General features: G+C 43.2%; 2 protein-coding genes across 5 annotated transcripts; both read left to right on the top strand.

The window, feature by feature from the left end:
- The first annotated feature begins 7,587 nt into the window (after positions 1–7,587).
- Positions 7,588–25,913, top strand: LOC118084175 (kynurenine/alpha-aminoadipate aminotransferase, mitochondrial-like). Of its 2 annotated transcripts, none has more exons than XM_088659822.1 (14): positions 7,588–7,772; positions 8,810–8,926; positions 12,361–12,532; positions 13,147–13,279; positions 15,458–15,532; positions 16,714–16,923; positions 17,623–17,688; positions 19,109–19,191; positions 19,494–19,590; positions 19,847–19,908; positions 21,347–21,411; positions 23,073–23,179; positions 23,714–23,772; positions 25,616–25,913. In XM_088659822.1, exons 2-14 carry the CDS (start codon positions 8,860–8,862, stop codon positions 25,641–25,643), a joined length of 1,224 nt encoding a protein of 407 aa, XP_088515948.1. In that variant the 5' UTR covers positions 7,588–7,772; positions 8,810–8,859; the 3' UTR covers positions 25,644–25,913. The 2 variants fall into 2 exon arrangements, with proteins under 2 accessions (XP_088515948.1, XP_088515945.1); XM_088659819.1 differs by having other exon boundaries at positions 7,589–7,772; positions 23,671–23,772; positions 25,616–25,906.
- A 5,542-nt stretch (positions 25,914–31,455) lies between these two features.
- MFAP3L (microfibril associated protein 3 like) lies at positions 31,456–60,001 on the top strand. 3 transcript variants are annotated; one of them, XM_035113226.3, is made up of 3 exons: positions 31,456–33,918; positions 50,155–50,565; positions 53,798–60,001. In XM_035113226.3, the coding sequence occupies exons 2-3, from the start codon at positions 50,283–50,285 to the stop codon at positions 54,670–54,672; spliced, it is 1,158 nt and encodes a 385-aa protein (XP_034969117.2). In that variant the 5' UTR covers positions 31,456–33,918; positions 50,155–50,282; the 3' UTR covers positions 54,673–60,001. The 3 variants fall into 3 exon arrangements, with proteins under 3 accessions (XP_034969117.2, XP_034969122.2, XP_060134684.2); XM_035113231.3 differs by having other exon boundaries at positions 53,801–60,001; XM_060278701.2 differs by lacking the exon at positions 31,456–33,918 and adding an exon at positions 48,887–50,053.
- The last annotated feature ends 11,831 nt before the right edge of the window (positions 60,002–71,832 follow it).

Below are 71,832 nucleotides of genomic sequence, written 5' to 3' on the forward strand. Positions count from 1 at the left end.
CAAAGGCTGCTACCAAGTTTAAATCACAGCAGCTATTCCTAAGGTAATTCTTGAAGACTTCCCAATTTGAAATGAACTCCTGCTTAGGTTTATCTTTGATCTTTTCAGAAAGGTTATCTAGCTTGGCATATTTTACAAGCTTCAATATTCATTCTGATTTAGAAGGGATTTTATCGCTTTTTCAATACATAGCAATAAGAACCCTCGCAGCTACTGTAGCGTATAGAAAAACTTTTCTTACATTCTGGAGAATGTCAGGTCCTGTAATGCTAAGTAAAAATGATTCAGGTTTTTTAAGAAGAGGTACTTATAATATTTTTTAAAAAGTTCTAAATAAATCTCAATCCAGAAGGCTGTTCTAAATGTGATCTGCACTGAAGAAAATGCCTTTGGATGCACAAAATCAAACATTTTCACCACGATTTATAACATCCGTCTGATGGTCAAAGCACAGTTTTGTAAAGCCTATTCAGATGTTTGAACATAAGAACGCTGAAAGTGTAGATGAGGGCTGGGCCTGTGTGCCTGCAGGCTCCACCCCAACCTCGTTGTGTGCATTGTGGGTGTCCCCTCCATCTCTGGAGCCAGTGTGGTGTAGTGGTTAAGAGCTGTAGACTCATAATCTGGGGAACCGGATTCGTGTCTCCGCTCCTCCACATGCAGCTGCTGGGTGACCTTGGGCTAGTCACACTTCTTTGAAGTCTCTCAGCCCCACTCACCTCACAGAGTGTTTGTTGTGGGGGAGGAAGGGAAAGGAGAATGTTAGCCGCTTTGAGACTCCTTTGGGTAGTGATAAAGCGGGATATCAAATCCAAACTCCTCTTCCTCCTCCTCCTCCTCCTCCTCCTCCTCTTCTTCTTCTTCTTCTTCTTCTTCTTCTTCTTCTTCTTCTTCTTCTTCTTCTTCTTCTTCTTCTTCTTCTTCTTCTTCTTCTTCTTCTTCTTCTTCTTCTTCTTCTTCTCATCCCCGTGTTGCTTGGGAAAGGCCTGAATAGGTTTTCTATGAAGTAATTGTCACAATTGCTGTAGAAACTGCAGAAGGCGGGGGATTGAAGGAACACGCTCATGAGCACATGGGGGGGCAGTGCAGGGCATGCAAAGCTCTGCCAAAGCACACACTTTGGTGTTTGCATATTCAGACAGATGCCTAAACACCTATATGTTTAAATGGAAATGAGAGTTGTACACAGTGCCATTGTGGCAGAACCTGATCTGGATTAAGACCCTAGTTAAGCAGCCGAGGCTATAATGCTCTATGCCACAACATTCCCACTCTGGTCCCGCTGTGGATCAGCCTGTTCCCAATGTTCCCAAAATGCATTGGAGAGGGAAAATGTACATATTCACCATCTAGATTTCCTAGGAGTTTGACCAGTTTCCATGGTTCTCTGCAGTCGTGCCTTTTGAATCAGTGTTTTTAAGTTGCTCCTGTTCTTTTCACCTCTGGACTTGCATACGAGGCTTAAAGGGCTCTTGTATCATTCAGGTTTGTAATGCCAATATAAAACACCACATTGACCAGAATACTGATTCGCACTACAAATGCTTCTTCTCGGCTTTGTTTCCTGCATGAGCAGCGCTCAAATGTTAACATAAATAATGCAACAGAAGCTCAAAGGCAACTCTGTGAAAATGCTCTGAGCTATGTCCTTTGAGGGCAATCTGTTTCCCTTTTCCTTAAGAAATACCACGTAGAAACGAAGATTTTGACTGAAAGTGTTGACAGAAAAGTTGTGTTTAGTGTTCATGCAGGCATTATTTGTTTATTTATTTGCAGATTGACTCTTTGGACGTTTGACACAACCAAGCACAGCTGTGACATGTCGGCTGTGACATGATATGACAGCATTGTGCAAGGCTCCAGCACGCTGCAGGAGAGTAATTTCTACAAGTGCTGTCCCCCCAAAAAAATTCTCCTGCATTTTTTAACCGTTCTCCATCAATGAGAAAAGAAATTGTGTTAGAAATAGCAAAGGAAAAGATAAAAGTTTGGGTGAGATTCTCATGGGTGTTGGGATTACTTTGAGGTGGTCGAGAGTGTGGCCTTTCATTCATTGTACAAATCACCTCATCAGCAGTCTACACCCTGCAGCCTTTCCAAGTAGGCCATGCTTCAGTCAAAGCCCAAGGGAATAATAATAATAATAATAATAATAATAATAATAATAATAATAATAATTTATTATTTATACCCCGCCCATCTGGCTTCCAACAGAAAAATAAAACACAATAATCTATTAAACATTAAAAAACCTCCCTGAACAGGGCTGCCTTCAGATGTCTTCTAAAAGTCTGGTAGTTGTTTTCCTCTTTGACATCTGTTGGGAGGGCGTTCCACAGGGCGGGCGCCACCACCGAGAAGGCCCTCTGCCTAGTTCCCTGCAACTTGGCTTCTCGCAACGAGGGAACCGCCAGAAGGCCCTCAGTGCTGGACCTCAGTGTCCGGGCAGAATGATGGAGGTGGAGACGCTCCTTCAGGTATACTGGACCAGGGCCGTTTAGGGCTTTAAAGGTCAGCACCAACACTTTGAATTGTGCTCAGAAACGTACTGGGAGCCAATGTCACTGGGAAGATATCACGAGGCAACTCCTCTCCTGGGGCTTTTTCAGATCAGAAAATGCAGGTAACAAGACAAGCTGCAGAGTGGTAGACTAATGTTTAATGGAAATTAAACCACACACCACCTTCAGCTACCTCACAGTGAAAAGGTAAGCTCAAAACCCCACACCCATCAAAATCCCCTGAGAATGGGGCAGCAAAAGGGAAGCCCTTTTTTCAAGGGAGAACAACCTTTGTGAAAATGGAGGACATGTTTTAGCGCAGCACCATTTCCCATTGCTTGTAAGGTTTTATTTTGAGTTCAAATAATAGGCACTATATTACACTCTTGTTGCATTGTTTTCAGTATTGGTGCTGAGAAATGGCAGAGAGCATGTGTTTTGTACTCCTATTATTGGAAAACTAAATAATCCCATAGTCAGGAGCGAACTGCTCTGCTGTAATTTATCGCAAAAGATTGATCCATGCTGCTATAATTAGCAATTAAAAGTTTTTGGCTTCTACGGGAAGCGTCTCCAAAAACAGGCAGTGGTTGTCATCATTTTCAGTTGCCTACCTCATTGACTTGTGCTAAATAAAGTCTGGATTTTGATTGCACCTTACCGGATAGATGTTTGGCTGCTTTGAGTACGGTTGTTTCTGGAAGGACTTTTATGCTGTTGTTAAGAAGGTATTTCAGCAAACTGAATTCTCCAGTACTTAGAAACACAAAACAATGTAAAGGAAGAGCTCTGATCCAATCTTGTGCCATGGTTACTATAGGAACACAGGAAAGTGGGTCAGAACTCAAAACATCATCATTATTATGCCATCAATGTACATGGTACTTTACAGAGGAGGAGCAAGAGCAACAGCAGCAACCCAACTCCATATGCTGAGAAACTTGCAATCTACGTTTCAACAGACTGCAATAAAGGGTGCAAGGATGGTGGAGAAGCTGAATGGGAAGGACAACATGGGATGATGAGTTGTCATTGTCCTGGTGCAAATCTCTTGAGCCTTTAACTATTCATGGGGGACAGGTAAGATTTCTCAACAATAGGGCCATATTCCCATCTGAGCAACCTTCTGAGATTCCCATCTCAGTGGTAGGTGGGGGTCAGATGTAAATTTATTTATTTACCCACCCATCTGGCTCAGTTTCACCAGCTAGTCTGGGTGGCTCCCAACAGAAATAATAACAACAACAACAACAACATCAGACATTAGAAACTTCCCTAAACAGAGAAAATATTACATCTGAACTTTGGCACAGAGACACCCACAGAGTCACAGAATGATATCGAAAGATGTGGTTTGGAGAACCTTCTGCTCATAAAAGCTCTGTTATCCAGTCTTATGCAGAACACCTGAGCTACTCCAGAATTGTATGCAGATGTTCTTTGTGAAAGTGAGCAACACGTGTCTGAATTTCTATCACCTCATTAGCTGTTACATTATATGTATATGTATTTTAAAGGTACTGCTTTGGACAGAGAATATCAGAGTTGAAAAGTAACAAAATCTGCTTGGTCTGCTCTCCTTGGTTTCGTGTTCATTGTTTCCGCAGCAGTTTCCTCATAAACTCCACAGGATTCCTTGCACACTTTTTCTGCTCCACCTGCCTTAACCATATCCATTAGTCGTTGGCTGTGTAACTTGTCCATCGTTTCTGTTCTGTACCATTTGATCTTCCCTTTTAAACTTCCATGAACCTTCCTATTGCCGCAGGTGGTTATTTTGGAGATAAAGCAAGTGGCAGACCGATGAGGTGGAAAGTAGCTTGGCGGCCAAGTAAGCTGGTAAGCTAATGAATGAAGAGCAGAGTCACAAGGAGGGGAGAATGCAGAGAGGTCAGCTAGAATAGTCCAATTACAGCTTGCTCTGTACCTGAAATAAATTGCTTAGGCTAAGGAAGCAAGCCAGAACTGGAAGTATTATGGTGCCAAATAGAATCTCATTGGCCATTTGTGTCAGCTGATCCTTAATGAGTTAATAGGGATGCAGGTGGCGCTGTGATCTAAAGCACTGAACCTCTTGGGCTTGCCAGTTAGAAGGTTGGCGGTTCAAATCCCTGCGACAGGGTGAGCTCCCGTTGCTCTGTCCCAGCTCCTGCCAACTTGGCAGTTTGAAAGCATGCCAGTGCAAATAGATAAATAGGTACTGCTGCGGTTGGAAGGGAAACGATGTTTCCGTGCGCTCTGACTTCCGTCATGGTGTTCTGTTGTGCCAGAAGCAGTTTAGTCATGCTGGCCACATGACCCGGAAAGCTGTCTGTGGACAAATGCCGGCTCCCTCAGCTTATAAGCAAGATGAGCTTCGCAACCCCATAGTCGCCTTTCACTGGACTTAACCGTCCAGGAGTCCTTTACCTATTTTTACCTTTAATGAGCTAGTAGCCAGTGTGCCTCCTTTGGACCATCAGCAGTGGTGGCCTCTAACCACATTAAGAGACAAACAGCACCCTATTCTGGCAACCAGCACCGAGTGTTGCAGCTGGGTCTAGGCTGCTAGCGCCCTGACAGCTTACACCCCAGAACATGCAGTACCAAAAGCTTACCCTTCCATAGTTTGGAATGAAATCCTACAGAAGTTGATTTCAAAATAGGTTCCATTGAGTTCCATGGTGTTTAATCGCACATCACCGAGTATAGAATTGTAGCCTTAATACAGTACAGTATATGAAATCCAAATGGGATGCGTGTTTTAACAAATTAAAAATAAGCATTGACAATCAGATAGCCTCCCCATTATCCAAACATCTTCAAATTTTAATAGGCACATTCACTCACTTGATACAGCATTATCCATCACTCTTTTATGTATTGACGTTTATGCTATATTATCTGTTTAGACCTTCCACAAATTTGTTAACCATGTCAAAACTCTGATAGATAAATATTACATGGGTATTTCTTTTGTATCCAGGATCCAATTAAAAATGATTTATATTAGCTGTCCACGGGAAAACAACTGTCCCAAGGAAGATATATTTCCATGACATGTTTACTATAGCTTTAATTTTTTTTACTAGGATTTGTTGCAACATAAAACATTGTTTTCGCACTATGTGAAAGGAAATCAGTAATGTTTTGTTGCTGGGGGAAAACTAGGACTTTAATGGATTGCATTTAACTTTTAACACTTCATATAACCGCAATTCTCTCAATGTTGCAGGTCCTATAATCAGAATTGATGATAGACCATATCTTTGTCCCAGATAAGGTCAGCTAAAGTTTTGAAACATTTTATAATACAGCATTTAGTACTACACAAGATATGGTGGAGGAGGGGGCGATGAGCAAGGTCTTCACTGCACAACTTCCAACACTCCCCATCTTCAAACTGTTCTGTAGCAATTCATGTGCTTTTATCCCCATTTATCAAAATAGGAGACTCCAAAAAAAAACCACCATTCACTTCTCCGAATTTTGCAGTTTAATTCCCCAGCCGTGTAATATGTAGAGAAATGAACATGGTAGCGTAAAGTGTATATAAGAATACAAATATTTGTGAAAATAACATACAAAATATGCATTTTATTAGGGAAAATTAATTTGCCGAAAATGTGTATGTTGGGGAAAACAAAAAAAGGGCATTATTAGGAAAAAATTGCACTAAAATGCTGGTGAATTTTTATGGGAACTTCTTGCATTTAGAACATTTGCAAACTGATATGGAAATGCGGGGACTGACTTTAAATGGGAAATGGGGAGAAACCAAAATTGACTGGTTTGCCCACCGCTACCCAGAATTTTGCCCTGCTGATATAAGAGTTCCTACCTAAGTTGGAGAGGGAGGTTCTGATAATGGATCTCTGGTATTGGAGGAAGGTCCTAACCAATCCAGTGGCCCCTGGGACACCTTAAGAAAGCAAATAAATGATTCCTAAGTAGCATTGAATCAAAGGTTGGTCGTGACTAGGCATACAGCCATGTTTCTTGCTTGATAGACAGTGTAATTGTTTAAGAACTCAGCAAATTAATTAGTTATAGAATATGCAGTTCAGTACAGCGTAGGCTATGGTTTCTCTTGCCAGAGAGGCAAAGAACTAAGTGTTGTTGTTTTAAGAAGGGAAGGGGGATATTTGATTCTTTCTCAGAAAAGCTACTAATTCATCAAGAACTATCATTAAAAGCTTACTGATTTCTTGGTTGTCCGTATTTAAAATGCAGAGCAATACATTGAAGGCTTAAAAGAGGAGAGAAATCTGCATTCTTACTGCCACCCAGCTTATTTCATTACCTTTAAGGAAAGTACCTCACCAAGGATCATAAACAGTAATGTTTAAGCTAACACTCCATAGCTTTTACCATGCAAGATGCCAAGTTTCTCTCTTCTTCTTTTTTAAGTCAAATGCAGTGGGAAATACTTTTCAAGGGTTGAATGAGGAGAGCACCTTTGTATGCAGGAATACACATGGTCATTTACCTGTCTTTCAGACGGGTATTATGCATAGCTGCCAAGTTTTCCCTTTTCTTGCGAGGAAGCCTATTCAGCATAGGGGAATTTCCCTTAAAAAAGGGAGAACTTGGCAGCTATGGTATTATGAAAACCTAATTTATAAAGCCCCGAACAACTAGGGGCCTACATATCTAAAAAAGCAGCTCCTTCCACACAGTTTTGTCTTTCTATTAAGATCTGAAGTTGAGGTCTGCCTGGCTGTTTTGCATCAAAAGGACTATCTCTTATGCAGCAGTCAGGGAGAGGGCTCTCTCTCTCTCTCTGCAATGGCACCCTAATTGGTGCCATTATTAGTCAATATAGGCATTGGGTCAGTTTTATCTGTGGAGATTGTGTGAACTATTGGGTAGACGAGCTTGGTCTGAAGGGGCTGCTATTTCACACTGGGAGCCAACTAGCTTTTGAGAGGCAATAAGGAGAAAGGCTGAGCTATTCCTGATTTGAGACCTTGCCAACCACACGTTCAATCTCCGTTGCCACCTAAAGGGGAAGGTCCTTGTAAGGTCATGTAAGTCCAGAGTCTAAATGTGCATACTTTCCTTGGTAAATTATTAAGTATTTGGGCAAAGTTTGCTAGAGATTTATGGTTTTGAGGGAAGCTATGAGAAATACACAATTGTATCATATTCACCTTAGGAGAAGAACAGCTTTCGGCATTGCTACTATTCTTTCTTTGTGCCTGGAAGTTGAAGAAAAAAGTTGTGGGCTTTTTGTTATTATTTGAGCATTTGGTGCTTCCTGCCCTTTCTTCCTACATCAAGTTGCAGACTGTAAGTTTCATACTTTTATTAATTTTTGTTTTGTGTTAAAGATTTATTCAGAAGCTAACAATATTGATTTCATTTACATCAGGGCTAAGCCAAATGGATGTCCCTTTATTCCCCATGAAAAATAGGTTGGGGACACACCAAACAGGGGGGCGGGGGTGGAGAGACATAACCCTCCTAGTCAGTTCACATTTTGACAATTGCCCATCTCTTTTGCGGTGAACAAACTTTTTGCCACTTCAGTGGTTGCAAACTGCCACTTGAAAAACAGCAATCCACATTCCAAATGATTCTCATCCGCAGATGATTTGCCTGCTTAGAGAGGCACTGAATTCCTGGCTGGTTATGATGATCCACATCACTAATCTAGAAAATATCACACTCACCTTAGCTCAACTATGTTTCCACTCAGTAGAATTATCATGCTCATTTTGTGGGCCCTGGTTGAGTAGGACCACTGCTGGAACTATACATCAAAGGGGCAGAGTGGAGCTGAAGCAGTTGCTACTTGGGGAAACAGTGGCCAAGAACAGATATGAATAACACATACACACAAACACACACACACGAGAGGGGGAAAGAGGGAGAGGGAGTGGGAGATGTGGTATTGGGAAACCCTTTTTTTGCTTCTCAAAAGCACAATATTTTTCCTTGATATGTTCATGCATGAAGGATTAGCACAGTCCTACTTTATAGAAGTTTGTTATCCCTGATAAATACATTTGGGGGGGGGAATAGATGGTGATTTTAACTTTGTTTGGAACTTGTTGTTCTGCTGTTGTTAATGTGTTGTTTTTTTTACTGTATTTAATGACATTGCAGTTTTAAATTGTTTTAGGCTTCCCTGGGTTCCTCAGTTTCAGAGAATGCCCCTTAGTTAATATTGGATTTAAAAAGATAATTTGGTTGCTCTTATTTGTGCCAAGTTATAAAGCAGAACACGCGAGCAGTTGAACATAAAGTACTGAAGCATTTGCTGTGCTAAGAGAAGGAGATCAGAACATACAAGTGTAATAGTTATCTGTGTCTAATTTATACAGCAGTGTTCTAAGGAAATCTAAGGAACCTGTTCACTGCTTGTCACATCAAAATGGATTACTCCAAATTCCTGTCCGAAGTAAGTGCAGCAAGGAAACCAAACGTTGCAAGACTTTCAAGTGAGTAGTTGCATTTTCCAGTCATCACCTGATTTGCTTCACAATTTTCATTTTCTCCTGGCTTTATATCTATAGGATATGCATATGCTCAGAAAATTCTTGTTGAGAGAGATTGCAAGTTCCCATTTGGAAGAATAATGCCATTGGATATTGTTGTTTTACCTTTTGTAAACTGCTTTGAGGGTTGTTGTTTTTTACAATCAAGCGGTGTATAAATTTTATGAAATAAATGAATAATAAATTGGGTGGAACCGCACCTCAGTGGTATAGCAGATGGTTTGCACACAGAGTCTCGTGTTCAATCCCTGATAGTATCTCCATATTTTTTAAAGACCAGGTAACAGGTGACATGAAAGACCTTTGCCTGAGACCCTGGCAAGTTGCTCCCAATCAGAGTAGATAATGTAGCCAGGTATATAAGGCAACTTTGTAATGCTGTAATTTACTGCTCAGTAACATCATAAATATACACATCACTGCATAACAGTGAAAACTAATAGAGTTAGGTTGTAAGCCTAAAGGTAAAGGTAAAGGGGCCCCTGACCATCAGGTCCAGTCGTGTCCGACTCTGGGGTTGTGGCGCTCATCTCACTCTATAGGCCAAGGGTGCTGGCGTTTGTCCGCAGACAGCTTCCGGGTCATGTGGCCAGCATGACAAAGCTGCTTCTGGCGAACCAGAGCAGCGCACGGAAACGCCGTTTACCTTCCCGCCGGAGCGGTCCCTATTTATCTACTTGCATTTTTTTGATGTGCTTTCGAACTGCTAGGTGGGCAGGAGCTGGGACCGAGCAACGGAAGCTCACCCCGTTGCAGGGATTCGAACCGCCGACCTTCTGATCAGCAAGCCCTAGACTCTGTGGTTTAACCACAGCGCCACCTGGGTCCCTGTAGGTTGTAGACCTACACACACTCAACAGGGAAGAAGCTCCACTGAATGCAGTGAAACTTACTTTTGAGTAGATATGTATAGAATTGCACTCAACTCCTATTTCATTTTCTGTTAGCTTTTGGTTTTTTAAGTTTTTTCTCTGTAATGGAATCGGAACTATCTGACTCTAAGGCTGCTTACACAGCACACATTCAAAGCCCCCACCTACCCACCCCCAAAGAATCCTGGGAATTGCAGTTTGCCGCCTCACAAAGCTACACTCTCCAGTACCCTTAACAAATTACAGTTACCAGGATTCTTGAGGATGGGAGGATAAGGTGGCTGTAAATAAGGATTTCTTGAACCATATAATTAGAAAGCCCTTATACAAAGTATGGACAAATTATCAATGGCTAATGAAACCAAAGATACCCTGGTGGGTGTCTCCACTTAACGTATTAGTGGTAAAAAAAAAAATGGAAAAGAAATGGCCAACATACCAACAATTATTAATAAAAGAGCATGGTGTTGTAAAACTAAAACCATATGAAGAGATTAAGGATTACTACAATAGTTGGCTACAATATCATCAAATAGTCCATTTGTTTAACAAAGATAAAAAAACAGGTTTTGAACAGAAAACTTCTAAATTGCAAAGTGAACTATTGCAGTAAAATAAAAAAATTATATTGAAAATGTACGATCTACTCCTTGAGTGGGAATTGAAAGATGAAGTAATAAAATAAACAACGATAAAGTGGTCACAAGATCTGGGCAAAACAATACATTTAGATAGGTGGGGAAAATTATGGAGTGTTGACATAAATTTCACAGCTTGTTATTTGATGAGAGAAAATATAATGAAAATGTGTTATCGTTGGTACCTCACCCCAGTAAAATTGGCAAAGATCTATAAAAAATATTCAAACCTTTGTTGGAGATGTAAACAATGCACCATATGTGGTGGGGGGTGTATGGTGATTGAACAATTTTGGACCAAGATACATGAAGAGTTGAAAATAATATTTAAGAGCACAATTCTCAAAAAAGCCAGAAGCGTATCTTAGGCTTAATAACCAACAATATCCCCAAAGATAAAAAGAATATATTCCTCTATGTGACAGCAGCGGCTAGGTTACTAGTGGCAAAAACTGGAAAACAGGAAAAATACCAGAATTACCACCACCGTCTTAAGCGCCCCTGTTGCCATGGTGCGCCGGATATCTCCGGCGCCCTCCCGCCCCGTTTCCCAGCGCGGTGGGCAGGTGGGCGCCGCGCGCAGCTGCGCAGTGGACCAGCAGACCGGCCGGCCAGCGGGCGGGCGCAGCTCGCGGTGCCCTCCTGGCGGGCCAGCGCCATGGTGCCCTGCGCCACCGGGGGTCTACGTAGAGCCGCCCTGAGAATTACCAGAATGGAGAATTTAGATCTGTGAAATTATGGAGATGGCAAAAATTAACGGCATCAGTCAGGGGCTGCCCCAAGCAAAAAATTAAGAGGGGGGGTGTAGAGATCTATATGAAAAAATATGGATATGGAAATTAAGTTTAACATAAACGTAAAGGGTATGACTCGCAAGGATACAAGTTGATATTATAAAGGATGTGACTATTAAGTATAAATAACTGCTAACACAACAAGAAACAATAATACAAATGCCAATAAGATCTCACATGGGTGAGGGGAAGTCGGGTGGGGGGGGAGGGAAGTAGAGGGTGGTATTTGGAAAATTATTGAGAATGTGATATAAAAGTAAAGTGATTGTGTTTGTAATTTGAATTATTTTGAATGATTGAGGTTGTAAGTTTTTAACTAGTTTTTATTTCTTTTTCTGTCACAAAAACTTTAAATAATAAAAAAAAAGAATCCTGAATTGCAGTTTGCCCCCTCACAGAGCTACAATCTCCACTACCCTTAACAAATTACAGTTCCCAGGATTCTTGAGGATGGAGGACGTGTTTTACCTGTATGGCAGGTACATAGCACCAACAAGCTATTCACAATGAAATTTAAACATGAATGAGAAAACCTCTAGGTTCGTTTCTAGTTTCGGCTAAGAACCTCACTCCTACAGAAGCCCTTATTTCTTGATATACTTTGATATACCTAATCTTGTAGACAACAACAACAACAACAATAATAATATTTATTTATTTATTTATTTATTTATTTATTTATTTATTTATACCCCTCTGGGTATACCACTCTGGGCAGCTTCCAACAGAAAAATACAACACAATAATCTATTAAACATTAAAAACCTCCCTAAACAAGCACCATATTGTGTCCTCCAACTACTAGAAAGCCACAACATATGGGCTTCTCCAAGATAGCTGCTTATACAGATCAAAACTGGATTACATTCACCATAGAACACAATTGTGATGTTTAATATTCCCTTGTATTTCAAAAACACTGATGTCTTTAAAAGTGTTCTGTGACACAGTAGATAAGAACAGCATTTACTTTCACATTTGGCTTCCTCTGAAATTCTAGCCTTGTTCATTTTTTCTGTTAATTACATCTTTTAACTTATTAACTAATATTATTTTGCTCATGTTAACGACAGATGAACTGGAAAAGAAGATGTCAGCGTCTACCGTAATCATGTTTACTGCGGGTATGCCAAACCCTAACTATTTCCCAATGAAAACAGCAAGCATAACCCTCAATGATGGAACCACCATTGAAATTGGAGAACAATTGATGAAGAGAGCTCTTCAGTACAGTGCTACAGATGGGTATTATGAAAAATTATGCAGAGGGACCCTCCAGACTGGTGTTTTATTGCAGGTGTATTCTGCAACATAATCCTGGGAACCGTAGTCTGTTTGGGGTACTGAGTGTTCTTAGGAAATCCCTATTCCCTACACAGAGCTACAATTCCCAGAGCAGTTTAAGCAACAATCCCTCTTCCCAGGGAACCCTGTCCATAGATGGATGCACAACAGATACAAAATAAATGACAATTTAATATAAAACTTTGAGTGATTCTTTATCAGTTGCTGGGAATCACAAGGGGGGAGAGTGCTCAGAGTTTCCCCACAGGCCACTGTGAGCCCAGGATGCTTAAATAGATGAGCCTTTTGCCTTATCTTATCCAGCAGGGAGTTTCTTATGTTCTTAATTAGCTCAAGCAACTCCCATGTCATTTATTCAAAAGACTTGTTATTTAAAATAATACTAATGGTCCACTTAAATAAGTTTGTCATATCCATTTCTAAGTAAGTGTTAAGATGTTTTAAGTATTTCTGTTTTGGTTCTTCATCACACCAACTTCAAGCTAACCTAAAGTGGTATATTATGCATGAAGAACTGAGGATATTTAAAAAGAGGAATAAATTCTGTCTTCCAGAATTCACGACTTATTGTCTTGGTTCAGAGACTTGCAGATGAAGCTCCACAACCCACCAACAGCGACGTATGCGCCTGAGAAAGGACAAATGAAGATATGCGTCACTTCAGGCAGCCAGGATGGCCTTACCAAAGTACGAGCGATTCAAAGGTTAACAGAACCATGTCAGTTCAGACAACTGAGCCAAATGCCCAATGAGTTCCTCTATAGCAATTACATCAGAAGGATATTTCCCTGCTGGTGATTCTTCTCCATCATATCAAATCAGTTGAGCAAAGTTAATACAGTACTTGAAGATAAAGACTTGACATGACTGCTTCATGAACACTATTGGAAAATCAAAGTGCATTATTTCATCAGGTTTTTGTTGCTGTTGTTCCCTTCCATGGAAGGGTCTGCGATCCAGTGGAGGTCCCCACTGGTGGAAGGGAGGGGATTTTTATCCAGGGCCGGCTCTAGGGGTAGGCTGGGTGGCGCGGGGTGCCAGGGCGCCAGCTCGGCAGGGGGGGCGCTGCACGGGGAAGCCGCATGGAAACCACGCTGTGCGCTGCACCCTGCGCCCGCCCACCAGCCATGTGAAGAAACGGGGCAGGGCGGGGGCGCCAGAGCGATCCGCACACCATGGTGCCCGGGTGCCCGACCCGCTTAAGACGGCCCTGTTTTTATCAACTCCCCATTCCTCCTTCAGTCCTTCACATTGCTTCCTATACTGTTCAAGAGCGTCCTCTAACTCTCTTGAGCAGCTTTGCAGGAGGAGAAGGAGAAGGAGGAATCAATTAAAATTACTTCTCCCCTTCATCCAGCAGAACTATCCTATTTTCAGAGTTAAGCTCATGGAAATTGTTGACTCCTGTCCCTAGTCATAGGAGTCTGAGGGGCCAAGGTTCCTTCACACACACACCCATAAAATATTTGAGGGTGCCGGGGGAGGGTCCAAAGTTGATGGCCATTGGCGTTCAAATGGTGTGTGTTTGTGCCACATCTTACCTGCTCCCCCCCAATCTTTTATTCAAGTTGGCACCCCTATCCTCAGTGGAGACAGAACCAGATGAAATTGCTTCCAGTTATGTAGATTTCCAATTATGTAGTTCTAAACTCTGGTTCTTAAATATAGATAAATAGTTGCACGACCATTGTTCTTTATAGAGATGATTGACTTCAGGGACATATCCTAAGAATATTTTATTCACCAGAGATCTGCTCCTTGTCATCTTTGTTTTTAATCTTCTGCATGCATTATTAACTATTTTTATTTTCTAGTTCCATGATGCTTGCCTGTGCTTAGCATCTATATTTAAACTATATGCTCAAGGTAAAAAAGAAGAAGTTGCGTAAAATCTAAGTTAGGGGTAGTGCAATTTTATCATTTTTATTTATTTATAAAATGAAATTAATTCTGGTTGTCCACTTCTGAGAAGGACCCAAGGCCAAATACTACACGGTTAAAAGTTGATCAAAACCAGTTTTAAAACATAAACACATGAATAATGGAAGGAAAGATTAAAACCAGGAAGTATATAGATATCAACTGTCAGCCAGATAAATTGAACTTCTGATCATAGCTGCCAAGTCTCCCGTTTTTCGCGGGAAACCCCCAGATTCTAATCTGTTTCCCACTGTTATCCCAAATAGGGAAAAAATCCTGGAAATCCCCCGGATTTCCTACCTGCCAGCGGCATCCATTTCGGGTGCCTCTCTGCCCATTCCTGGGCACCAGAAATCAGGCAGAGCATGTCCAGACATGTGTAGAAGCGACCTCCGGTGCCGCGCCGCTGCTGATCCCACATTTTTCAGTGGGAGGCTTGGCAGCTATGCTTCTCATGGGATATCTTAAGAAGGCAGCCCAAAAACATTAAGCCAGAATCAGGGGACAAGGATTTCCACAGTCCAGGTATAACCAGAGAAAGATCTCCTAACATGTCTCTGCTATCTAAGCATCTCAAATATAGACAAGGCATTCAGGACAGCCTTCAAAAGAAGAGCAAAATAATGTCACCATTTAGATTGGGGGGGCAACCTGTGGGCCAGATATGGCCTGATGACTTGAATCTGCCCTGCCACCTCCCTTCTTGGGCCCCAACCTGCCTTCATGGCAATTACGTTGAGAGAGAGAAACAGGACCTTTTTTTTTTGCTAAGCCTAATTGCTATGGGGGTTGAGGTGGTGGTGATATGCCTTACATCAACATTGGTAAAGTATTAGGTTTTAATATCAAAACTTGGATAGGACTCCACCCACCCCACCCACTAAAATCCAGTTCAAACACAGTGGGATGCTTGCTGTTTCAAACCTTTTTGATCTTTTCTTGCAGGCTTTTGATATGCTCATCAACCCAGGTGACAGCGTCCTTGTAGAGGAGCCAAACTTCCCTGGGACAATGTTAGCAGTGAGTTATCTTGGGGGTCCCATCACAGCATGTTGCTATGCCAACTCTAGTTCTTTGGTGCATAAACAGGCCATTGCAAAAATTCATATTGGGACTCCATGAGCGGTTTGCCTTGTATGACAAGAATTGTATCAAAAAGTAACAAGTGTTTTATTTAATTTATTTATATACCTCTTAATTATCTCAGTCTCTAAGTGATTACAAAATATGGATAAAATCAATTAAAATTAATCATAAAAAACCAGAAAACTTCCTGAATATGCCTGCTTGATGGTAGGGGGAGGTTTTTGTCAACCACCTGAAACAGGGAGAGGGTTTGTCTGATCTCAGCCGGGAGGTGGCTCCATAAAACCAGGCCCACAATGCTGATGCAAAGCTTCCGGTGGCTACAAGCTATGCATCTAAGCTAGGCTTGCCATATTTCAAACAGTGGTGGAAATCCAGACAGAAAAGTTGTTGAGCTATATCTGGAACCACACTAACAGAGCCTCCATTTTGAATTCCTAAAGTTTACAAAACAGGGCCAGGAGCTGCCTTCTTTTGCCTACTGTTGCCTCCCTTGTGTTTGCCTGTTCTTGATGGGTTTTTTTCATTGTTAGTGTGAATGTTGTGAAGAATCAACAGGAACCTTCGCATAGCAAGCAGCTCAGTTTCATTTCTCATGACTAGACCTGACCAAGCAAGGCCCTTAACTTGAAGCTTGCCATGATCAGGCTTGCATCAAGGCCTGCTCAGCTGAATCTCTGAGCACCCACTGCCACCACCCCTTCCCTGCCTCTATCCTAGGGCCACAAACCTCACCTGGCAAATGGACAGCAGCAAAGATGGCAACATCAGCATGGGTACTTAGAGCATCCATTTCCTACACAGGAAAGAGGCTGGAACGACACGTCCCAACATCCCTCATGGGAAAATGATGCTGTTAGCATCCATTTCTGGCAGGGAGGGTTTGGAGAGCCTAAAAAGCCTCAATCCCCTTTTAGGATGAATCTTTGTGCATCCCTAATTGTCACTAGCATTTATACTACTATCAGCACATGACATTTCAGAAGCAGGCACGGTATATGACTTCTGTATACGAGTGGTTTTGAGCTTAGCTGCTTAATAATGTTCTGGTTTTAATGGCCTCTGTGGATTGGATAATAAATTATGTGTAATACCATGTTTCTTTTCATAAACAGCTAAAAGCCTTGAGATGTAACATCATCAAAGTCCCTAATGATGCACATGGAATCATTCCCAAAGGCTTGAAAGAGATTCTTTCCAGGTGGAAATCAGACAATGCGCATAAGCTCACAGACAAGCCCCCTAAGTTCCTGTACACTGTTCCTAATGGTGCCAATCCTTCTGGGAGCTCCCTGACAGCTGAACGCAAAAAAGAGATTTACCAGGTAAAAAAGAGATTTACCAGGGCATCATCTTAAATAGAAACAAAGACAGCATTTCCACTAAGCAACCCTAGGCAGGTATACAGAGCAGCAATTTAGTATAGGCGGCTGTGCTTGCTTTTTTCTTTTTCTTTGCTTTTTTGCTTTCTTTCTTTTTTTTAAGAAACTACCTACCAATATGGAGTGTGGTCACCTCTTCTTCCTCTTTGCAGCCTATGTACTGACACCTTTTTTAAAAAAAAATCAAAAAAGAGAGAGCACTAGTTGGCAGTACTACAAATGCAGTAGCAGATGGGAGAAATGTCTCTTTCCCAAAACAATTAAGCAAATTCCCCATGCTCCCATCCTCATTGCACTGGAACAGGAAGAATGGAAGGTTGGTATAGCAAAGAGGCAAGAAAAGGCAAATGTAGCAAAGGAGAAATCACAGAAAGCAGAGCCAGCCCAGAGCATTTCCCAACAACATGGTGCCCCCTGCTTCCTCGTCCCCTCCGCTGCCACCTGAGGCGACTGTTCATAGACTCAGCACAAAATGAGAAACATGAACATATTACATAAACTTGGGATGCATCAATTCTCCAAGGTGTTCTCATGTTTGATAGGACCACTATTGCTCTGGCATGTTGGCAAACCATAGTTGTGTATGCACTGATCATTCCACAAAATTATTTTCTCTTCTTTTCTTGTTGGTTTACCTTTTAGCTTGCCCAAGAATACAACTTTCTTATAATAGAAGATGATCCGTACTATTTCATCCAGTTTCAGAAGGTAAAATCAAACTAATAGCAATTACCAAACTAAATGTACTAATGGATTTGCTCTGCGTATGTTTTCTTCTTGACACAAAAGAAAAGCGCGTTCAGCCTCAAGATTTTAAGGCTCCTTAGGCACTTAGGCCCAAGAACACGGGAATATAGGAAGCCTTACAACCAAGTCATCCCATTCATGTATCAAGAGCAGTATTGTCTACACCGAATATTGGCAGCTCTCCAGGAATTCAGTCAGGAGGCTCTTCCAGTCCTACCTGGAGATGCCAAGGATTGAACCTGGGAGTTTCTACCTGCAAAACAGGTGCTCTACTATCGAGTCACAATTCTTCCCCCAAAAGCAGGTGACAACCCAAGAGCAGATGATTGACACTCTTGAGTCACATGTCACATAGTTCTGCTTTGCCCTAGCTTGTCTCTTTTAAATATCCAGTTTTTCTTGTTCTCCATCATGTCTAAGCACAATGGTCACATTTTTCTTTCCAGCAACAATGCTGCTTTGATAGCTCCAGTAGCTTTGCCTCTAACACCTTGATTACTTCATCCTCTAGCTTCCCCAAAGCTAACTCCACTTTCCTGGCTATGTGCAAGTGGGGTTGCCAGACTCAATAGAGGACAGGACTTCTGTGCCTTTAATTGCCCTGCTCTCTTTTGAGTTTGGAAACCTTAAAGAGAAACCAGCAGACCCTTTGTTTAATTGCCAAGCAAAGAGTCTGCTGGTTTCTCTTTAAGGTTTCCAGACTCAAAAGAGAGCCGGGCAATTAAAGGCACAGAAGTCCTGTCCTCTTTTGAGTCTGGCAACCCTATGTGCAAGCCCAGTGATTGGTGCAAGGTTCTCTCAATGCATTGTAGAGAGCACACTCACAGTGGCAACATATGGCCCTCTATCTTTTGTGGGGGAAGGTCCTCCAGATCCCAGAGAAATTGCAGGATCAGCTCAGAGACCCCTACACACACCTGGGCTCTCCTAGGCCCAGACTTGGGATGATGGTGATAGTCAATATCTCCATTGATCTGTGCTGGTGTCTAGAGGTTGGTTCGTTTTTTAAAAAAAGTTCTATGCACCATTTGTACAACTTCTAGGTAGGAAAGAAATACAATTTTTTCCTTCCCATTTCTTACAGTACTTTTCAGGGGAACTGTTTGCTATCATATTAATGGTTACTAATCTCGATTTCTATGTTCTGCCTCCACTGTTGGAAGCAGTACACCAGTTGCTGAAAATTGCTATGTGGCTCAGAACCTGCTGGACTAGGTGGACCACTTCAGCAGTAAATAACACTGACAGCCTCCACCCCTTTGCCTCTGACATCTTTGCCCTTCTCATGTTCTTCTCCCACCTCCACGTAGCTCATGTGCCAAGCTAAACCTTAATATTGGTTTGTCTTGTTTTAATAATATTATGTCTTTTGCATTTTAAGACTAAAGCGCCATCATTTCTTTCAATGGATGTTGACGGTCGAGTCATCAGAGGTGATTCTTTCTCTAAAATTATCTCTTCCGGGTGAGTAGAACATGGAAGTGCAGAACATGTTCGCTGTAGCAATGCCCCTATTACCTTAAATTAGAGTGGTGATGGAGATTTTGAAATGATAACGACATTTGAATCTGTCAAATACTGCAAATTGAAATGCTCGTTGCACGGCTATGGGTGTTTTCAGTGATTTGGCAGCCCTCACAAAATCCAGACGGCATTGTGCAAAACAATGTGCAAAACAAAAAAAGCACAAAATTTAAAACTGGGGACTTGCCAAATTAAGTAGGGTGCATGCCTTTCAACTCTTTGTTGTGTTTTCTTTTCTATAGCTTGAGAATAGGCTTTTTAACAGCACCTGCCCCTCTTATAGACAGGATTGTTCTACATACTCAGGCCTCAACAATGCAACCCAACACTTTTGCACAGGTAAGCATCAGTCATATATTGGATTGCTTTTCAAAACTGAGGCTGTAATCCTCCTGATAACACTTAATTGAAAGTGGGGGCCCAATTGAATACTCAATCCTAAATAAACATGTATAGAATTCAGCTAAAAGTTGAAGCACCCCCAGTCATGGTCCCCCTGCAAGGAATCCTGGGAACTAACAGTGAATACACAAATCTTGCATATTTTATTTCGATTGTGACATCACATTGGATGCTTTCTGGCTTTCTCTTGCAGGTCGTCGTATTGCAACTTCTTAAGAAGTGGGGGCAAAAGGGTTTTTTGGATAATGTAGACCGGTAAGGGGATTGTGAAAATGCTGGCATTTGGGGAAGGGCTTATAGTTCAGTGGTAGAGCATCAGCTTTGCATGCAGAAGGTCTCAAGTTCCTTCCCCGGCGTATCTAGGTAAGGTTGGGAGAGACTCCCTGCTTGAAACCCTGGAGAGCTGCTGCCAGTCAGTGCAAGCAATCCTGAGCTAGTTGAACCAGTGGTCTGACTCAGTATAAGGCTGCTCCTTATGTTTCTAACATGCTCACGGTCCATAAGCTGTAAGTGTCACTTGCATCAATTCCATAGATATAGTTAATGGATACGATTAACAGTTGACCACGGTATCTCAGAGCACCAGATCAGAAAAAAGCATCATTGCCTTTGAAAGCTCTCACCGTGGTCCTATCATCTCTTCATTCTATTTTGAAATAATTGATCTTCAGGTGGCTTACAATGAAGAACAATAAAGCTATCAAATTACAATAAAACAACTCCAGAGAACAACTGCATGAAAGCAGGAAAGAGTGAGCATTAAAGCCAGATAAAAGATTAAAATACCTGAGCAGGTGTACGGGTCTTTGTAAGACACCAAAAGAGTAAAGGACCTGGCACTGGGCATGCCTTTTTAGGCATAGGGTTCTTCTACAACCTATTTTCACCATTGGACCTCTCACACTTACCATCTTCCCCTTGACATGTGTCCTACTTATCTTCCCTATTTCTCTTGATGTCATTCATTCATTCTGTTATGGTGCTTGACTGGTAGAGGTTTCTCATTAACTTTACTGCTGCTACATCGTGGAAGAGGTGGACAGCCTAGGGTTATGTAGGAGACTTTCTGGAGCAGAAAGTGTGCGGGGCTGAGTGAGAAGAAGGGACAAGGTAAATTCCATCAGCAGAGCTTCACTTGCACAACATTGGGCATCACCCATTGTCCTCTTCATCCTCTCCTGCAAACTGCTGGAGAATTGCACACCCCTTGGAGAATATACAAAGAAACCCACCCTGTCCATTTCCCCACATAAATAGGATGGAGAATTTGGGGAGCTTATTTTTCACTCAAAGTTATATTCAAAATGCATTCTGGGGAAAAATCACATTAACTAAGAAGGATGCAATCATTAAATTCTCACCTAAATATATGCTGTCTTCTTGGTCACACCTGAGCTCATGGGCAACAATGCTTTTTTTTATTTTTATTTTTTGCTTAATCCATGAAAGGGGTAGTAGAAGAAACAGTGCTAGCCATTTCTTCCGCAGTAAATTGGTGCCAGCTATTGTGTGACCTAAGCAACTGCCCATAGTCTCCATCCACAGTACAGAGATTGAGTGCCTTGTAACACTGTTTGAGTTATATTGGTTCTGAATGTGACTTGTCTAGAACAATTTAATGGAAGTGCTACGGCTGACACATGACCCCCACTTTTCTTCGCTAAGAATGCAAGCATTGATTGTTTGATTTCAGAGTAGCAGAGTTCTACAAAAAACAGCGCGACGCGATGCTTGCTGCAGCAGACAAATGGCTGACAGGTCAGTGAACTCACTCCCATGGGCAATTAGACGTAACAATGTGCCCAGATTTTTTTTAAAAAAAAAAACACCCAAAAAAGATTCTGTACAGATTTACAGAAGAAACACAAAGGCTAAGATGATTTTAACATGGTAGGAGTGAGAAAACGGATGGGTTAGGGTTTCCATTACTACTTGTCAAACAGTTGCCCCTTGAAACAAGCACCTGCCATTCAAAAGAACTCGAAACAGAATGGAGTGTGTCTCCTCCCTGTGCAACTGGTGTGCACAGCATGGCTTGTCGAGTTATTTGTCCACATCATGTAGAGTGTTCGTGTTGGCAGCACCAGCCACGCTTAAGAATGAATGCACTGTGCCTGCTGAGAAAAGTCCATTAGGTGCTGCACTCTGAGTTACCATGGAAAATGCAACACAGAGAGATTATTTTAAGCAGTATCTGCTTGAGAAATGAAACATTTAGACTGGCTTGTAGAGCACATTCCTTGGCCTTCACTTCATGAGACTAAGATCTCTATATCATGTTAGGTACCTTAGGTTGTTCTTGGTGCAACCATACTGCTGACCAGAACTGGTGGCAGTTCTAACATAGTCTTTGCTGCCAGTATCACTTGTTTTCCAGAGTAAAAGCAGGTATGTCTGGAAGGCAGGAAGGTAAAAAGAACTCACTAGAGGAGATCCATATAGCTAAATTAGCCAACCAGAACTATGGAATGGTACTTCCTGGATGTGTGATTAGCAAATGACATGGGCTTCATTTTGTGCCTTCTATTTGCTGTCATCAGATTATAACACCACCATAGTAGTATCTGGATGTGTCTCACATCATCAGAAAAAGAGACATCGCTTTGCTATTGGGTCAAGCAGAAAAACAGTATGATGGTAAATGGCAACTTTAAACCCCAGTTCTAGTGCTTGTTTACTTGACCCACATGTAAGCATGAAGCTTACATGTATGCTCAAAACCAATACATATACAAGACTATGATAGCTATTTGTTGGCTGAGTGTGGTAGAAAATTTGGCCTCTGACATGAGAAACTGTTTGACTGAGGCCCTGGTGAAGAATGCTGAAGTGTTCTTCTATGCCAGGCATCGGCAACCTCCGGCCCATGGTGGCCGTTTATCCAGCCCACGGGCCACCCGTGAACTGAGCCGCCTGTTCGGCAAGTTCCCCCTTGCGCTGCAGTAAACCGATGTAGCTTGGCATGTGGACTCGCCAAACGGCACCGGAAATCGCATCTACGCAGCTGCAGAAGCGATTTCTGGCGCTGCTGACATTTTGGAAATGGGCAGCCAGCACCGGAAATTGCTTCTGTGCAGCTGGGGACATGTGCAGAAGTGATTTCTGGTGCTGCGCTGCCCATTTCCAAAATGTCCGCAGCGCCAGAAATCGCTTCTGCGCAGCCGCGAACATGCGCAGAAGCCTTTTTCGGTGTTTGGGACATGGGCAGCGCGGCACCGGAAATCACTTCTGCACCTGTGCGGCCCATGTCCGGCCCACGGCGATAGTCCGTGGGAATCCTCCGGCCCACGGGCAGAAAACGTTGCCGACGCCTGTTCTGTACCACTGTGTTTGTCATAAGCACTGAATATTTTAAAAACACAAATGCTTGATAAGCTCATTAGAATGCTTTCACTTCGTTGTTGTGATTTCTCCTCTAGGTTTAGCAGAGTGGCATGCTCCTAATTCTGGACTATTTTTGTGGATTAAAATTAAGGGGGTTTCAGATACATTCCAGATGGTCATGGAAAAAGCACTGGAGAAAGGGGTAGGAAAAAAATCTGAAAAGGCTGAAATATTTCATGATGTGGAGTGGGTGGATGAAGTGCAACAAGTCAATGGGCTGTCATGTCTGAATAAGGATGTGTAAGAAATTCTGCTTTAGTTAGCATTTTACTGCAAACTTGCTTAATTGGCACTTCCCGAAGATACCTTAATCCTACTCAGAGTAGACACAGTAAGATTAATGGACACGATTAATTTATTTACAGCACTTTCAGTAGACCTACTGTGGGTCAAACATCGTTAGATAAGGCTCATTGGTATCCTCTGAAATTTTCATTTCTCTGAATTTTGCAATACAACTGTGACGTGTAGAAAACTGGGCATATTTTGCATAAGAATGCATATATTAGTCAAAATAACATCCAGTTATTTGTATTATTTGGCAAGTTGCAGACAAAAATGTATATACTGGGAGAAATGCACAGCAATAAAAGTAATGAACAAGTAGTAAAAAAAAAAAATCAACAATTTTAGGTGTCTTTACTTCCTGGGAAACCTTATATGATTGATCCCTCAGAACCATCCCCTCATGTCAGAGTGTCCTACTCTTTCGCTACTCCAGATGAAATGGACCGGGTAAGTGCAATCTACTCTCTTGTTGTCCAAAAAATGAATTACATGAGAAGCAAAATTCTATTATTCTAAATCCCATTGAACTCAATAGAACTTCCTCCTGAGTATGGGACTGCAACCATCCTAAATGAAGCAGTAGGCATGGAGTGGTAGATTAATTGCTGGATCCACAACCTTGCCAGGGGAAAGGGTATATGTGGGTGGGAGAAACAGTTGAATTGTCCAATTTTGCTGTGCCAGCTCTCAGGCTGGTGCAGCAAAGGGGCCTGAGCTGGGCCCTTCTGAGGGAAATGGACCTGCTGTGGACCCAGTGGATCCATCTATGGCCCTGCTCTGCCCTTGCCTACAAAACTCCCATTTGGGGATTTAGGTTGTTAGCTACTGCCAGCAGGATTCAGCGAGCACAGCAGGGGCTCCTGTGGTGGTTTGCTCTGCAGCAGAGAGAAATCCCTGGCAACAGTGCAGATTGGGGATTTGAGTTGCTGCGTAACTGTGATGGCCAGGGCCAGGAAATGTCTACAGAGACAAAACTCCCCTTGAGTTCAGTGTGTGTATGTTAATTATGTATAGGACTACAGTCTTGGTTCCGGGGAAGGGAATGGGTTTTTTTTGTTTTTTGCATTCGATTTGACATTCTCTTTCTGTCAGAAGAAACAACTGAAACAGGTTTTTATTGAAAATCATTAGTGCAAGTAAATAAGCCCCATTGGAAACATTAGAAAATTTACCAAACCCATTGGCTTGAATATTCCAGTTTAAGTGCAAATTGTTTTCTTTTTTTATGTTTGTGAATAAAAGGGAACAAGGGAACAAGGCGCATTTGACAAAAACGAAGTATAAATCAGTCAGTTTCTGGATCGTTGCAAAAACATTGACTTTCTCTTTCTGTATTAAAATAATTGTGGGTTTTCCAATACTCTCAGTCAGTCTTGTCTTAAGAATTTTAAATTACAATAAAAGTCTGATAAAGAAGTGGCATATATTTTGCCCTCTCTTTGAACTCCCAGTAGACTTTTCCACCTAGTGATCATTTTTACACTTTACAGCTCTGCTAAAAGTGTCCTTCTGGTTCCATATACTTCATACTGCTGCTGTATAAACGTAAAAGGGAAACACCGTGAAGTATTATAATAATGGTATCTAAATCCATATAGAATGATAATAATCATTTGCAGTTTTGGTATCCATGTATTTGAAAAATACTGTGGGTTCAAATACTAAATGGCTGTCATGGGTAGCAAAAAAGAAGAAGAAGTGCCTGTACTTTGTAACCAGTGAGTACTGTCGCAAAAAAAACCTGATAATAATGGCTTTATGCGAGTCCTGCTGGATCAAGCCATGTAATTCAGCATCCTTTTCCCACCATGGGAAGCCTACAAGCAAGATCAGAGTAGAAAGACATTTGCACTGCAATCCTTTGCATGTTTATTCACAATTAAGTTTCAATTTAGTGGGGCTTACTCTCATGTAAGCGTATGTAGGATCAGTGCACTGCACTGCACATAGCTTTCAAGTATCATCTGCATTGGATGAATTCCTAATTATCAAAGGCGACAACAGTATTTGCATTGATAGTTAATCAAGTCAAGAGAGTTAGTCCACTAAAACAAATATTTAATTAATGGACAGCACTCCCACAAGAGTAGATTTATTATTATTATTATTATTATTATTATTATTATTATTATATAAATTAGTTGCTCACACCATTCAATAAAACCCGTCTTTGGATTCCTTCAGATGAATGGGATTTGTTTAACTACAGGAATATTAGTTAAATAATACTGAGTTATGTCAAGATGAACTATGAGCATTTTGGAAAGCATTTTCTTGGTCTTTTTTTTAGGGTTTCCGGATACTGGCTGAACTTATAAAGGAAGAAACTGCGTGATACTTATGGCGAACTAGCTTTTACCAAAATCTTCACTGGCTAATATTCAAAAAACTGTGCCTCTAATTTCACAGAACGAGCTGTTAAATAAATCACTGATTATACAGCAGTGTTTCTCTACTTTAAATGTGTATTTTTTGCTTTTGTCAAAAGCAAGCACACAAGCATTACTGTGGCCTATAATTTATTACAGTTAATATTACAGCATTTGGTGGTTACTTAAGGTAAAATTTCAAGCTCCTTTTTAGTGTATTATTCCAACACTGCTTAATGTATTCTCAATAATATAACAAAACCCATGTCTTGAAATAGCAGCATTATCTATTTCCAGACTCAGCACCAGGGCTTGTCATCGCGGGGCAGATGCCAATGACCCAAGCCCTCAGAAGGACTCGTTGCTGAAACTATACAAAATGTTAGCTACAGCTCCCACAAGCCTAGTGGTTCTCTCAGCACAGAACAAAGGAAAACCAACAGCAGCCCAGAGCTGGAGCAGGCCCAAGTGTCTCCTCTTGGTCCCTGACATACATTTGCTCCAGGGGCATTCTAAAGGAATTTAAAAGGCAATTGCCAATGGCAATGATTGCCAGCCCCACCTTTTTGCTGCTGTACCTGACTAACCTGGAGCCAGCTTTGCCTTCTTTCATCCAGGGAAAGGGAGAGCTAAAATGTGGATTATCCAAAGCAACATGCACAAGCTTACATAGTCATTGGAGAAGTTTATTTTTACCTCAAACCTGGGCAGTCTAGCATCCCTAGAAAAATTATAAACCTTTGTGTTGACTCCCTCTAGTGGTCTCTCTCCTAAACGTAATAGCCACTAGATTCCATGCATGACACCACAATTCCCAAGGTCATTTTCCCTCTTCATGGGGAACTCTGCAAATTGTGGCTCTGTGTGGGAAATAGGGGTTGCCTAGCAACTCTAATAATAATAATAATAATAATAATAATAATAATAATAATAATAATAATTTATTATTTATACCCCGCCCATCTGGCCGGGTTCCCCCAGCCACTCTGGGCGGCTTCCAACAAAACAGAAATTCTAAAATACAGAAATCCATCAAACATTAAAATACAGAGATCCATCAAACATTAAAAGCTTCCCTAAACAGGGCTGCCTTGAGATGCCTTCTAAAGGTCTGGTAATTGTTGTTCTCTTTGACCTCTAGTGGGAGGGCATTCCACAGGGTGGAACTCTAAGAACCAGTAACAAGCTACAGGTCCTAGTCCCCTGTTTTTGTCTCTTCCTCTCCTTTTTGTCCAATACTAGTTAGTGTCCGCTGACGCGGGTGGCGCTGTGCTCTAAACCACAGAGCCTAGGCTTGCCGATCAGAAAGTTGGCGGTTCGAATCCCCATGGCGGGGTGAGCTCCTGTTGTTCAGTCCCTGCTCCTGCCAACCTAGCAGTTCGAAAGCATGTCAAGTCCAAGCAGATAAATAGGTACCGCTCCAGCGGGAAGGTAAACAGCGTTTCCATGCGCTGCTCTGGTTCGCCAGAAGCAGCTTGGTCACGCTAGCCACATGACCCGGAAGCTGTATGCCGGCTCCCTCAGCCAGTAAACCGAGATGAGCGCCCCAACCACAGAGGTCCGCAACTGGACCTAACGGTCAGGGGTCCCTTTACCTTTACCTAGTGTCCGCTGATAACTCTCATGGCTTTTCTCCTATGGTCAGCACAGAAGGTGGATGCCTTTGCAGATGTGTACAACTACACAGGGCCCTGGATCAGGGCCCTGGCTGGGTATGAGGTAGCATCCTACATACTGGATGCAGGATTCCAGGCTTAATCCTTGGCATTGCCAGTTGAAAGGATCATATACAGAGGATCATGTTGTAAGCTGGTGTAGGGGACACTTTCCAGAGCAAGAAAAATGCATTTCCTCGTAGAAAACGTTCCAGGGCTTGTGTGCCAGTGTGGAGCAGGGCCAAAGGTGTAGGGAGAAGTGGAGCAATGGCTGTCACTCTTTATATCATGGGTTCCATTTCAGCCGTGCAAAAGCCAGAGATTTCATGTCCCCCCCCCTCCCACCCATGTCTCAATCCAGTTAAACGAGCAGCTTCAACACAGTTCAAGGAAACTTTCCAACCAGGAAAAACCGCCTGAGTGCAGAGTGAGGTTGGTGAGAAACATGGCACAGGGAGCCTCCTGAGGACCTGACAGAGTGGCCTGGAGGGATTCATTGGCTCATAGGGGAAAGGTTCCCTTTAAACCTGTCAAAATTATTGTTATGAGTTTTTGGAGTGCAGCCCCCCCCTAAATTCCTGGGCCCAATAGAAGTTGGAATTAATCAAGGTTTGAGGAGCTAAATTGTGCCAAACCACTTATGTTGAAAATACAAGCCAAGGCAGCCTTGCTGAGTGTGGGTTGTTAGGAGAACAGAGCCTAGTGATGGCTGAGCTGAACCAAACAAAAGGTAGGCAGTTGGGCCATTGAAAGATTCAGCGCTAGACAGTCAAGTTGGAGAAGCCCCTCCCTGAGCCCTGGTTTTAGTTAATAAGGCAAAAGGCCAGTGTTAGTTTTTAGGATTGCAGTTTTGCCTAATGTGGGCAAGAGGGAAATCATTTGAGTCTGTTAGTGGTAACAGGGGGGAGCAGAGGTGGATTTACGGCGGTGTAAACGGTTCCACCACACCGGGCGCTGAGCTTTGCAACTATAACATAGTTACAGTATAGGGCAGGCATCCCCAAACTGCGGCCCTCCAGATGTTTTGGCCTACAACTCCCATGATCCCTAGCTAACAGGACCAGTGGTCGGGGAAGATGGGAACTGTAGTCCAAAACATCTGGAGGGCCGAAGTTTGGGGATGCCTGTTATAGGGCTTTGCAACTATAACATAGTGAATTGAGCAGAATAGAAGGTGAGAGGTGGGAGCTCTGAACTTTGGCCTTTGTACAGAGCACTGCTGAGAAACCAGGACCCACAAGGGGGGTAGGTAAGAGCACAAAGGAGGCTGCCTGCTTATATGCTGTAGAAAAGAGCATGGCAGCTTTCTGCTCTGGATTCAAGGCTGCTGCGCCTATAGGAAAAGCAAGAGACCAGCTTGAAGTATAATGCTGAGATAAATTCCCTGCCATTTCCTTTTAGCTCCATGGATATATTTTTTTACCAAAACCAAAACGGGGAGCACACCCAGTCCCTTCAGAAGTTTAAAAAGGAAATCCCTGCTAAAGGTTTTATATACAGTATATAAAAAGGTAAAGGGACCCCTGACCATTAGGTCCAGTCGTGACCGACTCTGGGGTTGCGCGCTCATCTCGCATTATTGGCCGAGGGAGCCGGCGTATAGCTTCCAGGTCATGTGGCCAGCATGACAAAGCCACTTCTGGCAAACCAGAGCAGCACATGGAAACGCCGTTTACCTTCCCGCTGTAGCGGTTCCTATTTATCTACTTGCATTTTGACGTGCTTTCGAACTTATAAACAGCTAATTAAAAAAACAAACAAACCACTATTCCTAGTTACATCAAACTCCCACCAGGTGGCACCCGAACTTCATGAAAAATTATCTATGATTGAAAAGTACAGGGTCAAATAACTCCATAAAGCTAATAGCTACCAGTATGATATACTCTTAAAAATATATTGAACTTATTAAGAATTATTTATGAGGTGGTGCATATAAGAATTTATAACTATCATGATTCTTCTACAATGTAAAACTGAAAACTTCTTAACCTTAAATATTAAGAACACTGCTCCCCCAGCCAGAACAAAAACAAAAACCAATACAATACAAGGTTCATTCTAACCTTCAGAATGAAATATTCGACTGTGGATGCTTTGGGGAGGAAGGGAGGAGATGGACTAGTTAGGTAGGAAAGACCTTTCCTCAAAACACATTGGGAATGTCGGCAATAAAACTCATTTTTATATATATGTTTATTTCATTTGTCGATACATACAGAGCCGATTCACATGTGCAGATAGCACATGAATCGTTCAGTGCCTAACAAGACATTACACGGAAGATCTGTGATTGGATCTGCCAGTGTGATTCTCTTTTTCTAAAAGCAGCCACAGGGCCCTTAATTTGAATTAGAGTTACTAGCCATGATGGCTATGCTTTGCCTCCACAGCTGGAAGCAGTGTGGTGTAGTGGTTAAGAGCGGTAGACTCATAATATGGGGAACTGGGTTCACGTCTCCGCTCCTCCACATGCAGCTGCTGGGTGACCCAACCCCTTTCCTCACTCTCTGGTCTACTGCCTATATAATGTGTGCAACTTACAAAAAAGATAAAACAATAATGCCAAGAAAATAATTACAACTGTACTTAAAACCAGTGCTTTTTTCTTTAAAAATAATGTTTAGGGGTACTCTCATTTTCTTACTCATATTAAAATGACCTCAATGAGGTCAAACTTAGAGTCACAAAATGTTATGGGGTATACATACCCCTGCATCCCCTGCATCCCCCCAGAAAAAAGCACTGCTTAAAACCATCCAAAAAATACTGAAAACACAGGTTAAATACAGGTTAAAATTATCTCAAGTTTCTAAGCATCTGGGTAGCCTTTAGCAGGTACCAAAAAGAGTAAAGTGATAGCTCCTGCTTGGTCAGGGAGGGAGGGCCAAAGTGCAGGTGCCGCCACAGTAAGCAATCGAGTTTTTACAAATGTGCAACAGGTATAATTTGGTACCTGTAGTAGTGCCTGTTCTTCCAATCCAAGCGGCCGAGTGGGCACTCTGTTACCTTCATCAGTGCATGGTGGGAGATGTGTTGGAAGGTTTGGAGCAATGTTCTTCAACCTTGAGTCCCCACAGATCTTGCTGTGACTACCTATCAAATAATCCCTGATCATTGGCTAAGATGACTGGAGATGATGGGGACCCAGGGTTGAAGAACACTGGTTCAGAGAACACTTCAGCCTCAAAGCTTAACAAGAAAATGGCTGGCTGACTCCAAAAAGTACGGAACGTACACAGGAAACTCTTGACTCCATCCACATGTGACTAAGTTCAGTGCCATCGAGTGACTTAACCATCTACTTGCCCTATGTCTTTGTCCTTGGGGGTCACTGCTGCCAGAAGTCACATGAGGCTTACAGGCTCTAGTGGCAGATTGCTGTGGTGTTGCACACATAGATCTACTAACAGTAAGTCTGCCACAGGGGGTGCACAAGGTTAAGTCTACTAGATGACATTTAGCTGCCTGGGGGGGGGGGTTCCACACCTGGGCCCAGCTTTGGCCTTGCCACATGTCATACCCATGAGCTGTGTTCTGAGACTTGTGTACTCCCAGGGTTGTGCCAAGATTAGTTCCAGTTAGTCAAGAATCACAATCCCTATTGCAGTTGAAAGGGCAGCCATTGAGAAGTGGTGGGGAGTCCTTTAAGCTTTCCATTGCATTCTAACAGGGATGTTTTCATTGGCCACCTGTTTTAGAATCGTACCATTAACATTAAGGCATTGTGGACATAGAGTGAAAACAGGATTCTGATTAACCTCCACTTGCGTCCTGCCATATTTCCATTCTACTCTTGTTCCTCCTTTTTTGCACTGAATACCCACCAGCACAAGGGTATTGCTAAGACCCTTCTTCTCTCTCACTAGATGGTACTGTACTCTACCAGCAAAAGTTGGTTTATGAATTATCCTATCCAGCCCAGCAGGCAAAACTCAAGGAGCGGAACAATCTGCTAGTTTTATATTGCTGTTGGTATAAAGAGAACGTTAGAAAGTAGCCCCTTGGAAAATTTTAGTCGAAAGGTAAGGGATGACTATTTTAAATAAATAAATGATAGGCAGATTTCTCTTTCCAGGATTCTTTTGGTTTTGTTTTGTTAAACAGTATCATAATGCTGATATCAAAGGCTGGAAGAAATATTTTCTTCCAGTATTCTTCTGACATGTGTAAGTCTACACATTTCATCTCTTTGTCACACTCATGAATAATTTGGCTGTTTCCCTCATGACCCAAATCCTGAATCTTTTGAAGGTTAAATATCATGCCCTGCACCTCACTCTCTAGCTCTTGTGTAGCTCATTGCCACATTTTGCATCCTGTTCTTCTACATGCATTACAGACAAGAAGAAGTTGTTTTCATTGAGGTGCTATAATTCATATTATGCTGGTCCTGTAATGAATGGAATTCCATCCGATTGAAAAGCAATTTATCTGTGAATATTTTTTAATGAAGTTTTACTTGGCTGGTGAACAGCAGACCACAAGAGGCAACAAAAACAAACTGAAGAAATGGGGGGGGGGGGGTGTTAAAGTTAATTATACTGTTAAAATGACAACAATTTCTCCTGCTACTTATTTATTTAATTTATTTCCATAGACTAGTTTTTTGCTTTTGTTTTGTTTTTGTTTTTGATATAACTCACTCCCCACCCAAATGGTAAAAGAATGCACTCGTGCCTTCTGAATGGTTACTGCAATTGTAAGCAAGATGGTGCCCACCAGATTTGTGATCATACTCTAATTCCCATGAACCCCAGGCCATCTAGCCAATGATCAGCGATGATGGGAGTTGTAGTCCAACAATGCTTGGAAAGGATGTATCTATCATTCCCTCTATTTCCAAAGTTCAGAGATAAGTGTATGTAACCACCCACACACAAGAGGTGTACACTTTAAAGATGGGGATGAGCTGTTTCAAAAGAAAAGCATTGTAATAATATTTGAGATACTGCACGCCCATTTGATCTAGGGTGATACATGGTTTCAACTGCTACATTGCACTCTGGTAGCAAAATATTTCAACGGACATTGCCATTTCCTAATATTCACTACAGGGATTGACACCAGAACCTGAAAGAGGTATAGAAACTTCAGAAGGATTGGCATTCTGACAGCAGTGATTTCCCTGAACCATCTTAAATTTAAGGTGGCTCCAGCTTTGAAGCTCCTTTAAAACTCTATGCCACACTTGGCAGAAATTGCACACCCACCCACCTCCTTATCACTACCCCCAAGTATCTAAAGCTGGTGAAGCATGGAGCAAAACCCATGCTTTTTCATTGGGTGGCACATTTACAGGTAATATAACAGACTTGGCACAATTGATTTCAAGTCCAACTACCTGGCAGAACTGTTCTAAGATTGCTTGCAGATGGAGGAGGATGGGTCTTGCAACATCAGTAACGTATCACCTGCAAAGAACCTCGATCACCACAGCAAAGACGAAGGGTGACAGTGGCCAGTCCTGTTTCGCATCTACGCAATTTCAGAAGACAGAGATGGGTTTCGAGGAGGAGGGCCTTGGAAGAAGGCCTCCAGACAGGCATTAAGAATATATTAAGTAGCAGTTAAATTACCAGCACAGCACAAAGGTAATTGACTACTATACAGCAGGTGCCTTTTAAAAGTCTTTTTTCCTTCTTTGAGTAATTGAGGGAATTCGCAATTTGTTGCAAATATATATATATATATATATATTTGGACAGAATCCCAGGAAATCCAAATAAATCCCAGTAGCCGTTCAGAAAGACTTAATTGATTCCTATTGGGTACCAGTCACTTAAAACAGACACAGACATCTGTGTGCTGTGAAGGCAGCAGTCTTTACCCTGGGGGGGGGGAACCCAGCAACAAATAGGCAGTATTTAAAGGCAGTCTGCTGAATAGTAACAAAACAACAACCATCCCTTTTCAAAGCTTCTGCAGGGGATCCCTACGGTCCAGCTACTAATCGTGCAGCGTTATCCCTTGTTATCCCTAGCACGTTGCTAGGCGGAGATCTGCCATCTTCCTCCACCCCCAGTCCCAAGGTTACCTACAGGAGAAGGGGAGTGTTCCCTAGTGGCTAGGCCTCTTCTCTTCCCCCCCCCCCGAAAAAAAACCGGTGCCTAATCTAGGTTCTGCGAGCGACCTTCGGCGGCTACCGGGAGGAGGGAGGAGGAGGGTAGTCGCATTTTCACAGCAGCTTGGCTCGACCTCGAGCATGCTCAGTGGCTCTCTGACCTACTTATGCACGCCGAAGCCGGGGAGTTCTGGGGCTGCCGCTTCACTGCGCGAGGGAGCCGGCGACGGCGCTGCGGCTTTCGGGGGAGGCGCGCGCGCGCGCGCGGAATGCTGCAGCGTCCCGACGTTCCACAGTGGAACCTTCGTTGACACGCCGGCGTTCCAAAATCGAATGCGTCGCCCGGCAAGCTGCTCGAGGCGCAGCGGAGCTGGTAAGGAGGATTGCGGTCCAGAAGCCGGGCGGCAGGAAGGAAGGCGCAGCTGCGAGCACTCCTGTGTCCGATTCCCTTTGCCGTATCGCCGGGCGCAGTGGCGGCGAGTAACGTCGGAACAGTGATTTGCAGGTAAAAAGGGAGAGAGAGAAAGTGGGATGGGGACAGATCGCCTTTCCAGCTGACGCTTACTAGCGAAGCGAGGTGGGGGTGGTTGGAGAGAGAGGGGGGGTGATGTTTTCAGGAGGATGGCGGCTCTGTTTGTTGCAACTTGTAGGAGTGTGGCGCCCGAAACAGGTTTTGATGATGATGAAACCGTGGAAAGTCGACGTGAGACTCGGGCAGGGCTTCTGCGGTGCCAGAGCAGGGAGCTATTTAATGTGTCACATTGATCTTACCGCCTTTCTTCGGACGAAAGCGCTCCAGGCGATCTGCATGCTAATGCAACCGCCTACCCGGGAGGAAACGAATCTGAGCTCAGTGGGACTTACTTCTGAGTAGACGTGTGTAGGGTGGTTCTGTAAGAGGCAACGGAATAGGAAGAGAAAAGGAGATGAGGATGTGTGCCTCTGTTTGGTACCAAGATTCATTTGGTCAAAGTCATACGGGAGTAAAAGAAAAAGAAAATGAAACTTTTTAAGAGAGTGCATCTGAGCATATGCAGAATTTTGCATGAAGAAGAAGGACTTCCAGGCCAAAAAAGGCCCAGCAGGCTTAAGTCACAATCCCTTTTAAGGAATTAAGGATTTTTAGAGTTGGAGCTCCCAGCATCCAAAGTAAACAGCCTTAGCAGTCTAGAGATTGCCTTGGATTTGATACCATTGTGAGTGAGAGAGAGCCTCAAATCCCATTCACCTACCTCTGACTTATTCCTAGGAACTGGGTCCTTGAACAAACTAGACATAAGGATGATATTGTGTTGCCTTTGGAGCACTTGTTTCTGGGAAGGGGGTCTATCAGAGTTGACACCAACGAATTTGGAATTTTTCTTTAGTCTCAGGCTGTGTAAAGGAATGCCCCAAAGGCACCTTTAAAGCACACTCAGAACCCTCTCCAGATTCCTTGCACTGTAGTTTGCTAAGGGTTGCTGGGAATTGTAACTCTCTGTGGGGTGAACTACAGTGCCCAGAATTCTTTAAGGGGGGAAATGTGTTTTCGGTTTGATTTAAATGTATAGTGCATGCACAAACAGGAAAAGAGAAATGTTCAGGGAGCCGGTACAGCTCAAAGACCTGGAGTGAGGGCTTTTGATGACAATCTGTGTGTTTGCAATTTAGGGGTTGGGGAGCAAGTTTATTTCATGCCTGCCTGGGAGTGTTCGGTGGGATAACAATGCAATGAAAGTGTTGCAAAAGAGAGAGATGGAAACAAACCCATCAGGTAACTCTTGGAGTTTGGTCTAGCCATGACATCATACCCATGTTGCACTTTGTGTTTTGAAGTTCCTTTTGTTCATTTTGCTTCGTTGCCCAATAGAGTACATGCCTAGTTTGATCCCTGCTTGCTAGAGACTAGGGAGGTTTCTGTGGGCTGTGGGTGGTCCAATATCCAAAAGAGGGTTTCTACTAATGTCGCCATAAACTTAACTAAGAAACATGCTAAGGGCCCCCTACCTAACCTTCACCCAGCCCAACCTTGATATGGTAATTTGAACTTGGTGTTTAATTTCTCATACATTTCTCTGAAGCAGTAAATGCAAGCAAATAACCTTTTCAAATTGGGATTTTGCAAAAGTCCTTGGATTTAATTTAAACTGTCTGCTATCTTTCAGCACTTTTAATTAAGGGTGTTTCTTATTAGAATAGTTCCACAAGATGCTTATCTGGATACTGTAAATGGCCTAAAGGAGCAGCCATGCAGTTTCATGTTTTTCATAGCAACCTGATATTATCCACTTCAACAGTACAAACCCTGCAATGAAGGGGAATCATGTGAAACAAAGCAGGCAAGAGCATCCAAGTCATTCCTATTTCGTTTGTAATATATAAACCTCACATGTGATACTATACATTTCTAAAGCTCCAATAATATGGTTGGATCTTTCAGAGAATGAAATGCAACCTTTTCAGAACCTCCTCCCCACACACAAAAGATAACTTGTCCAATGATGTTTTGTTGCCCCCACCCCCACCCCTGCTGCAATTCCAGAACCGCAAGTCTTTCCCTTTTTCAAGGTCATGTCCTCTCTTTGTTTCAGAGGTACAATATCTACTTGGTCAATATGAGTTCTCGTTTTTGATGTACATCAGTGCAACATAATATTTTTTTTTTAATCAATGAGATTGAAACAGCTGCCTTTGTTAGATTAGACAAAGTTTATCAAGGCCTGTACTCTGATTCCAGTAGTGGCCAGCCAGAGCTCTCCATTAATGTAAGGAAACAGACATTTCTTGTTATCTCTCCCTCAGGGGAGCTGAGAATGAAGCTTTAGCTCAATGGTGGGTGGGTGGGTGCTTGTTTGTTTGTTTTTCCAGCAGAAGGTCTCAGGATCCATTCTTGGCATCTCCAGGTAGGGCTGGATAAAATTCCTGCCTGAAACACTGGAGAATGCCTTTCAGACAGTGTAGACAATTCTAAGCTAGATGGACCACTGGTCTAACTTGGTATATGTTCTTTCCTATTATTTGAACACAGAGGCTGCCAGTGTTTTTAGCTCCTGTAAACATGGGAGCTGGACTAGTGTGATTGCTGCCTTCTTTAAGGTTGTTCCTGCATCACCCCATCTTCACCAGGGATGGCGTACCTGTGGCTTTCTGGAAGTGGTTGGACTCCAAGCCCCACCATCCCCAGTCAACATTTTTATACAGTATTTAAGCAAAGGTGGGCCACTTGGTAATCTACCATGCCAGCAATATCCACCCCATTTTTTCTAGGTAGCAGTAATGTGTACATTGGACTTATAACTTGAAAGTTTCCTTAACAGGCTGCAGCAGTCCCTGGATCACCATGGAAGCAGCTTTCTCACGCAACTGATCTACTGTCTCATATATGAGCCATTCTCTCACTTTACTTTGTTGGTGTTACATGTATCTATTTTCATCTGATAAACACTGGAGGAAATTTAATATATATCTTGCTGCTGAGCCCGAATAGTAGTCCACAAGCACAACGTGAGCAGGAACAGAGAACCATATAATCCCAATGCACAATGTAGCCCTTAAATCCACACTATAGGCCATAGATGCTCATTAGATTGAAAAAGCAAGTAGCTCCCAATCTATCTATCCCACAGAGCTTGGAAAATCACTAAAGAGTTATTGCGAGCAGCTATCATGAGAGGAAAATCATACAGAGACCCGTGAAAGAAGAAATTGCATCTGAGAAGCTGGAGCTGGTGGCAGTTATGAAGCAGCATAGAGTCGCCATGGTTTATGAGAGCAGCAGGGAAAATTACAGGTTGCACACAGGAAAAGAGGGGAGAAGGGTTTGCTGTGGTTCATGCCTTGGGCGTGGGACATTTTGCTGCCTGAGGCGAAAAGGCTCATGTGTCCAATCCACATGCAAAAGTTAGCCTGACTGGCAATGGACTCTGACTTCAACACAGCACAGCATCCTCCACCTACTTGAAAGCAGCAAGCTAGTTTAGGGGGTGCAAGGCAGGCCGTGTGACACACACAGCTCTGACACACACAACACCTTGCCACTGCTCCCCATTCCTCAGCATTTGCCACCTGAAGCAGCTGCCTCACTCTGCCAAGTAGTAAGAAATGAGTTCTAGGGCTTGCATTCATAGCTGCTTCCGGAACATTAGTACACACCTACCATCCTCACTGGGACGCTGGTGGCACTGTGGTCTAAACCACAGAGCCTAGGGCTTGCCGATCAGAAGGTCAGTGGTTCGAATTCCTGCGATGGGTTGAGCTCCCATTGCTCGGTCCCAGCTCCTGCCCACCTAGCAGTTCGAAAGCATGTCAAAGTCCAAGTAGATAAATAGGTACCACTCCGGCGGGAAGGTAAATGGCATTTCTGTGCACTGCTCTGGTTTGCCAGAAGCACTTAGTTGGCCACATGACCCGGAAGCTGTCTACGGACAAACGCTGGCTTCCTCGGCCAGTAAAGCGAGATGAGCGCCGCAACCCCAGAGTCGTCCGCGACTGGACCTAACGGTCAGGGGTCCCTTTACCTTTACCTTTACCATCCTCACTGGGAAGCCATAGCTATTAATCTTTCCTGCTCTCAACATAATCATCACCTAGGAAGTGGACCTGACAAGGTAAAGTACCCGACACAGGCCATTACTCTTCTTCAGCAGCTGTAGACTGGATTTATGACCCACACCAACATCTTTCCAAAGTCAGAGAGTTGGTTAAAGCCTGTGGATATTTCAAGGCCCATCCTGCTGAGCCTGAGATCCGGTGTATTTCTTAAACAATGGCAACGATACCACCGGGGGTAGCAGATCAAGGATTATAGAAAATAAAAGGATTATATATTATCTTGGCAGCACAAACCATTATTGCAACTCAGTGGAAAACAGCCCCAAATCTTTCACTGGGTACTTGGTATTGCTCACTCTGGAGTATAGCTATAATGGAGAAAATCACACATAATTTTATATTTTGACACGGACTAGAACCTCCAAACCCTTTTTATATGATTTGACATTCCTTGATGGCATATACAATGGAGCCTTAATTTTCAAGACGAGCCTTGTCACAAACCAGACAAATCTGGAATTATTTGATACCTGATAAATTTGATAGTCTTTACTTGGACTTTGTTATTTTAACTCATTGTACGTGCCTATTTTAAAGTTTTGTTTTTCATCTTTAAATTGTTGTCTGTTATAATTGTTATCTCTGTTTTATACACATTATGAAATAACAATTAAATAAAACTTTTTAAAAAAGGATTATAGAAGTGAAGCACGTTTCTTTCCAAGGATGTGGGAGACCACATTTCTTATTATAAGGATCCACATAAAACTCGGTCTGTCCCTGCAGTCCCTTGGTTTTCTTAAAATATTAGCAAAGGCTGCGATTTTGTTCAGATTTAGCCCCGATTCAACTGTGCTCATAAAAAGCCATTGTAGCCACTTCACTATAAATGCCTTGTTGGGAAAGAGCTGAGAAGTGCTGAGAAGTGTTTTGTTTACAATGTAATAACCAATGTTTGGGGACTGGATAAAGTATGTCCGTATACAACAGTTTTATTGTCCAAAAGTTCTGGGTTTCTCCCAGATGCCTTGGCACATCAGTAAAAGAGACTGTACTGTATTTGCCCATGTTAAATAATAAAATCATTTTAGATGAGCATTCATAGGCCTAGTTTGCAAGGAAAAGCTTGAGAGCTTTATATTGGGTGGATAAAACTAGAAAACAGAATGAAATGCAGAGGAGAATGTGAAAACTTTTCATCTTATAACTCAAAAGAAAGCATTATGCATAGGCCTGTGCGCAAATATGGGGGAGTGTTAAAATCTTGCAGTTTAATTAATTTGGGGTTCTTTCACCTCAATGAAATGTGAATAACCCACTTTGCATCCTTACACTAAAGAGTTAGGGGTGTTCTTCATGTACGTATTCTGAATGTGTTTGCTCCAACAAATAGAAAAGTATTGTTGCTGTTTCCTTTGGCAAAGAGCAAGCACATGAGAAATGCTTTTGGTTGAAAATGTCTCTGCTTTGTGTTTTAAAAGATACAGAACAGGTCTATCAACAGCTATTGGCCAATCTTGCTTTAGCTAGCTAGAACTTACAGATTCATGGTTAGCAAGCCGATGAATTCTTGTTGCTTTTGGGTGGGGGACAAATAATATGACAGCATTGCTGCCTTCAATCCTGTTAGATGCCTCCCTGGAAGCTTCAGGCTCTGGGCCATCTCAAGCTTTAAGGTCAATTCAAACAGCATTACTATTACAGGTGTAAATACACCCTAAGACTTCATTCCTCCCAAACTATATGAGGATTCCCGAGTCCTTTCGGAAAGTCCATTGCTTTCATAGAGTTCCAAATCTGCCTTCATTCCTACTGCAGCCTCAAACCTCGTAAATATATTTGTTTTGTCATGCTAATTATTGACCTAAAACAATTATTCTAAAATTGCAAGTATTAACTTGCTCAGATTATATTTAATAACTGTTTATGAACTGCTTCTGATGTTTCAAAAACTGGTCCTAATCACAAAACTAGTAATCAGCCTCCTTATATCTTATGATATTTGATGAGGAAAGACCATTAACACCTGGTAGTTACATGTACCCCTGGGGTCCTGTGGGAGGAAGGACAGGATATATATATAATAAATAATAATAATTTTAAAAAATACATGCAACATACAGAAATAGGTCTACGCCCTTAAGGCCTAGATATTAGAGCTGAGTTGAAGATTCCATCTCAGAACCTTTCTTTTGAAGATTTGTGTATGGAGAAGTATGTGTAGGTAGGGAATGGAAATAAATTTAGGGAGATTTTGAAGACTGTAGATCAGCAAATGCTGCGGTTCTGCGAGCATAGAGTGGGCTTGCCGTGTTCCTCCATTAAGCCTCACATGGAGCGACACTGACTAAGGATTGGGAAGAAATTCAACTGAGTGTGCATTGAAATTAGGCTCAACTACCTAATTTGCACTTTCAAAACCGCACGTGAAGCAAAACACAGCCACCTTCAAAATTTGCACTTTTCTGAATTTTGCAGTGCAAGTAATGTGTACAAAAATGCACATACTAGGATAACGTGTGCATATCACACGTTACACAATAAACAATACACAAAATATATCTCTGTTGGGAAATTGATTTCCAAAAGCGTGTATTTAGTAAGAATAAATTGCATACAAACATGGATATGTTCAGATAAATTCACACTTGTTGATGAATTTTCATGTTTTTAAAAAAATGCAAACTGATGTGGTGAACGGAACTTAAAACAAGAAAACGAGAAACTGTTTGGTACTGAAATTAACAGATTAGCCAATCCTTCTGACATAGTGTCATTCCACTGAGCATTATGGGTATACATGGTAATTGGCCGGAGACCTGCTGCTGCTACAACACTGAATTATTACTGTTATTTATTAAATTTGTTTGTTGCTTTAGATTGCCCAAGGCAACCAAAAGCAACTTGCAAACAAACAAGCCAAAAACAAAACCCACACAGGTACATTGAAACCAGGAGAGCAGATTTTTTTAAAATTAAAAAAGCATTAAAAACATCCCACCCACTTCTAACAGCCCACAGATAGTTAAAGGTCAAAAGCCTGATTATAAAGGAATGGTTTTGCATGGCACCTAAAGATATATAAGAAGTGGGGTATAGAGCTTCTGCTCCCACTGCTTGCCCTAGGAAACTAAAAATTCATAGAATTTCTTCACATCCCCAAACAAATCCCTGAACACACCCCTCCACTTTCACTGCCTACGAATGGGTCTTTGGAAGTGGGGCGGTATTCTGCAGATTTGTTTTCTCTCCTTTGTGACTATCAGAGCCTTTTCTTGAAACATGATTACCTTTTATGAGAACTAAAAACCGTTCATTGAATTAAAAAAAAAAACAGCTTGAGAAATGTAACACTATTGTCAACAGTAACACTTCGTAGTCTTGTAAAAGGAGTTAATAACTTTTTTTAAGAATGTGTGCAGGTTCCTTATGAACAGTCTCCACCCAACAACCAGGAGGATTATAAATGTATTGCTAAGGATGTTGGACCTGTAGGCCCAAGTCAGAAATACGCTTGCACCTTAATTTCAAATAGTGATAGCACCCAAACCTGTAATTTGGGATGACCTTGCTGAACCCTTGGGTTCAGTTTCTGTTGCAGTATTTGCCTTTTCCTTTCCCACCCCAAATTACTTGGGTAGCAGGACAGAGAGGCCTTGCACTGAGTCCTTGGTTAGGCCTTCAGCTCTGCTTCAGCAGTGCCCATCTCAACATAAGGAACAGTATAGGATGCTGCTTTGCATGCTTACAACACAAACCATTGGAAATGTAGCTCTCATTATTCTACTAAAGTCAACAAACGCTCTGAGGACTCTATTTACTATGAGTCGTATTCAAAGTAGCACTAAGTGGCTGGGACAAGCCAGTCAGATAAGCTGGGTACAATTATTATTGTTGTTGTTGTTGTTGTTGTTGTTGTTGTTAAGCTCCTTGTGCAAGTGGAACAACTTCTGTTTGCGCAATTGGACTTCTTCCAGTCTCCCCCCACCAGCACCCCCTAGCTTTGTTCTGGCAGATCCCCCAACACTCTGGATCAGATTTGGGATTGTCATGGGGGCGAGGTCCTGTTGTGGAAGTCGTTCCGCTCACACAATTATTCAGTTGAATACTGCCCTATAATTCCTTGCATTTGGGGATACCTCTGCAGCTGCACCAACATCTTAACAGGAGCCTTACCACAAAGTTGTTCCACTGTTGTGGCTTCCTGGTAAGCTTTCGAGAAAGGGAAGTTGTGGTAGAGGACTTGGACAGATGGCCTCAAGGGAAAACCCCTTGCAAGTTATCACTAAGCTGGGACTGTCAATGGTACTTCTGGGCCCTAACACCTCGTTGCACAAGCAGGTCTCCAATCCCATGGCTGTTTTGAAAAATTGGATGCATTAGTGTCCTTTAGTTCTTTGTTTGTTCCTTTGCTTAAACTCCTTAAGTTTAGGCATCTATAGACATGAGTTAATACCAAGTATGTATAGTTTCCATGCGCTGCTCTGGTTTGCCAGAAGTGGCTTAGTCATGCTGGCCACATGACCCGGAAGCTGTCTGCGGACAAACGCCAACTCTCTCAGCCTATAGAGTGAGATGAGCGCTGCAACCCCAGAGTCATCCGCGACTGGACCTAATGGTCAGGGGTACCTTTACCTTTACCTATGTATAGTAATAATGCAGACAAACGCAAGGGCGTACCCACCACGGGGCAAGTTAGGGCAGCTGCCCTACTCTAGAAGCAGGGCTGGTGGGCAGAGGCGGAGCACAGCCCGGCGGAGCGCGAGTTCGCCATTCCCGCCGCGCCCTCCCTCCAGCTCCCCGGCGCGCCCTCAGGCAAGGCCAAGCGCGGCGGGGAACCAGGGAGCGCGGCGCGGCGGGCGGGAACGCCGAACTCGCGCTCCGCTGGGCTGGGCTCCGCCTCCGCCCACCAGCCCTGCTTCTAGGGAGGGGCACAGCCCGGTGGAGCGCGAGTTCGCCGTTCCCGCCCGCCGCGCTGCGCCCTCCCTCCAGCTCCCCGTCGCGCCCTCTGGCAAGGCCAAGCGCGACGGGGAACCAGAGAGCGTGGCGCGGCGGGCAGGAACGCTGAACTCGCGCTCCACTGGGCTGGGCTCCGCCCACCAGCCCTGCTTCTAGGGAGGGGCACAGCCCGGCGGAGCGCGAGTTCGCCGTTCCCGCCCACTTTGTGGCCCCTCCCCTTCCGTGCCTTGGCCCCTCCCTTTGCCCCCCCCCTAGTTTTGATCCTGGGTACGCCCATGGACAAACGCTCTCTAGACACTGTTTGCCATCCCTGGGATCTTGTGTCAGTTCCTCCATACACTTTGGAGACCAGAGGCCAACAGGGCCTATAAATCTTATCAGGGAGCCATGAAACCTCAATATCCCTGTTTTGTTTTTTACAGTTCTTCTCCCTCTTGCTGCCTTTTTTGTTGCCATGCCCTGTTGATTCTTCTTGCCTATGCAGGAGGTAAGGAACTTTGGGATTCGTTCTCAAGAGAGAGAGTCTTTCTCTTTCTGTATTTCAAATCGCAAACTGTAGGGTTTCCCCTAGAATACACTCTGTATATGGGGACTCCCTCAGGCCACACCCAGCACCAGACCTGCTTTGCACCTTCTTCTTACTTGTTTTTGCCTAGCTGTAGTGTGTCCTTGCACTCTGACCCTGCTTCTTGTTCGACTGGATGGAGGGAAGTGTCAGTGTGAAGAAACTAGCTCACCATACAAAGGTAAAATTCATATGTCTTGCTCCTCCCACTTTCACATCTGGCCCTGTGCACCACTTTCATTTGGCCCCTGGAAGATTGTCTTGAAAGGGATGTGGGCACTGGGCTGAAAACGTTGCCCTGCTCCTGTTCTAGAGGAGGGTCTGGTCCAGCAGCTCACCAGAATATATTGCTTGCCTTATTCCAACACTGATTTTGATATGGCTCTAGCAAATCTTATGAGATCTACCAAAGTCTCTAGACACCCTCAATAGATAAAGGGATATAAGTTTGCATACACATCCTCAAGTGTGACCTACAATTTAGCCTTGTCTTTCCCTTCCTAGTCGGAATGCACTATTACCCCATGACAAGTCAACACCCTTTGGATACCTGGAACTCAATAAAATGTACCATTTTCCACGTTTGGTTCTTGCTTCTTGCTTCTGCTTCTGTTTTAGGAAAGGAAGCAAGAAGTACAAAGACACAAAATTAGATTTGCTCCCTATTCCTGTCTCTGACTAATGGCTGATTCATTACGCGCACTGGAAAACAGAAGGGTGTTGTTGTTTTCCTGCCTGTGCATAGCTGAACCATAGGAAGCATATGAAATAGGAATAGGTGAAAGAGTTCCCTATCAGGTGCAGATTGTATTTCTCTAACCACTGAGTGACTGCAAACAGTCTCCCTCCATGTCAAGGATTAGGGGCAATGGCTTCCAGATCAGAGGGTGGCTTTGGTAAACAGAGCCCTGAGCCCTAGCAGAATTTTTTTTAATTTTATTTTTTTGACATTAAACACTGGAAACAGTTAAATGGGGGGGGCAAGTGGCAGGGAAGCTGCAGGCAGAAGATGGGGGGAATTAGCCTAAGAGTCCTGATTTTACATTTCTCTCCTTCGTTCTTAACAATAAGAGGGATTTAACTGCCTGATACATATGTGGCGTTACGTGCATCTATTGCACGTGCACTGCAGCTTTGAAGAAGCAGCTGTACTCAAAGTCATTGCCTGGGGTGTCCTTGTAATGAGTTAAACAAATATCTAATAAAGAGATACAGCTGTTTCTGGAATAATAGCTTTGTGTACCAAACTACAGAGAGTGACTTGCCCGCCCTCATAAATAAACAGGGCTTCTAAATAAATCCAGATGATTTATGCAGCTGTCGTATTCACAAGCCCCTCAGAACTCCTCTAAAGAATAGATGAAATCAACCAAGCAACCAACTAAGTGAACTTTTTTTAAGACCTTCATCAAAAAATATTTTTTTTAAAAAAAAAATTCACCTCAGCTGCACAGTGTTGTTTCTGTTTACCAAATTTTACAGTAGAGCAATATTGTTTAAAAGGCATGCAGATAAATTTCAACACAAAAAAATCCACTAAACCATTTTCATGCAGCAAAAGTACGTTTCTTTATGGAAGAACTTTACTCTTTTCTTCTCTTACTTTTTTATTTCAGCCTTAGCATTGATTCAGATGTTACATAAAACTCTGGGGACTGCAGATGTGGGAATCTCTCACGCTTCTGAATCCCCCGCCCAGTAATGTTTCCAGACAGCAGCTCTCATCATGTCTGCCCATTGGCCATGTTGTCTGGGGCTGATGGAACTTGGAGGTCAACAATATCTGAAGAGATGCTTGAGACCTAGGGGCTTCAAGGATTGCTGCTCCCATACGAACCCACCTGGAATGCATGGATTGGCTGGGAGTGTGTGTGTCCCCCCCTCCATCCCTTAACCATACCTTGAGTGTTACAATTTCATTGGACATTCAAACACGAGAATGATTTTTCACATCCATAATCCAATTCATAATCATCCTATAGGTGATATCCAGCGTTAGTAATGCTCAGAGTAGATCTATCGAAATCAGTAGACATGTTACTTAAGTTCATTGATTTCAGTGGGTCTCCTTTTGAGGATGACTAATGTTGGAATGTAATGTGTGATGACATTTAGGGCACAATCCTGTGGTCACTAAGAAGGCATCCTGGGAGCCATGGGGTTTTGCAGTGTCCCTTTCCCTGTTTCCCCAAGATGCCCCCAGGTGGGGCTGGGGAAAGATGAAAGCCCTACAGCTGGAATACCTCTTTCCCCTCAGGCTACCTCCTTAACTACCACAAATTCTCCCTCCCCTACTCCTACTAGATTGCTCTGCCCATTGATAATGGCAAAAGGATATTCCAAGTTGTGCTCTTTAAAATAAAATGAAGCTGACACCTTCTGGTTTCAAGACCTGTTGTTACGATCCATATTCTGAAGGCATTTACAAGTCAAAGAAAGATTTTGCTGGGGCCATGCGCAAAGAACAAAACTAAGATTTAGCTAACTTCACTGGTACTTGCTACTCCACAACTGAGCAGATAGCTGGAGAGGTTGAGGATGTTGGCTTTTTGCACATTTTATATTCTCAAGGATAATCCATATTCAAAGTTCAATACTGTACTTTATAAATTGGGAAATTATTATTACTCATAGTGGTAGCATTGTTGTTGTTGTTTAGTTGTTTAGCCGTGTCCGACTCTTCGTGACCCCATGGACCAGAGCACGCCAGGCACTCCTGTCTTCCACTGCCTCCCGCAGTTTGGTCAAACTCATGTTCGTAGCTTCGAGAACGCTGTCCAACCATCTCATCCTCTGTCGTCCCCTTCTCCTAGTGCCCTCAATCTTTCCCAACATCAGGGTCTTTTCCAGGGAGTCTTCTCTTCTCATGAGGTGGCCAAAGTATTGGAGCCTCAGCTTCAGGATCTGTCCTTCCAGTGAGTACTCAGGGCTGATTTCCTTCAGAATGGATAAGTTTGATCTTCTTGCAGTCCATGGGACTCTCAAGAGTCTCCTCCAGCACCATAATTCAAAAGCATCGATTCTTCGGCGATCATCGTTAATTAATGAATTGCCTTTTACAGATCTGTCTCAAGGCGATTTGCAAACATATAAAAACAGCAAACATGTTTTTCAAAACAGTACAAAGAACAACTGCAAATAGGGTTTGAAATATTGCAATCATTCCTTGCTTTTCAATTGCTGCATGGAATGTGGCTGTGCGAGTATCATAAGCCCTTATGCACAGAGCCTGTGGCACTGCTTGTGAAAAGCAAACACAGCCTTCTTCCTGTTCCCATGCCACTTTTACTTAATTGCTAAAAATGTTCTTGCTGCTTGTGCGTCCTCCAGTGTGCTATTTCGTAATTATGCAGCTCTCTGATACTTGTGTTTCAAGGGTGCTTCCAGACTGGGTGTGTGTTGTAGGTTTTGTGTTCCTTGGTTTATTAGCGAAGGCTAACAGCAGCTGGTTTCCCCCACAGTGAGGCTATACCCTCTCCTGCAAAGATTCTAATCCCTGCTGATAAGGAAATGCAGTGTCACATGAAGGCTGCAATCCTAACCCCACTTTCTTGAGAGTACGTCTCATTGACATTTTTATGATTTGGCAAAATTTCCTCCTGACGCCATTTTTACACCCGAAAACCAGGACATGTCAGGAATTTTCCTGACGTATATGGCAAGTCTACATGTACATAATTACACTGTAAATGTTCTAGGGTGGAGCTCTATACAAATGTAGCACCAAGGACAAAAACTGTTCCAATAATCTTGGAAGGCAGAAACTCTTTTGACTTCACAAGCTCATAAGAAAGAAATAAGAGTATCACTCATTTTAAATCCAATTTTACTTTTGTTTAGTTTGTTGAGTTGTCATTCTCCAGCCCGTATCTATATGTGTAACTAAAGTTACTTGAATCTGTGAGCAGATAAAAGAAATGATTATACAGTCCTTTCCCCAAAATTAATGATGTCCCTGAAACAGATTGTTATGAGAGAAGTTATTGCATCTACACTCCACCCAGAACTGGTATTGGAGTGATTAAATGCTTCATTTGCACATTACAACATGTGATTTGTAGATGTGGCAGAGTGATGTGGCTTTAAAGCAAGCAAATTTGACTGCAGGTCCAGTGTGTGGTAATAAGTATTACAAAACAGATTTGTTTGCAAAGAATGCACTCGTGCCAACTGCTAAGAGAAATACTATCTGCACATGAAATAATATGTACCTGGGTAAGTTTAGCCTTGATTTGAATATACCTGCCATTTTTCCTATGATAAACATACAGTACCTTTTCTATTGCATCATGGAGTTGGGTGGGGGAAACAAAAAAGACAAAACAAACAAACCCTGCTGTTCCTGATTGGTAAGACTGGGGATGGAAAGGACTCCTAGGTAGGAATGGACAGAGTTTCTCATTTTCCCCTAACCAGTTCCTAAGCATCCTTGCTAATGAGTGCTAATGAGTGATCCCATTGAACAGAATAGGGCGTATTTCCAAGTAAGCATGAAGAGGATTACACTGTCAGGCTGTGTCTAAGGCTCTACTCTCTCTCTCTAGGAAGCAAGTTTCCTTGAAGACAGATCTATTTTCTGAATAATGCATAGGATTTTACTACATCAGATCATATTGTTCATCTGCTATATTCCTTTTTCTGCTTGCTGCAGGGGAGTTGGGAGAGGGGAAGAAAGAGATTTTATTGTGAGAGAAGGTATGCACACATGCATTTTGGCATAGTACCTTTCAGATGGGTGCGGTGCTATGAAAACGGTGCCAAAGTATAAGTTGAGTGTTTTTCAGTGTCTATGATTCAGCTAGCGCTAGTGAAAAGGATGGGGATGGAGAGATCCCGGAGGTGATGTTGTTCAACTAGAAATGGCTCATAGAGTTGGAGACAATTGCTTGCTCATATAAAAACTGTGAAAAGCCAGAGAGATCACAGCTACCAATGAGTGGGACTTATCGATCACCCTTTCTAGCCTGTCATTGTCTTGAGTTCACATCGTTGAGACTGCACATTTCCAGTGAACTTTTGAACCCAATGTGCTGCCAGAGGCGGAGCTAGCTGCTCCAGCACCCAGAGCAGCGCACATGCTGCGCACCCAGGGGTGGGGCCATGGGGGCAGGGCGAGTGTCCCGGGGGTGAGACACCCATGGGGACGGAGCGACCCATCCATGGGGGATGGAGTGAGCATGGTGGGCTGCTTCCTGGGCGGGGAGGAGGGAGCCAGGCCGCTTTGCCAGCACCTTCCTCCCTTCCCTCTTCCTTTTGACAGCTCAGGGGAGGCTCCCCCCCCCCCGGAAGCAGCCCGGGAGCAAGGGGAAAAGGCCCACCCATGACTCTCAAGCCTCCCCCGAGCTGTCAAAATGAAGGGGGAAGGCCGCCGGCAAGGCGACACAGCTCCGCCCCTTCCCCCAACGGCTTAGGGTAGACTTGGAAGTCGCAGGCAGGCGGCACACCGAATGTCACCCCCCTCAGTGATGACACCCATGGCGGACCGCCCCCACCGCACCCCTTCCTCTGCCCCTGTGTGCTGCATCAGTAAATCCTGGTGTTTTGCATTTCCTTCCAAGCCAAAATCTGTAGGTTGCATATAATAATCTTGTTTGGAAATACATTGGTTTGGATACTCTTAAAACAAGGCTTCATGGAATTCAGAGTCTCCTATGTCATCGTAAAGGGTTGCATTAATTAATTTGCAGGGCACAGTACCACATAAAGAGGTGGCCAAGCATCGCTTTGTTGACTTGGGATTAATGGGGGGGTGACAACATTTTGCTTCCATAATGCTTTCTACTCTTCATTACATGACACAATTAAGGAAAGGATTACAACTGAGGGCTGTGAAAATCCTCACCAGACATCGACTTGTTAACCATTTGGAGCTCCTGGGCTAGCCTGATTTCTGCCTAAGCTTTTTGCAGACCATTCCCTTTGGCGTTTCTGCTTTTGGGCAATTCTCAGTCAGGGAGGAAAGAAGGCCTCCTGGCCCTTACAGCACTTGCTCTGGGCACCAGCTGTTTGGTGTTTCTTGAAACACTAATACAGGGAGGCAGCAACAGCAGAGAGATGGTTATTTACTCCCTGGCCATATCTTCTCAAGTTCTGGTGTGCTACTGCTGCTTCCAAGGATTGCTGGACTTTTCTGCCCCCATGACTCAACTATTGATAGATTTGTTGCTCTATTAATAATATCAACCACATTGCACTGCTTTAATGGAACAGATCACAACTTACTTTCTGGTTCTAGTGAAACCTTAATTGCATCGCCAGTGGAGAGGTTTTTTGCTGGATAATTGACTGCTAAAAGGTTATAATAATTCAAATGTGTTTCAGGGCTCTGTCTGCATTATAAGCTATGACCTTAGCTACATTCTGTCACACAAAAATCACGTTTGCTTAAATATTTTTGCACACACACACACCCCACAGCCCCACACACTTTAAATCCACAGCCTTTTACATATGTACTTATGTGATTACCTCTAGGTGTTGTAGGATTACACCTCCCATCATCCTTGACCATTGGCCATGCTGCTTGAGTTTGATGGGAATTGGAGTCCAGAAGCATCTGAATGATACCACATTGCCTACTCATGGTGTAAGCAGGTTGGCATAACTGGACTGGTTAAGGACATATTATTCCACCTTCAGTAACGTTCTTCACTCCCATTTGCTGATATAACTTGTCTTATTTTGCAGGGTATTATTTTCTTGGCTCTTAAAATTTCACGGATCGAGGTTAATATTACCCATGGCTTCTTCAGGACAGTGTACTACACGATTCCTGGCCCATCCTTAAGTCTGCTCTGCAGTGCACAAGAAGACAGATGAACATGTTCAGCCGCCACCTCCTTTTGTCCTTTTGGACTACCGTACACCTTTCCATCTTGCTAGCAGTCTTGACAGCTGCTGAAGATGTCACGAACAGCACTTTAAACCACACTCATATGCTCTTAGGATCTGTGCCTGTGGTCGTCTCCAGAATTGATCACATTATAGTCAAGGAAGGTTACAGTGCCTTGATTGACTGCAACGTTCAAGGTCATCCGGGGCCAGATTACAAGTGGTACAACTCCAACGGCCATTTGCTGAAGGAAGATGGGAATACAGGTAGGTAATTGTGGAGCTAACACATGGTCCACCTGGTGCATAAACGAGATGCTACAGTTATTGCAAATGGGGCATGAGTTGAGTGGAGAAGTTTAAATCCTTTGACCTAAACCAACACCCTGATAGGGATTCAGCACTCCTCCCTCCCCAGTCATCAGCTGGATCATTTGACAGATTGTGGCCTGTGTGTGCAAATAAGAATGTGGGGTGGTCTCTCCCGCTTTTGGCCATGCTCACCCATGGCATGCAACCCCTGGAGGACTGGTCAAGGGCGAAGGTGGCCAAAAATGGTTAACAACCCCTATCATACACCATAAACACATACCGTAATAACAAACCACAATTTAGAAACAATAAAATCAAATACCCCCTGAAAGTGATGGTAGCAGCAAAGATGAGGTCAATGTGACAATGCAAATAAGTAAATAAAGCGCAGCTGAACATAGAGTGTCATTTCAGCACCAGTTCAGGTCGAAAGGATTAGAGAATTGTTTTTAGGAATACAGTGGTACCTTGGTTCTCAAATGCCTTGGTTCTCAAATGCTTTGGTTCTCAAACTCTGAAAACCTGGAAGTAAGTGTTCCAGTTTTCAAACGATTTTTGGAAGCCGAACATCTGATGGGGTTGTTGGCTATTGTTTCCAAAGCGCCTGCAACAATTAGAAGCTGTGCCTTGGTTTTCGAACATTTTGGAAGTCAAATGGACTTCCCAAATGGATTAAGTTTGGCGCTTTTGTTTTTGCTATTTATTTTGCGTTTTTGTTTTTGAGGCTTTTTTGGTTAATTTGTTTTTGTGACTGTGTGGAACCCAGTTCAGCTACTGATTGATTGATTGATTGATTGATTGTGTGACTGCGGAAATTGATAAAAGCCCCCCCCCATCCAAACAATGACTATCATCAGTGCAGGGAAGGAAAAAATTTTTTTTCATTTTTATCATCTACAATACTGTTTTATTTATTTTATAGTACGGTACGTTGATTATTGCTTTCATTTTATGGGTCAATGGTCTCTTTAGATAGTAAAATCCATGTTAAATTGCTGTTTTAGGCGTGTTTTTTAAAAGTCTGGAATGGATTAATTCGTTTTGCATTACTTTCTATGGGAAAGCACGCCTTGGTTTTGGAATGCTTTGGTTTTGGAACAGACTTCTGGAACGGATTAAGTTTGAGAACCAAGGTACCACTTTATGTATCAGTTTACAGCACCTGCACTCAGTGGCACTATATCAGGGCAGGACTTTGGGGCAGAAGTCCAGGCCCCCACCCAGCAGAATGAGCAGCAGGGAGAGGCTTAGCACATTTTGAAGTAAGTGGAGTATGACATATTGCCATCCCGTTTATTTATTAAATTTAGATCCCGCATCTTCCTCTAAAAAAAGGATACCATGTCAATACTAAAACATCTCCTTGCTGGTGGACTGACCTGGGGCAGCTGGCTGGGCAAGAAGCAGGTTTTGTTTTCTGCAGTTGCTTCCTGTGCAGCTAACTATGCACAGCAGAAACATGTTGACACATTTTCTACCCGAAGAAAGCAAACGAAGGAACAAGCTGAACTGTGGAGGACGGAATTTCAGAAGCAGCGTAGGAGGCTTAACAGCACATGCTTTTGTGCTCTGAGCGATTCCGCTAGAGTTTGAATGACGCCGCTGGGGCTCAAAAGACCTGCAATTTGCAGCGTTGTTATTTAAAGCACTTGCAAAGCATCTCTCACTGTGACAGGCAGGAGGGCTGCCTGTGGCTTGCAAGGGCACAGAGGGTGGCCTTGCCTTTGCCACTGCAAGCTATCAGCATTCTCTGCCCACCTGCTCCTTGCTCATGCACTCTGTTCTCGGTTTCTTTCCCCATCTAGCTGCTCTAATCCAGAAATTTATGTTGGTGTTTCTGGAATTAGGTGAGTGTTGCAGCTCAGTGGGGGAGCACTGACTTTGCATGCAGAAGGTTCCAGGTTCAAATCCTGACGTCTTCAGGTTCAGCTGGGAAAGGACTCCTGTCTGAAATCTTGGAGAGCTTATGCCGATGCGGCCGGTACTGAGCCAGGTGGACGGTAGCTTTGTCTCAGTATAAGGCAGCTCCCTGTATTCCGAAAAGGTTGGGTAACCAATGAGGAGAAGCTCCTTTGCCCTAGAGTTGCTGTCAGTCGGATGAAACAGTGCTTGGCTACAGGTAGGTAGACCCCTGGTGCGCCAGGGTGCTGGGCTGGTAGGCAGGGTGCCGCGTGGCAAAGCCGCGCGGAAACCATGCTGCGCCCTGCGAGGGCGCCGGAGCGATCTCCGCCCCTCAGCGCCAGGGCGCGCGACCTGCTCCGAGACTGCCCTGCTTGGCTAGATGAACCAAAAGTCTGACTTGGTATAAAGGAGCTTCCTAAGGTGGTAGAAGCTGCTTTAACCTCTCCCCCCCCCCCGTTCTGTGTTTTAATGCCTTTTGTCATTGCCTAAAAATGAATATATATGAGAAAACTTCTGTTAGGTGCATTTACGTCTATTTATGTTACTGGGCTTAACCTTGTCTAACTGTGCTAAATTGTGTTCCTGGTTTAGAAGACTGGTTCATGTTTCAACTTGCTTACAAAACCACTTAAATTCCATTTACTCGCACAAGATACATTGGCTTTTTGGACTACAGGATTCCCTTCAGGTCAGATGAATTTAAAATTCACTGTTCCAAAGGTTGTTCTTACTTCCTTTATTTTGATCACAGTTTACTCTGCCGGAATGTGCACACAGCCAGTTTAGCCACTGAACAAGATAAACCATAGCAATCCTGACGGGAGATGTTTGGGTTATTGTCTTGGCCCGTATGGAAATGTAATAAAAACTAACAATTATTATTATTGTGGAGACCAAACCTATGTGGGCGTTCTGCTTGCATGTAAACCCTATATGCGAGCAGGGACGAAATATGTGAGCTCCACCCCACTCCCACCACTCTCCAGCTTTGGAGAGAGGGGGAGGGTCATGTGATGCAGAGACAGGAGCTTACATTATGCATGGAACATCACACACACACCCTTCCAAGTTTGAGGACGGCAGGGATAGCCATTTGGGGACAGGCTTACCACACTGTTTTTGCATTCTCATAGTCCTGTTTGCATGCAGAAAACCCAAATAGGACTGTGTAGAACATTATTTCCAAGTTATTTGCAGATAGCATTGATGCATGGTTGTTTATTCTGCTGACACTTAGTTTGCTTAAACAAAGGCCTTTTACTGATCACTTCTGCATTCTTTCCAGCAGGGAAATGGATTTTTGACAACGGGCAATTGAACATTACTAGTGTGTCATTTGAGGATCGAGGAAAATACACGTGTGTCGCTTCTAACATCTATGGCCAAGCAAATAACACAGTGACTCTGAGGGTTGTCTTTACCTCTGGAGATATGGGGGTCTACTACATGATTGTATGTCTTGTAGCATTTACCATTGTCTTGATCTTAAACATCACTCGGCTGTGCATGATGAGCAGCCACCTAAAGAAGACCGAGAAAGCCATCAACGATTTCTTTCGGACGGAAGGGGCAGAAAAGCTGCAGAAAGCTTTTGAGATTGCGAAACGCATCCCAATCATCACATCGGCAAAGACCCTTGAGCTTGCCAAAGTCACACAGTTCAAGACCATGGAGTTTGCCCGCTACATTGAAGAGCTGGCTAGGAGTGTCCCACTGCCCCCTCTCATCATGAACTGCAAGACTATAATGGGAGAAATCATGGAGGTGGTGGGGCTAGAGGAGCAGGGCCATAACTCTGTAAGGCAGTCAGCTGAAGGACAAGAGACTGCTGAGACGGAAGAGATGTACATGATTCCCAACTCCATAAAGCGTAGCAGCTCTCTCACCGCTGACTCAGATGCTTCCTCTCTGCACGAACCACCGCTGAAGATTGCGATAAAAGTGTCGGTCCACCCGTTGGCTAAAAAGGACTGGGTGGATGACCAGTCACATGGCAGTATACAATTGGAAATTAAAAAGGAGAAGGAAGAGGAAGAAATTGTCCAAGCGCCAGAAGAACCTCCTGAGCCGGCCTCAGAGCCTTCCAGTGAACCAAACACTCCTGAGACAACTCCGGGAAGCAACATGGACACAAGCACTGTTTATGAAAGCCATGTATGACACAATCTTCAAATCTATGCATAGCAAGAATATTAGGTGAAGCACTCTTTAAAAATAAAAAAGGATAATGTTTTGCCAATAAGCCTTACCTAAAGACTATCATAGCAAAAGCCTGCATGTGTGGATTACTGGGCCCTTTCTTCCTGAGGGTCGAACCAGACATTACGGCGGAAAGCACGCCGTACGTTTAAAGCGCATTTCCACCACAACCTCCAAAAAAGAATGCTGGGAAGTGAATTTTACCCCTTGTAGCTCCAATTCCCCACACTCTCTAAACAAACTACAGTTCCCTGGATTCTTGGAGGGGGTTACTTTAAATGTATGGTATGTACCCACTTAGCAGGACTAGCAATCACACCTGGTTGTGTGTTGTTGTTTTTTAATTTAAATACCACACATGGGATTCTCCACTTTTTGACTTGGTTTGGGAGCCTAGGGGGTTTGTGGAACCCAGGAGATTTAACCTTTTCTCTCCAGCCACAACCCCAACGAACCTCTTCCCTACACTCTGCATGTGCAGCAGTTGGCATTTAGCAGCAAAAGTTTCCATTGCTGAAAAATAGTGGTCCCACCACACATCTGATGAGGAAAGGGGAAGCCCTGATGTAGCTGCTGGTTGTGCTATGAAAGTCTGGCTTGGCCCTTAGTTTAGTCAGGAGGTTTGTGAAGGAATAATTGCTATTACACTAATATGAATTGCATTTTAATGTTCAGGAGATTTTTTTAAAAAAAACTATTCACAAAATATTTACCTCAGAAGAGTTTGGATCAGCGTTGCTTGCAATGGGTACTTGGAAACCATGTCTAGTGCTTGGAAACAGGACTTATAAGCCTGGGTCCCCGAAGACCCTTGACTTCGGAGCAGGGCTGCTAAAGTCAATGGAACTATTGTTTTGTTCTACTGTTGAAATGTTTCTCAGTTTATGTAACACGGCAAAGATGTTCTCTCCCCCCCCCAACCGCCTGCCTTGCCGCTTTCTGCTCTGTGAATTGGTCCCTTACGTGTCTCTTGTGACTTTGCTCCCACAATTTTGTAGTGCTGTTCAAGAGGGAGCATTTCCCTAGCCAAATGAAAATCTATGTGGGATGCCATTTACTAGCGCTTTGTAGCAAGCAAGAAGAAGGTCAGATGAATTTACTTCATTTGAAAGCAGGCCATTTGTATTTAGAGCATGTGGAGTAGGGGAGGGTGGAGCGGGGGAAATGCCCTCCTTCTTTTGCTCCTCTGGAAGAAAGAGCCCAACAAATGTTGCTCCAAGGGGAGGATACACTAAGCCACTTGTTACCGTTAGAAGAGGGCTATTTGTCTCCAGCTAGAAAGCTTTATACAAACAAGGAGTGCAGTCTGGAGCACAGTTGCCCACTCCCCCAGCTATGATGGCCGCATGCAAAGGAGAACAGGGCCCCTTGTGTAAGAGAGGAAGTACTACAGGTGATGTTGGTCATGAAGGAACTAGAGGATCTCCACACATCAACATCCCCTTCTTCTGCACCACTGCTAAATGAATGTGCAGCCCTGTCCTCTTTTGCATCTCATCACCCTAACACAGTTCAGCTTCTTCCAAGTGTTGTTGTTGGACTGCATGTCCCATCAGACCCAGCCAGCCTTACCAGTTGTCAAGGACGATGGGAGTTGTAGTCCAACAACATCAGGTTGAGGGAGGCTGCCCTAATCTATGCACAATACTGTTGAATTGTAATGAAATGTGAATGCAGGTCACTGTGTAGTTTGTTACCAGCATGGGAACAGCACTTGCAAATCTATGATTTGGAGGGGGATTTAGCTATTTGCTCAGATGTTTGGAAAGAAGCCATTAGACCTCTGTGAAGTCAATGAATGTAAATCTACACTGGCATTTATGGGCAGCCTGGTATTGGGCAAGTCTTGAACTGAAGGATAACTTGACTGCATAAATTATGTGAACGTATTGAAGGATGCAGGATGTAACAATCATAGTGATCTGGTTTATATCTTATTAGATATAATGTAGGTCAACAGGCGCCAATCACTGTGGTACAGATGGTCAACTTAGCATAGCTCCAGCAGATTCTACTTCCCAGACGTCACCAAGAAGCATATAGTTTTCCTAAAAGATCAACTCTTGGATAGCCAGAGAGTCATTATGTATATACTTTAATAGACAGCCTGTGCTAAGGAACACAGGCGTACATTAAATGTTCACATGAAATGTCTTCTGATCTCACTGAGGCTCCTTTTGGGAATCTCATAAGAGACCTACTGGATCCAACACTACTGGATCAGATGCAAAGGGGGAAAGTCTGTGTGGATGAGTGATACTAGCTCCACCTCCCATTGTTATGGTCACTCTCCGTGAGATGAGTGGAGACTGTCCTCCTGTACTTGTGAATTCTCCCTGCACATTTTAGAACACTGAGGGATTCTTAAATCTGCAAGGAGCCTCCACAAGTACAGGGCAGCCAACTTTCAACTTGTGGAGGATGCCAAGAATGGCAGTGTGGGTGTGCCAGCACCCCCCCCCAATGTATTTATTTAGTATGCGTTGCAAATGTCTAGATGGGGCTTTGTTAAAAAGGATTTCTTAAGCTGCCACAAATTGCATGTACAGTCTAAGCACTTAGATGCCTATTTGATTGCTGTCACTACTCAGGAATTTATAGATCTAAGCAGAGCCTTTGCCCCGAGAAAAAGCTTGAATGAGTTAGAAAGAGAAGGAAATTAACTCAAACGTTATCCTTTCCCTCTCTGCTTTCAGCTTTTCTTCCTTCCATTCATTCACTTAGAACACCCTCCTTGTGTGCAACTATTCACAAGACCTGTACATTAGACTATAGCTACCTAAGCTACTTAACCTGGAGTCACCATATTCAAATCCATGGCAAATGGTCAAAGAATTAAGCTTGTCCAAAGATTAAGCCCTGTCTTTTATCTATTTACATGTCTGTTAAGTTCGGATGTGGATATGCTGAGTGCTGGACTGCAGACTGCTTATTTTACTTTGTGGAATTTCATAGCTTCTATATTCCTTCACTCAGTGCAGGTGGCGCTGTGGGTTAAACCACAGAGCCTCGGGCTTGCTGATCAGAAGGTCGGTGGTTCGAATCCCTGCAACGGGGTGAGCTACCGTTGCTCGGTCCCAGCTCCTGCCAACCTAGCAGTTTGAAAGCACGTCAAAGTGCAAGTACATAAATAGGGACCGCTACAGCAGGAAGGTAAACGGCGTTTCCGTGTGCTGCTCTGGTTTGCCAGAAGCGGCTTTGTCATGCTGGCCACATGACCTGAAAGCTGTACGCCGGCTCCCTCGGCCAATAATGCGAGATGAGCGCACAACCCCAGAGTCGGTCACGACCGGACCTAATGGTCAGGGGTCCCTTTACCTTTACCTATATTCCTTCAAGATGATGTTATTTGGGGGAGGAGGGAATTTTTTTTTGGAGGAATTCCAAAAATTAGCATTTTAGCTTTGGAATAGTTGTGCACCAATAACAGACTACAGCCCTATAGACACTTCGCATGACAGCAAACCCGTTTGTACTCAGTAGAACCTCTGAGTAGGCATGTGTAGGATTGCACTGTTAAATGTAGTATACTATAATAGCAAAATGAAATTTCAAAAGGAGTGCAGATGCTGCTTAATGCCTATTATTTTTAAAGTCAATCCTTTTATTAACAGTCTTACTGTATTCAGTATTTGATATGCACAGGCAATGAGTCATGCAAACCTCAGACTAGATAAAGTTCCTGCCCTGGAGAGCTTGCAACTGAAAACCAAGATTAATACATGAGCAGGAGCAAATAGCACATGCAGTTTATATTTATTTTGTGCAGCACTATATAGACTAAATAGCTAAATAGCAGCAGGTTAAGACAACAAAGGGCCTCCTAGCATTTTTAAGATTTAACCAATTTAATCTTCTGTGCACAAGAATTTACTTCAGCCAATTTGAACCTGTTTTCCTCCAGATGTTTTGAACTACAAACTCCCCTCAGCCTCAGACAGCACCTGGAACAGGGTTCATGGGAGTTGTTGTCCAAAACATCTGGAAAGCGCAAAGTTGTGGGAGGCTGCTCTACATCAAGTGCATGGCGTTATCCTCAGTTGTAAGGTGTATGCATTCAGGGGATGGGAGCTAAAAAGTGGTATTAAATAGCAATGACATGCACAAAAGTACCACCTGTAACAGTTAAATTAAAGCTTTAAAATGTATGCAAAATAACCATAGTGATCATCAGGCTGAACCAAGCAGCTTGGTTCTTTGGCAGTGTCTTGGCAAAGCAAAAACAGAAAGGAACGCTCCTCACTGTATGTGCTGTTCTTTCCTGCGTTTCCATATGTCATCGTTGGCTCTTAGCATGGCTCTGGAGTGTGGTCTTAGGCTAAAAGCTCAAGAAGAACCCTTTCCCTGTCATGGTGAAGGTAACTCCACAAGTAAGAGGTGTGAGGAGCTAAATCACTGGATTATGGTCTAAATAGGTTGTGCAGGAAGAACCATTGTGGTATTCCTCCATGTGTTGTTGACCTACAACTCCCTCCATCCCTGATTGTTGACCATGCTGGCTGAGCCTGATGGGAGTTCAACAAATTATAGAGGGCACCAAATAGGCTACCCCAGGGGTTAGTGACATTGTATCACATCTCGGATACAAAAGGAACTATGATGCAGGCTAAATACTTCCATGAATGTGCTTAGTCTAAAACAGAAACCCATTCTTGGAAGGGTGAACTTGCTATTGATTCCTTAATGCAGCTTTTTTTGTCTCTTCTTAAAAGATGTGTTCCTGCCCTCTGCTTGTCAGCTTATCTTACAGGGGCTGCTCTTTCAGATGCCAGTGTCTGCCTATTTTGACTGAATTGTTAACTGTGAGTCTTGTATACCAGGAGAATTTGTGGCTTTGTCATTCTTCTGATCAACAGATAATTTTTTTAAAAAACGTACTGTAATGTACTGTAATGTTTTCCTAACCTAAGGCAGCGCGCCAACTACTGCTCAAGCAACTGTAATCAATGTTAAAGTGTTAAATATTCATTGAAGCCTGGACTTAGAGAATTGCCAACATTTACCTGGGCCAGAGGTGAGCAACTACCTGTGGCTCTCCAGATGATGTTGGGCATCAACCTCAGACAGCAAGTCCAGCGGTCAGGGATGATGGGGGTGTTTCTTGTTGTCCATCCTGACTGTGGCTATCCTGGCCAAACACTATTTATGGACTGCAAACCTATGTTCACAGAATGTAGAATTTCTGCATTTTCCTCGCTGCAAAGAAACTGCTTACACTGAAGCTAATGTTGTCTTCATTATTTCAGGACAAATGTAATGAACATGAGTATTCTGTTGCACAAATGCGTAATTGCCGTGTCTTGATTTTTAAGAACAGCAAATGCTGAGTTTGTTTGTTTTTTAGCTGACTGGCAGTAACTGGGATCCTGACACAAGTTAATTTCAGGAAATTCACATTGGGGCATGGGTGTTTTCTGCCCCCTCCCACCTTCAGCAGACCTTATGTTCCATGAAAACCTGTTTTCTGAAAGTCAGAAAGGCCTTCCTGAACATTTGGAATAGGGTTTGGGGGGATGGGAATCACTCAAAATTGGGCTTGGATTCTAAAGCAAGTTCAGGCAAAGAAAGTTACCCGTTCTTTTCTTTGCCCAGCAGCTCACCCTACACTCCATTATGAGAAGGGAAGGCACTCTCTGAGGCAGTTCTCTGAGAGAGGCTTGGAGAGTGGCAACAAAGGAGAAGGCCTTTTTTGTTGTAGCCCCGCTGCCTGTGGAATGATCTCCCCAGTGAGGCCTACCTGGCACCAACACATCTTTTTGGTGCCAGGTTAAGATTTCCCTCTTCTCCCAGGCATTTGATGGGATATAATCCAACTGGGTTGAGGTTGCTGATAAGGTTCTCCCCACCCCTTGCGAAGATTGGTGTTTTTGCATTGATTTGTTAAGTTCTGATGACCATTTTTAACAATTTTGTATGTTTTTAAAACGATTGCACAAGTCACCTCGAGATTAGCCTGTGTTCGATGACTAACGAGTTAAATAAATAGCAAATAACCAATCTGCACTCCTCCCCCACAAGCTTTTTTCAAATGCTCCAGGCTTAAGAAGGGGAACACATCTTTTAACTTCTTGTCCTAAATGGCCTGCCACCGTTCTGTGCCTGAGTTTTGTCAATTACTCTTCAGGTAATTGAAAATGACAGGGCTCATTCACAGTGCTGAGCGAGAGGAACGCGCCTGGGCTTATGGAGTATAGGCGGACATATACCAAATACACAAGCAGTTTATCAGATACCGATACATGAATAACCAGGCAGAGCTGTTTGTTCACAAGTTCCTCATATTGAGGAGCTGTCCAATGTCAAAAGTTTTATATGATGATAAATATAGGCCAATAGGTTGTGATGCTGAAGTACAGCAGAAACCAGACTAGCAAGATCACTTTGACCAGGTTTTTCCCCCCAATCATGGGGTATATAACTTGTATGAAATAGATGAAGTAAATAAATTCCTTCTTCTGGCAAGCCAGCACAGTAAAACGGAGAGCTGCTCCTGAGCTCTGATGCCAGGATTCCCAGTTTGAGACCCCTGCTGCTTTAAGCACAAAGCACCAGAATGAAAAATAAAGAAAATCATATTCACAAAAACCAGGCACTATGCTGGATGTCTTACAGGAGTGTTTCCAGTATGGGCATTTGAACTTTGAATGGGAACATTTCCCTAGATAGTGCAAGCATTTCTTTAAGAATTCAGTTTGAATATGCTTCCCACAACCAGGGGTGCAACAAAAATGAAATATGATTATGGACACCAGAATTCCATCACAAGATTCCTTGTGGAGCCCATTTTTACATTTCCTGTATCTTGCTAAACATTTGCACCAGAGTGCTACCATGACATCTCTGGATGTTGCTGGGAAATTCACCGTGTTTATTTAGTCAAGCTGCTCTTAGCATTGGACAATGAATCACATAATACTTCCTTCTCTGTGTAGTCTTGCACTGAAGAAAATACAAAGAACAAAAATGTTTGGGTTGGTTTTTTTTTACACTCTTACTGCAATGCAGCAGTGAACTATTTTCTGTTTTCCTGAAAGGGTTTTTTGTTTGGAGTTGGATTCACCATTTCTTTTTTGCTTCAAAATGTACTTGGGGAAAGCAAGGAAGTAGGAAAGCTTTCAAATCGCAATTAGCAAATTGTGAAAACACAGAAGTCTCCCATCTCCAGTTTAGGTTTCTGTCACATTGACAAAACTAAACACAGGCAGTCTCTTTTCTCCTTAGAAAAGCATTGTAAGCTGTTTATTGTTTGCAATCTATGTGGTCACCATAGAAATCGCCACAAATGCCAAGGAAATCTTCACCCATCTTATTTCAATCACCTCTGTTCCACTGGATCTTTGAGAACAATGAATTGCCCAGAGCAGCTGAGAAGCATTTGTTTTCTAGGGTGTGAAAGGAGATGTTTTCACAGCAGCCTAGCTGTAATTTGGCACCAAAATCTTTCTGTAAATGAATTGTACAGTGTGTAATATATAAACAAGCTATGTGTGTGTGAGAGAGAGAGTGCTTAACATTTTTAATGCCCTCTTGAGAAATGATAGGAAGCGGTTCCTGGGAACAGTAAGAAAAGCTGTTACGAAACAAAGATCATTGATTTCCTTCAAAGATGACTTACGATCAGAGAGATGTGCATTGAATAGGAAAGCAGCACCATGAAGGCTTTGCATTCCCTACTGTCTCTTGTGAGACTTGAGCCACACTCATTCATTGAAAGCATCTTTGTAAATTAGGGGGTCCTGCTGATCTCAAATCTACTCCTTACACATCAATCCAATTAAGAATCTGTTTCATCACAAACAGAGGCTGGTCTTCTTGTACAAGGACATGAAGCATATGCTGCTGTGAAGGTTTGTGAAAGGGAGGGAAAGTTTATATTTTCGAAAGATGAGAAGGTCTGTGCTGGGGCAGGGGGGGGGTGGATAATGTGAAGCCCAAGACCAATTCATGTGGTAAGAAGTACTGGAAGACTCTGAGACCATGATCTAGCCAAAGGGAAGCACTTTGGAGTCCTGTTGATTTCAACAGCCATGTGAAAGAAAGTTAAGCTCCTACATAACTCTCTCCCACTAAATCAATGTCCCATAGAAGGCATTTAACTTTTTATCATGCCCTATGTGCAATGGGACTCAGGCTCACAGCCAGCAGCCGTCATGATAAATACAGCCTCCAGCCCTTCTTCAGGTGAGAGTTGTTAATACCCAGCACACATGTATACGGCCCAATGTACACATGATGTTGTGCACACGGTGGTAGCCACACACAAAGAATCCTGGGAATTGCAGTTGGTTCAGGGTACTAGCCTCAAATACCTACAATTCCCAGCACCCTTAACAACCAGCTACAGTTCACAGGAGTCTCCATGACTGTTAAAGTGGTGTAAGAGTGCTTTGAACATGTGTGGTGGCAGTCAACTATGTTTTATACAGAGCAGACCCATTGGAATTAATGGCCCTAACTTAGTCATGTCACTTAATTTCAATGGGTTTACTCTGAGCATAACTTAGTTGACTACCACCACATCTTCTGGGCTCAGAAACAGCTCTGATGCTGTGGCTCTAGCCTCCCCACAGGGTAATCTGGGCATGAGCATTGTTTTCAGGTTCTAGTTTCTTCTGATCCATCCAAATCACCAGTTGAATTGGAAGGTGTAGTATAACATTAAAATAATGATATTTCTACCCCCTGCAGCTTAGAAGCTCAAGCAGATTTACCTTCCCAGCAGATTTATGAGAGTCCCATGAGAGATTTATGAGATTTATGATTTATGAGAGTCCCATTGAGAGTCCCATGGACTGCAAGAAGATCAAACCTGTCCATTCTTAAGGAAATCAGCCCTGAGTGCTCCCTGGAAGGACAGATCGTGAAGCTGAGGCTCCAATACTTTGGCCACCTCATGAGAAGAGAGGAATCTTTGGAAAAGACCCTGATGTTGGGAAAGATTGAGGGCACTAGGAGAAGGGGACGTCAGAGGACAAGATGGTTGGACAGTGTTCTCGAAGCTACGAACATGAGTTTGACCAAACTGCGGGAGGCAGTGCAAGACAGGAGTGCCTGGCGTGTTATGGTCCATGGGGTCACGAAGAGTCGGACACGACTAAATGACTAAACAACAACAACAACATTTCTACCCCCTGCAGCTTAGAAGCTCAAGCAGATTTACCTTCCCAGCAGATTTATGGTAACGGTGGAATTGTTATGTCTTGACATATCTGAGTGTTCAGAGGTATTAATACTATCCTCAGCAGAAGGTAAACCTGGTGCTTAGGTGGTCGTCCCCTTGGTCTTTTAATTTTCTCATACGTTCCTAAGGAATATTTCTTTTTCAGCCTTCAGGAGTTAACAAGCTGCTCTGCTGAACTAATCATTGTTGCATATCACTCCAATCTCCAAGCGGTATGGGGTTCCAAATGCTCACCTACGGTTTGGTTTCCTTGGAATGAGGGACAGCGGAGACTGTGGTGTCTTTTTGGTATATGGTTTATTTACACAAATATGCAACCTGAGCCTAAGACAGAGGGGCTCACAGCATTAACACCAAAGAAGATCTTGCTTCTCCCATAGTCACAGCCATGGGTTCAAACAGAAATGAAGCATGACTCTCACTCTCTGGCTTCTTCCTGCAGCCTGCTTCCAGCCCTCACACACAAGTCCTTGGCTTTTGTCTTTCTCACTACTAGCCAGGGGAGGGAGGGGGCCCATCCATTTAGCTTCTAGCACAAAGCCACTTCCATCGTTATACTAACATCTATGCTTAGGCCTATTAACTCACCAAGAAGCTGGCCTGGCTACTTCAACAATTGAATTCTCCATTAGATTTTAACCCTTGCTGGATTCAGGACCCAAGAATTACAAGGGACTCAGGCAAATCACATAAATATACTTAAGAAGAGTACGAAAACATCAACACACAAACACACCCATAAGAGCAATTGGTTTTTTTTATTCCCATGAGTCTTTTTGCTTAAACAGCTGCATCACTTTTCGGATGGGTAAAAATGGTAAATCAAATACCGTCCTTCTATATAATATGGAGAGAGCCCTGTTGGGTAAGGTTTGTTGTTAACAGGGCCCTCTCTAAGGGGCAGAACCCTTGAATATTTAAATTATTTAAAGTATTTAAATTAACTGTAACTTTGTCTCAACTAAACACCATTACAAACGTGTTGAATAGAGCTGAGCTGAAGAAAAAGAAAAATCCCAGAAACTTTCTCTCACACACCCCTCCAGAAAAAGGCGGCCATTTTGCAGCTTTTTCTCTGAATACTAGCCAACTTTTAATTTTTTTGGCAGCAAACAGAATTTCTCCCCTTCCCCACAACAATGCCCTGGAATGATGTTAGGTCAGGCTGCAAAATGGCTGCCAGGCTGGCCAATGGAGATTTCTTCCAGGTCACCTATTTATTGAGCCTTTGTTCTGATTAGTTTGTGGGGAAGTTGAACAGCTGGCACCGCATCAAGCATTAGCCCAGTTTCCAGCACATTTTCCTTATTGCAAAAAGTCTGATCTTTGGGGTCTGATCTGCTGGTCCCACTCACAGTGGCAGCAAAAGAGAGACACTGTACAATTGCTAATAGCAAGCCCTACGCTCTGAGAAATTGTTAGAGAATTCTTCTCCACCATCCCAGAGGAAGGCAGTGAAATGATCCCCTCAAATTCTCTGCCCATAAGTAGGATGGAGAATTTCAAGGTCATTTTGTACACAGCTCTGATTGTGAAACACTGCCAAAGACTTGCCCCAACATCTAGAAACCTGCCAGCAGTTTCGTCCACACATCAGGCAACCAGCTGTGCCTTGAGCTGCTGAAATATGGCAAAGGGCTTCCAATTATCACTGCCTCTAGGGGCAAGTGCTTCTGGCACCTGGAGAAATCCCCAAGCCTCCTCACCTCTTTCACAACATCCTGGCTTCAGTTCAATCCACAACAATGAATAATTACCCCAAGGTGGCACAAAAAGCCCTCTGCTGCAGCAGAATGTGGGCATAATAATTACAGGGATCAGCAAGGTTTGTTCCGGCAGTAAAGTCACTATCACATAGGTGAGTTTGCAATGGTATCTAGCTATCTAGCCTCTTCCACAGCCCATGGAGGACTCAACAGAGTCAACAAGGGCAACAGAGCTGGAGAAGGCTAACTGGGGTCTGCAGCTTCATTTCTACAACTTTGCATGGGGAGAATAGTATACAGTGGTACCTTGGTTTACGAACTTAATCCGTTCCAGAAGTCCGTTCTTAAACCAAAGCGTTCTTAAACCAAGGCACACTTTCCCATAGCAGTGGGGGACTCAATTTACAAATGGAACACACTCAACAGGAAGCAAAACATGTTCTTATTCCAAGGCAAAGTTCACAAACCAAAACACCTACTTCTGGGTTTGCAGCGTTCTTAATCCAAGTTGTTCATAAACTAAGCTGTTCTTAAACCAAGGTGCCACTGTACATTGTTTTAAACCATCCCCAGATTAGTGATGACCATATAAGGGGTGGAGGTCTTGTCCCTGTGGTTTGTTAAAACTATATATATTAAACAAGCAATCTGTACTCAGTACTAAACTACTGAAATTAGTGTGTATGCAGCCTAACACCACTGTAAAATTAATTTCTTATACAGTTCCCTGAGTAAGATGGTAAAAAAGAAACACCAAAATTACCAACCGTTGCCAAACTTCCTTCAATATCAATAATCTATCCTTATTCTGCTCCCACTACGCCGATCCCCATGGCCCTAACCCCAAATAAAATCCACTTCAGCTCCACTTTGCTTAAGCATTAAAAGCACCTGATAATAAAATCATAGGCAACAGGACAGCCCCACTCTAGACACACCCACACCACATGTCCACATGTTTGGGATCACCTTCGAACACAGGTAGGCTGCCCCTGAGAGCTGAATCTTGAAGCACTCAGGGTTTTAGTTAATGAGGACATCCTAGTTATGTTTGGTAGGCTGCTTCCAAATCCATAGACATTGCACAGTGCAGAGATGAGCAGAACCGAATACACACTACCTCATTCCCTTTCCTGGCATGAATCATCATTGCCTGTTTTGATTCCCTAATTATTGCTGCATTCTCTTGCTTGTCTATCTTTATTGTAACTGCTTTCCCAGCTCATCTGGCTCACAAAGGTTTTATCCTCTTTCCTGGTAGAATGAACAGTCTTGCATGACGAATGAGTCACCTCTTGCTGATGGTCCCCACCTAAGTGCGGGGAGGTTCCTTAGTAGGTTGCCAGTGACTATGATGGCTAGGCATAGATCTAGTTAAGCCAAAAGCACAATGAGGTAAGACCAGTCCTCTTTCTTTGGATTTCAGCAGGGATACTGATACTTTTTAGTGTCAATCCAAAATCTGGCCAGTTTGGATTGTGGGTGCTATTATTGGTCTCAGTGCCTTAATACCCCACAGATCCTTTTCACTTGACATTTGCACTAGCACCAGACTATGATTGTGTAGTGCCATTTTATTATGGTTTACTGCAGAGGTCAGCAATCTAAGGCCTATGGGCCAGAAGCAGCCCATGAGGGTCGCTTAACCGGCCCATTAGCCGCCCCTGAACCGAGCTGCCTGCTCGCCGAGTCCCCGCACATGACGCTAAAGCGGCGTGGCACGGGGACTCTCTTCTGTGGCTCCGGAAATCGCTTCTGTGCAGGCCCAGATGCCAGAAATCACTTCTGCACAGGTGCGATTCTTGGCGCCTGGGCATGCGCAGAAGCAATTTCTGGCACCGCAGGCATGCACAGACGCAATTTCCAGCATCGTGCTTCGCTGTCTCGGCCCACGGAGGATCTCTGCAGGAGTGATCCAGCCCATGCCCGGTAAGCCTTGCCGACTACTGGTTTACTGATTGAGTACATGATTGCTTTGAGGAGACATGGCACTTGGAAGAGTTGTACGGAAGTTATTCATCTAATGCTGCAGTATCCAATTGCAGCACGGGTCATGTTGCTGCCACAGCAGAGTTATGAAAGCTCAACATAGTGGCACCAGAAAAGGGGGGTGGGATAGGGAGTTGGCAGCTTGCAACAAGAAATAAAACAATTCAAAATCCAATAGCAATAAAATAATAGAAGCAAATGGCAGCATAAGAAACACAAGTCGCAGAGACTTGAATACAGCTGAAAGGTAAGGCAGGTGGAAAGGTCTGGAGAAACAGTGCCAAAATGACAATAAAGTACAGTGGTACTTTGGGTTACAGATGCTTCAGGTTACAGACACTTCAGGTTACAGACTCCGCTAATCCAGAAATAGTACCTCGGGTTAAGAACTTTGCTTCAGGATGAGAACGGAAATCGCAGCACAGTGGCAGCATGAGGCCCCATTAGCTAAAGTGGTACCTCAGGTTAAGAACAGTTTCAGGTTAAGAATGGACCTGCAGAACGAATTAAGTTCTTAACCCGAGGTACCACTGTAGTTGTCAGGCAAGCTTCCCTGAGGATGAATGTTGTGGAAGAGGCTCTCTGTGGAGATGGGTGGTCCTTCAGATAATCTGGTCTGAACCTGTGAACGGCTTTAAGGTAAAACAAGCAGCTTGAATAGGGCCTGGAAATGGACTTGGAGCCTGGCAAAGCACGGCTTGCACAGTTTGCGTGAGCAGTTTCCCAGCCATGTTCTCAATTAGCTAGATTTTCCTGACCATTTTCAAAGGTGACAGCATGTACAATGTACCGGTATTACGCTAATTCAAACGGCATGGATAACTGAAGCAAGGCTATCTTTCTTAGTCTAGGAAAAGTGACAGCTGTCATGCCAACCTAAGCTGGCAAAAGTTGTTCAGGGCTAGAGAAGCGTCAATGAGGGGCACGTGAAGGGTCAATGAGCTACACTATGACCTGATCCTTTAGGGCAGCTTTCCCTACCTGGTACACTCCATAATACCTGACCATTCGCCATGCTAGCTGGTTCTGCTGGGAGCCTCATCCAAAATAACTGGAGGACACCAGGCTGAGAATAGTCCCCTCTAGAACAGGTTGAACACCACTCACCTGGGCAGATGAACCACCCACTGCCACATGTCAGGGTTTTCCTGGACATGTCTAGGAATTGGTCAGGAAACTGGCGTCCAGGTGGATTTTTGGCCAATCAGAAAAAATGTCCGGAAAAACCTGGGCGTATGGCAATCTTTAAAAAAATTCTATAATGGCCCCAAACTTAGATTTTGGTGGGAGATGTCCCCCCAAAAAGCTCAACAACTTCAAGGGGGAGCCTCAACTTTCTCCAGATTTTCACTTTGGGGGATATGGCAACCCTAACAGTACCTTCATCTTGTTTACATCGAGCTTCAGTTAATTGGCCTTCACCCTCACCTTTACCACATCCAGGCATTGTGAATATATTCAGGAGGCTTGTGTTGTTTTTTGTGCTTAGGAACACTGGTGCAAGAAAGAGGCAGACACATGGCCAGGTTATCACATGGAAAGCACCCCAGGTGTCAAAAGATATTCTGTCCGGATAAAGGAAATGCATGCTAATCCAATCTTCACCAGATGGCTTTGAGTATATAATTAGACACAGGAGAGGTCATGTTCAGGCAAGATTCAGAAGCCCAAAGAAAATCGTTTGCATTAATTACAATCAACAGCATTAAATTTCCAGGGAGCTGTCACAGGTTTTGGAGAGCTTAATGCTGAGCAAGAAAACCACACACGTGTATCTAAACTGTGCCTACAATTTTCAATTGACCAAATGGTACCATTAATCAACAACAGACAAAAATCATAATGCGTTGGAGGGGGCTACCATAATGTACTATGGTAATCCTTTTGGCTTCCTTTAACCAAGCATCAGGTTGGGTGAAAAATAAATGTACACCTGTCTTTCCTTTCATTCTGCATCCAGTAGCCTGAAACTATGATGTGTGCTTGTTCTGAAGAAACTCTCAGTCGATTCAGAGGGGATCGAATGGTGTGCATGGACACTAATAGCTTTCTACATCTATGCAGAATCCTGGATCCTTCCGTAGAGGCCTGGGATTCAAAGAGGAGGAACCAGACTGACGTATCTTCAGTTTCTCCTTGATTACTGATTGGTGGTGCCAAAGGAAAAGGGCAGAACACACTTCTGTGGAGATGAGAAGCTGGGTTTTTTAAGTATAGTACTTACGGGCTAGTTTGCAGTCTTGCAACCATATGTGACACATGCAACACCACAGTCTATGGTAGGTAGGGGTGAGTTGGGCTGTTGAAGAATTCCAATGGAAACAGGTGTGGAAACTATCAGTGTTTGCTTATTCATCCTATGTCCAGTACAGTGGTACCTTGGTTTGCATATGTCTTGGTTTGCATACATTTTGGATTACAAACACTTCAAACCCAGAAGTGTGTGTCCCAGTTTGAAACCTTTTTTTGGGATTACAACCCAATTTTTTTGGATTACAAAAAAAAAAAATGGAGGCCCCATTGGCGAAAGCGCACCTTGGGTTACAACCTGTTTTGGTTTACCAACAGACCTGCGGAACAGATTATGGTTGTAAACCAAGGTACCACTGTATACCGGTAGGAATAAATCCAGCAAGTACAATCAATATTGTTGTCTTCAGTAATTGACGATGTTACCCCCGCCCCCATTTGAATCATGTTTCCTTTGAACTGAAATCATGGTCTTTGCATTGAGATAATTGGTGTGGAATAATGTATTTAATTACATGATCAACTGCATAATTTATTGTGTAAAATTATGCCACAGCAGTGCACGAGACGAGTAACATAGCTCAGAAGAAGATCTGCAGCAGAATGGAAACAGTGGTGCATGCAACAAACATAGGTTGGAATGGAAATTGATGCTTCCTTACATCCCTAGGAGTAAACAGTGCTTTTTCCTTTGAGGGCCACATTCCCCTGGGGTTAATTTATTATAGGCCACATGCTAGTGTGGGGCATGGTGTTGGAACTGACAGTGAGCAGGCCAGAACCTAAAATAGGTGGAGCAAACAATTGATAGGTTCACCTTCTTTTCACTCTCTCTTTCTGCCACTGCTATTTTGCCTTTTCTGACATGCCCTCCATCCCATTTTTCCTTCCTTGCCATGTGCATGCAATTAAACTGCTTTGAGGGATTATTACAATCAAGCAGTATATAGCATAGCTGCCAAGTTATCCCTTTTTAAAAGGGATTTTCCCTCATGCTGAATAGGCTTCCTCGCGAGAAAAGGGAAAACTTGGCAGCTATGGTATATAGTTAAATAACTAACTAAATAAATAGGGCCAATGGCTGCAAGCTGCTGTATGGCCTCAAGTTGCTTACCCCTGGCCAATGGCATCAGATTTTAGCACATGTATCAGTGACTGAGATATACTACAGGCACACACCATATAAGAAATATCTTGAAGGTTGGCATAAGAAAAAAGAAAAACACCCTTAAACTCTGCTATACAACACTGGAAACATATACTCAGATCAAACAAATATTCTGCATATCCTCAATCCATAAAATGCCTGGGACTGCTTTCTTTTGTAGAACTTAGTGACCTCCATACTTTTCTGTGTATTTTTCCCCCCTCAGGTAAAATGGCAATGAATTATTTGTATTGTGCTTTAAAATTTTGCTTACAGGGCACTTAGTAAACTTGCTACTACAGTTATATTAATTATTAACCAGGCTATCAGAATACTGTTTATGAAATTTCACTTGTTTTAATATCCTCCAATCTAATTAAAGAGAAGATCAATACTACGAATTGTGCTTTAATGTGGTAGCCCGCCTTGCGACCTTAGGGTGAAGAGTGGGTAATAAATAAACAAATACATTTATTTATTATTATTATTATTATTATTATTATTATTATTATTATTAAATCTGCGTACAGTGGTACCTCGGTTTATGAACACAATTGGTTCCGGAAGTCTGTTCATAAACTAAATCGTTCATAAACTGAAGCGAACTTTCCCATTGAAAGTAATGGAAAGTGGATTACTCCGTTCCAGACGGGTCCGCGGATTACTCAACCTGAAGCGTACTTAACCCGAAGCATGGGTGTAATTGGTTTCGGAAGTCTGTCATAAACTGAAGTGTTCATAAACTGAAGCGAACTTTTCCATTGAAAGTAATGGAAAGTGAATCAATCCGTTCCAGATGGGTCCGCGGCGTTCGTAAACCGAAAATTCGTAAATCGAGGTGTTCATAA

This window comes from Zootoca vivipara, chromosome Z1 (genome assembly GCF_965207765.1).
Source record: "Zootoca vivipara chromosome Z1, rZooViv2.hap1.1, whole genome shotgun sequence".
Taxonomy (NCBI): Eukaryota; Metazoa; Chordata; class Lepidosauria; order Squamata; family Lacertidae; genus Zootoca; species Zootoca vivipara.

Bases quoted from the DNA above. Each gene is read 5' to 3' on its own strand.
- MFAP3L (XM_035113226.3), top strand. From the start codon at position 50,283: ATGAACATGTTCAGCCGCCACCTCCTTTTGTCCTTTTGGACTACCGTA. The intron at 50,566-53,797 runs GTAGGTAATTGT...CATTCTTTCCAG, and splicing joins GAAGGAAGATGGGAATACAG to CAGGGAAATGGATTTTTGAC.
- LOC118084175 (XM_088659819.1), top strand. From the start codon at position 8,860: ATGGATTACTCCAAATTCCTGTCCGAAGTAAGTGCAGCAAGGAAACCA. The intron at 12,533-13,146 runs GTATTATGAAAA...TCTGTCTTCCAG, and splicing joins CAGTACAGTGCTACAGATGG to AATTCACGACTTATTGTCTT. The intron at 23,180-23,670 runs GTAGGAAAAAAA...CAACAATTTTAG, and splicing joins AAAAAGCACTGGAGAAAGGG to GTGTCTTTACTTCCTGGGAA.